The 63,461-nt window shown below is 30.5% G+C and overlaps 1 long non-coding RNA gene across 1 annotated transcript; it reads right to left on the bottom strand.

Annotated features, from left to right (window-relative positions):
- Nucleotides 1–46,698: 46,698 nt before the first annotated feature.
- LOC139495477 (uncharacterized) lies at nucleotides 46,699–50,019 on the bottom strand. The gene is made up of 4 exons (XR_011657355.1): nucleotides 49,393–50,019; nucleotides 48,576–48,766; nucleotides 48,014–48,107; nucleotides 46,699–46,756 (listed from the first exon to the last, which is right to left on the bottom strand). It is a non-coding gene; the product is annotated as an uncharacterized lncRNA (long non-coding RNA).
- Between the last annotated feature and the right edge of the window lie 13,442 nt (nucleotides 50,020–63,461).

The raw sequence follows: 63,461 nt of genomic DNA, 5'->3' as shown, positions 1-63,461 counted from the left end.
TGGTGATAGAATTATCATATGTCAGGGTCCTTTATCCCAAGACATTCCTCGCTCTATTACTATAGGCAAATACAGAGCCACAGTCATGTACCGTGATCAACCATCTACAAGCAGTCGTCAAAAAAAGTGCTCGAAATGTCTAGCTGATGGGCATAATTTTAGCAATTGTCCTAATGACTGGGTTTGCAAATCATGTGGTAAGGAAGGTCATAAACAAATTGACTGTGTAGAAAATGACCTCTCTGACAACACTCAACACCCTAATGAACAACAAAGCACAAATGAAAACACAAATGATGCTGAAGGCACCACTGAAGAAAATGATACAACACAGCAACCAAATCACACAGATGATCCATCTACAAATAGTGAACATGAATTAACGAGTGTACATGAAGAAGACATTGATATGTCCCAATTAGTAACATCTCTGGAGGCAGAACAACGAAAGAAAAAAAAGTCAAAGAAAGAGAGAAAAACAAAACAAACTCAAATCACCTCATTTGTATCGGAGCAACAGGAATCTGTATCAACTCCAGCAAAAAAAAAAACCAACAGAAACGTGGAGAGGTCTCCAGTTACCCCGACCCATGTTTTGCATGACAACGAAGGTGATACCACAGCTAAACGGTCAAAAACTTTGGCAACTTAATGACACCAACTGAAACCAAATGGCATTTATCAGTACTGTATATGTAGCAACAAACAGTTTACAGAACCTTTATATGAAAACAAATAAATGTAAAACTAGTTTAAAATTATACTGTAATGCATGTTTAGTGATATTTATTTTGTTTATAATCATGATGACATGTGTAACAAAACTCATTTACAGTAGAGTTGAATTTAGTATAGTTTCACAATTTATATCTTTGGTGAATTGCATATTTTATATAAATTTCGCACTTTTCTCATCACAGTTCCAATTAATCAAGATGTGCCTCAAAATTCTTCTCCTTATATCACAAAATGAACACACATATATTTTGTTAACTCTGTACACAAATTTGCAACAGACATACTTTTGCACACAAAAATTCATAAGTGAATTGACAACAGATGTTCCCATACAGATTCACACTTATAGCTCTGTGTATGCTGATACTTCATGTCTAGATTATGTGCAAAACTTTGAGTCCAAATTGGAAAACAGATATAATCCACTTCATAATGCAAACCATTACATATATCTCCTGGAAAAAAAAAATAAATCTTTTAGCACTCAATAGCTATAAAAAACAATTTAGCAAAATAAAAGCAAAGAAGAATGAGAATAACAAAACATTACGAATAAGACCTGACAAAAGAAACACTTATAGTACTGATAAAAAAAAATGTACATATTTACATAAAGAACTCATTATCTTTATCTACTGTAAACTATGTAAATACATCTTTTGTATAATATATTCATGTAAATGTTTTTATTTTTATATTTCTTTAAAGAATTATTGTAGTATTTATATTATTTTTGTATTGAGTAAAATTTATTTCTCAATTATTGTCTTCACAAACTGTGTGTGGCATATGTTTGTCATAGCTCAGTTTGTAAACAAAGTCACGTTGTTGACCCAAATAATGACCCGTAAGGCGAGGTCATCATGTGTAGAAACTGTATGTTTTGTCAATTTGAGAACAACATTGTGTAATTTTCTTTTACATAATACGGTAAAGATAAACATTAATGATACTGTGTATCTAATTATCGTGATTAAATTTTATCACTATTTAATATGTTTTTATGTAGGATCACTTCTTACAGTAAAACAATTTGCACTTTGTATAAAGTATAAAGAATTAAATGCTAAAAGTACAGCAAAATTGACGACAATTATTTACCTGTTGAATAAAGTAAATACTCGTGAACTGGTAACAGAAAGAATAAAATCGATAATTGATACTATAAATAGATGGGGGTTCCCCAATCATAAACTTACCTTTTACATTAACAATTATGGCTGATCAAACCCTTCACATCTGTACAGTTAATGCTAAGGGATTACAGCAAGCTGAAAAAAGAAAAAGACTAATTGAATGGACAAAACAACAAAAATGTGATATTCTCCTAATACAAGAAACACACTTTACTGACAACTTAGAAGAATCTTTAAAAAAAGAGTTTGAAGGTGAATTATTCTTCAGTAATGGTCAGAGCAATGCTAGAGGGGTATCTATATGGTTAAAAAGTAGGCTCAACTATAAATTTATTGACTTTTATAAAGATAAAGATGGAAGACTTCTTCTGGTAAATATAGAAATTGACGAAAGCATACTTACAATTGCAAACGTTTATGCACCAAATAATACTAAGCTAAGAAACACTTTTTTTAAAACGGTTAAAACTTTTATAGATAAATATAGTCTTGGACAACTAATAATCGGAGGAGACTTTAACGATATTTTATCTGAAAACGATACTAAAAATAAAAATAAAAGATTAAAATTTGATAAACCAGTCTGCGGACTTAAAACTTTAATTAAATCTTTGAAATTAACAGATATATGGCGTGAAAAAAACAGAGATAAAAGTCATTTTACATGGTGTAAAAGAAATAAAACTGAAGCCACTAGAATTGATTACTTCCTTGTTAGTACTGAAATTAAAAAAAATTGCTCCTCTTGTGATATTAGACCAATTGTTATTCAATACACTGACAATAATAGTGTATCTTTAAAAGTACATATATCAAGAAATAATAAAGGACGTGGATACTGGAAATTAAATAGTAGCGTTTTAAACGATGAAATCTACCTAAAAATAATATACAATCTAATTAACAACTATAAAATTAAAGCAAATGATTCAAAAAATCTAGATACTTTATGGGACACTTTTAAAATAGAGGTTCGAGATTGTACAATTCAATTCTGTAAATTAAAAGCCCTCAACAAAAAAGATTCAATCAATGTGTTAGAAAATCAACTTAGACAACTTAATAATGAAATTCATACAACTAACATCAGAGTTAATGATTATGAAACAAATACCTCCCTGATTGAAAAAATAGAGAAACTAGAACAAGAGTTAGGAAATCTTTATAATGAAAAAGTAAAAGGTAACCAAATAAGATCAAGGGTGAAATGGATTGAAGAAGGAGAAAAAAATACTTCCTACTTCTTAGGTCTTGAAAAAGCCAGGCAGTGCAAAAAAACCATCACTAGATTGTATGATGTAAACAATAATATAATTATTGATCAAGAAAAAATTCTTAACATTGAAGTTAACTATTATAAAACATTATACTCCTCAACTAAGCCTGATGTGGAAGATATTAAAAAGTACTTTAACAATATTAAAAAATGTCCAAAATTGAGTGATACTGAAAGTGATTTATGTGAAGGAAAAATAACAGTGCAGGAATGCACAGATGCAATATTCAAAATGAAACTAAATAAAGCCCCAGGTCTAGATGGACTTAATGTTGAATTTTACAGAAAATTCTGGGAAAAAATAAAAGATTTAATTGTATCAGTATTTAATTTTTGCTATAAAAAAGGAGAATTATCATCTTCACAGAAAATTGGAGCAATATCATTAATATACAAAAAAGAAGATCCACTTTCTTTAAATAATTATCGCCCAATAACTCTGTTAAATTATGATGTAAAATTGTTGGCTTATGCACTTGCTCAAAGATTAAAACAAGTATTACCAAAAATAATTCACACTGATCAAAAAGGTTATATAAAAAATAGATACATAGGCTTCAATATAAGGCAAATACAAGATATTATTGATTACTCAGAGAACTTTAAAGTAGATGGCGCTATACTTTTTGTTGATTTCTCTAAGGCATTTGACTCCCTCGAATGGAACTTTATGTCAGAAACTTTGGTAAAATTTGGCTTTAAAAGTAGTTTTATAAGATGGATTCAAACAATGTACACAGACATAAAAGGTTGTATACTCAACAATGGTTGGGTGTCCAGCAGTTTTAACATTTTTCGGGGAATTCGACAAGGATGTCCAATTTCTTCGTTAGCCTTCGTATTAGTGGTTGAAATTATGGCACTAAAACTAAGAGAAGATAATAATCTTAAAGATTTAGAGGGGAAACTAGATGGTACAAATTGCTCACTTAAAATATGTCAACTTGCAGATGATACAACACTATTTCTTAAATCACCAAAAGATGTTAGTTTAGCAATGAATATAATTGAAACTTTTGGAAGTTTATCAGGACTACAACTAAACAGAAATAAAACAGAGGGATTTTGGTTGGGAAAACTTAAACATAGCAGAGACAAATTTGAAAACATAAATTGGAAAACAGATAATATTAAAAGTCTTGGCTTTTATTTTGGTTATAACAATCAAGACTGTCAAAAACTAAACACTGATAAGCAGCTTAAAAAGTGTGAAAAAATAATATCAAACTGGATGAAAAGAAATTTAACATTAATAGGTAAAATAATAGTAGTAAAATCATTAATTCTACCAAATTTAACTTATATTGCATCAAATATGTACATACCAAAGGAAATAATACAAAAGTTTAAAACTCTAGTATATAATTTCATATGGAATGGGAAAAAAGATAAAGTTAAACGTGCAACTCTTTGTAAAAACTATCTAGAAGGTGGGTTAAAAATGATCGACATAGACCTATATCTCAAAGCTCTTCAATTGCGATGGATTTTAAAACTTAAACAAAATTCTGGTGATAATTGGACAATCATACCCCAAGCTTACATAAACAAATTTGGTAAAAACCTCTTGATATTTCAAATGAATATTAAAAATGTTAATATGTTAGACAAAAAAATATTTAAATCCCTTCCTGAGTTCTATCAGCAATTGATTAAAACTTGGATAAATGTTAAGGGAGGACAGACAAAGATCCCACAATCGTTTCTAGACATAAGAAAGCAGATTTTATGGGGCAATCATAACATACAAACAAAAGGAAAACACTTATTACTTACTAAATGGGATTGAACATAATATTCTGTATGTAAATGACATACTTGATGAAAGAGGTTGTATATCAGAAAATAAAATTTTATTTAAATTAAAAGATAAACGGGATTGGATTAGAGAATTATCATTATTAAAGAAAGCTATTCCAAAACATTGGCAGAATATTTTAAAACAAGAAAGCTCATTTAAAACAAAAGTAAATATAAAGAAAACAAAAAATCTGCAAATACTAATCAATCATAATATCCATCCAGAAATGAGTAATAAAGAAATATATTCAATACTAATTGCCCCCTATAAGCAAGAAAAACCTGTAGGTATTCTGAAGTGGGAAAGAATTCTTGAAGAAAATTTAAATATAAAATTTAAAAGCACTCTTAATTTTATATTCAATTACCTAGAAAACAACAAATTTAAGATGTTTAAATGGAAACTTCTAAACTTCATCCTTCCATGCAACGACTTATTAGTACAGTGGAAAGTACTAGAAAACAATTCTTGTAATTTTTGCAAAGAAATTGACAACTATAAACATTTTTTTATTACTTGCCCTTATAATAATACTTACTGGCAAGAAATATACAAGTTATTACTTTATCTTAAAATAGATAGACATATTTTAAGGCTAGAAAATTTAATAACTGGCTATAAAATAGCAGATGTAAAATATTTTGATATAAACACCCTGATAACAGTTATATTCTTCTCCATATATAAGGCACATTTTGTTTCAAACAAAAAAGAATCAAAGATAGAAATCTTTAAAATTTTCAAAAAAGAAATATATGACATTATAAGATTAAATTCGATAAGAAATATAGAAACCGGGAATACGTTATTAAAGACTTCAGCATACTGTAACCTGTAAGTAAAGGTATAGTTTGTTTTTAACAGATAAACAGATGCTAACTTCCCTTGGCCTTGTATAAATATTTCACCACGAGGTGCCAAGATAAATTGAATTTAAAATTATTTCATAAACTTACCTAGTTATGTTTTACTAACATAGTCAAGCAAGTAAGCTTAGACAAAGTAAATCCTTCAAAACAAAGAATATTAAAGTAACTCCAATACACAGGTAACCACCTGTGAGAAAGTAAACACATATAATAAACACAAAACGATACGGTGTAGATCCGTTCTTTTTCCTGATTTGTAAGCAGACTAAATCAATGTATATTGATGTTAATTTAATTTATGTATTATGTCTTATTGTATAATACTAACAATTATAAAATATTTTATTATATATTCTCCCTGGATGTATAATAACTGATATACAGGGATACTTAGCCTAATGCTGTAAGCTAGGTAAATTGTTAAACAGCATTTAGTGCAATAAAAATGATTTAATTGTTTCAAAAAAAAAAAAAAAAAAAATCTAAATACATGGTTAGATTCAGCATACATCAAAGAACCCCATGTATTTAATTTTTGTTGAAATTAAACAAAGTTTAATTTTGGACCCCGATTTTGGAATAACTTTGAAACTGGGTCTATAATTAAAAATCTAAATACATGTTTGAATTCAGCATATGAAAGAACCCCAAGGATTCAATTTTTGTTGATATCAAAAAGTTTAATTTTGGACCACGATAAGGACCAACTTGAAAACTGGCGCCATAAGCAAATATCTTAATACATGTTTAGATTAAGCATATCAAAGAATCCCAATGATACAATTTGTGTTGAAATCAAACAAAGTTTAATTTTAACCCCACTTGAAAACTGGACCCGTAATCAAAAATCTAAGTACATGTTTAGATTCAGCATATCAAAGAATCCCAAGAATTCAATTTTTCTTAAAATCAAAATAAGTTTAATTTTGGACCCGTATGACCTTGATGTAGACCAATTTGAAAACGGAACCAAAAATTAGGAATCTACATACACAGTTCGAATCGGCATATCAAAGAACTCCAAGTATTCAATTTTGAATAAAATCGAAGAAAGTTTAATTTTGGACCCCTTCGGCCCCTTATTCCTATACTGTTGGGACCAAAACTTCCCAAATCAATCCCAACCTTCCATTTGTGTTCATAAATCGTGATTAAACTTCATAGATTTCTATTAACTTCAACTAAAGATATAGTGCGAAAACCAATGCGTCTTCGTAAAAAAATGTTTGCAGCGTAAAAAGTAGAGGGCACACCAATGTCTTAAATGATGCCTATAGTGACTCCCAACAGGATTGATCAATTGTTGGTTACTTAACGTCTAGTGGCAAATATCTCATGCATGTTCAGGACGAGAACAAGTTAACAATTAAAATAGTCCTTAGGTGTTGTCGTCGAGACCATCCGGGGTGATTGTCGACGAAATGAAAATTGCAACTGGAAAATGATGATACATATACTGCCTTGCAACTGCTACTTATGGACCGCTAAACAGTTATTGTTGGGGTTCTTAACTTGCAACGAGCGTGGTAATCTCATTATACGAGACATCTAATTTAACACCCCATCTCGTACCGGACGTTGCTGCAAACTTGATACATATGTCATAGGGTGAAACTTGCACATTTATTTCTTATCTTAGACTGGTATTTAACAGCCAACATTAATTTACAAGCGTGTTAAGTATTAGTAGATTTATTGTTTCATGAACTTAAGCAGACTGTTTGATTGACCGTTAAATTTAATGATGCAACTGTGTTTTAACTGTAATCATTTCTAATTAAAAGCCGTGTCATTTAAATCAATATTCTGTCCTTATACTTGTGTGATCTATAGATGAATAACGATTTTAACGTGAGAAAGTTATGAAAGTAGTGAAGGACTCCACAAAACCAAACGTTAATGAATGTTGAGATTCGAGAGGATTGAAGATAGTAAATGATAGAGAATGCACGTGTCTTAATATTAACAATGTGATATATTGTAATGAAAGCGTATTTATGTGAACTTGTACATAATAAATATGTATACAAAAAAATAAGTGTTTAACGCCTGGGGTTCGTGTTGTTTATTCTTTAGTTTTCTATGTTGAGTCATGTGTACTATTGTTTTTCTGTTTGTCTTTTTCATTTAGGCCTTTTCACTATTTTTATCTGCGCGTCTGGCGTATAAAATTATAATCCTGGTACTTTTGATAACTATTAGCCATGGCGTTGTCAGTTTGTTTTAGATTATGAGTTTGACTGTCCCTTTGGTATCTTTCGTCCCTCTTTTAGAAGAGCTCCGTGACATTTACATCCCTAACAGGCAGACGGACGCCCCACTATGTCCAGCATTTTACTGTCGAGCTGAAGAAGACCTTATTTCTATTTCCAAGTCACCATTGACAGTACAAATACACCCATATTTGACAACATTGTAAAAGGCCCATTGATATCTGCTTTCATCTTGATGAACCAAATTTTCTAGCATCCTTCTCGAGCTTAGTTGCTATTTGGAAAACTCAATCAAAAAACAATACGATTCTTTGCAAGTTTCCTTATCCTCTTAACACCATGCATCGGAATTAACGTCCCCGTTCTGTCGTCGCTGCAAACTTGAAACATCACATACAGCCAAACCGACGTCCCACTTCGCCAATCATTGTACTGCCGGGTGTAAGACACGAGATGTGGAGAATACCAAGGGGAAAACCAAAGTTGTGGAAGCTTATTTCTAATATGTGATACCAAGGGGAAAACCCAAGTTGTAGAAGCTTATTTCTAATATGTATCAAATTATAAGAAAGGTACCTTTATAAATTTACTAGCCAAAGATAAACTTGTAAAATAAGAAGACCAACATGCACGCATTAAACTGGGGGAAATTATTGGATATTTCCAGGTATACAGAAATAGTAGGGAAAAATTAGGACTAGTATTAGTGCTAGTACTTTAAAAAAAAAAACCATGAATTTATCTTGGTGTCACATAAAATATTCATCTATTTTTTTTGTTTATCAGAAAATTCATTTGTAGATGGTACTGGATTAGGCACAGGATCACGTTTTAGACTCCCTTCTTTTCCTTTTTTAACCATAGCGTTACTCATGATACCAATGACAATGATGAGGACTACTGAAACAAGTGCTGAACCCAGATTTGTTGTACTACAGTGTCGGCTAATTATGAAAGCAAAGACTCTTTCTTGGTAAAAAATACATATAAATGCAATTTCCGACAACATTTTTATCCAAATGCCAAAAAACCAGGTTCAAACCACCATTTTTTCCCTTTTAAAAATGTCCTGTACCAAGTCAGGAAAATGGCAATTGTTATATTATCGTTCGTTTCTGTGTGTGTTACATTTTGACGTTGCGTCGTTTGTTTTCTCTTATTTTTTAGTGTAAATTCACATTGCGATAAGACCTGTCACGGTACTTGTCTATTCCAAATTCATGAATTGGTTTTGATGTTATATTTGTTAAATCTCGTGGGATTTTGTCTGATGCTTGGTCCGTTTCTGTGTGTGTTACATTTCAGTGTTGTGTCGTTGTTCTCAGATATTTATTGCGTTTCCCTCGGTTTTAGTTTGTTACCTCGATTTTGTTTTTTTGTCCATGGATTTACGAGTTTTGAACAGCGGTATACTACTGTTGCCTTTATTTATCTGCCACTCTTCATTGCACATTAGCCGATACCCCATTACCAGGTTATTAACCTTTAGGTCAGTGTACACTTTTATTTGGAGGGGGTCTAAATTAAGCATGGCTCCAATATCAAATGAACAAGAGATTCATTTGTGCCATATGAGTATCACCATTTGTTCTAACTGATTTCCCTGCAAAAAAAGTGAAATCACAATAATTCTGAACTTCGGTGAAAATTCGAAACCAGAGTCCCTTATCAAATGGCAAATTCAAAAGCTGAAACCCATCAAACGAACGGATAACAACTGGCAAATTCCTTTATTTGATACAGGCATTTTATGAAGGGGAAAATGTAGAGTAAACCTTGTTCTAAAGCCAAGGTTATTGAATGATCAAACTGCTGGATCTATATTTACGTTGACACCTTAACTAATCATTCCGTAATACACTATACTACAGTAGGGGTCATAATCATTAAACATTTTAAAGATATTTTAAGTAAGTCAGTAAGTAAGTATGTAAATTGTATTTAGAGTCGGCATATATATACATAATAACAGACAAAATATTAGCTAATATTACACTAACATTACATACATTTATCGATTATGATTTAAATTCATATTAAAATACTTTTTCAATCGGTAGTTAAAAATCCTAAATGCCATAGACAATTCCAAATAGTAACTAGTTGGTACCACGTGGACGTGGCAATTCCTAACATATTTGCGATACTTGTGTGGATATACCTGGATAGACAATTATATTTTGTACGTCACACAGGTAAAGTAAAATATTTGTCGTTTATGGTATGGAGAGGTGCAATTATACTGATTTTACGTATGAACAAAAAGGAATTATATAATTTAATCTGTAATGTCTCAATCGAACGATTATACAGGATATAACCAAAGGCATGGTCAAACACGTTACACCATTGAAGGTACAATCTTTAGGGTTCTTATAAAAAAAAACCGGACATGGCTGTATTTACATGTGAAAAATTACTTAGCTGTGAACTTGGAAAAGTTTTAATGCCTGGCATCCACTAGATATAATTAAAGTTAAATGCATTTTGTGTTTCAGAAAGATAAAATTTCTTTTGGACTTTGATGTGCATTTGTTTCTTCATGCAAAAGGTGTGAAAATTAACTAAGTTGTGGTACAACTATGAGATGCACCCTCAGGCTAACAACCGGTTTGTATTGTTTTGATTGTCCTTAATTGACATGGATCTTCACAACAATAGACGAGTTAAAGAGTTTATCTGAGTCAGCTGTGAGTGGACAGTATGAAAGTAATTCAGATGTTTGTTTATTTTTGAACCTTCTGAAGAAAAAATAAAATAAAATTGAAAATGGAAACGGGGAATGCGTCAAAGAGACAATAACCCGACCATAGAAAAAACAACAGCAGAAGGTCACCAACAGGTCTTCAATGTAGCGAGAAATTCCCGCACCCGGAGGCGTCCTTCAGCTGGCCCCTAAACAACTTTATACTAGTTCAGTGATAATGAACGCCATACTAATTTCCAAATTGTACACAAGAAACCAAAATTAAAATAATACAAGTGTAGCAGGAACAATTCTGCCTAAGATTCGGGGATGCAGACCACAGCTAATTCTAGTTTGTAAACTGATGTGTGCGGAAAACGACTGATGCCAAAAGTGATGCGCTATAATATATCTAAGTAAATGAAAACCAAAAACTGAAAACAATATATAATTTAATTAACAAAGTACAACTTTTGTTATGTAAAGCCAAAAGTGTAGAAATGGAGCATTCAATATGATTTCAAATTACCATAATAAGGAGGCATGTAGCAAATGCACTAACCTAATGGATACTTGGTTGGAAAGCCTGGCTTTCCTTGGTTGGACTGAATGTCAGTCCTCAGAGGATTCAAAATAAGAATCTAAAACTAGTTATATAAAATATATAAATTTCTCACAGAAGGTAACCAAAGAATTTGCAACGATGCCAATATTAAACTTTACAATATAAATAAATATCTTTAACCAATGAATTAAAATAGCAAAAGCTATGTAATTTAACAAATATATCCTTAATAAGCTTCATGTAAATTAATTAACAATGAAATACATCAAATATGAAATTTAGAGTTTTACCAAAGGGCAAAAGGAAGCTAAAAATAACTAATAACTCTGTCTGCTACATTCCTCCCCCCTAAGACAAACGAAAAATTTCATCAATAAAGTCTTCAAATTTAAAGTGTCTTTCATGAATATGCAACAATAAACACGCAAATATGCAAATGTCATACAAATAAATATCTGGCTGCAACAATCAACAGGCAAAATGGCATTCAATATGATTTCAAATTACCATAATAAGGAGGCATGTAGCAAATGCACTAACCTAATGGATACTTGATTGGAAAGCCTGGCTTTCCTTGGTTGGACTGAATGTTAGTCCTCAGAGGATTCAAAATAAGAATCTAAAACTAGTTATATAAAATATATAAATTTCTCACAGAAGGTAACCAAAGAATTTGCAACGATGCAAATTTTAAACTTTACAATATAAATAAATATCTTTAACCAATGAATTAAAATAGCAAAAGCTATGTAATTTAACAAATATATCCTTAATAAGCTAGCTTCATGTAAATTAATTAACAATGAAATACATCAAATATGAAATTTAGAGTTTTACCAAAGGGAGCTAAAAATAACTAATAACTCTGTCTGCTACATTCCTCCCCCTTAAGACAAACGAAAAATTTCATCAATAAAGACAAATTTAAAGTGTCTTTCATGAATATGCAACAATAAACACGCAAATATGCAAATGTCATACAAATAAATATCTGGCTGCAACAATCAACACGCAAAATGACTAACACAAAATTGTGTAACTGGCACTGGAAACTTGTAAACAGTAAACTTGTAAATCATTATATCAAACTTGTAAACGGTTAATTTGTAAATCGTAATATCAAAAAATCAAAATTTTATCAAAAGTACAGTTAAATGAATCCCCGGTCCTCTTCAACTTTCTTTTTAAGCAGTTTTCTTTCCTCTTGGGCCTTCCTTTTCTCCCTCTCATATATTGCTTTTCTTTCTAGTGCTGTTCCCTTACGATAGGGTAGTGTGCCGTAATCGCTCTTATATTTGTAATTCTTCACTTCAATATTTTCTATGTTGTTTTCATCCCTCTCTTTCCTATGGACAACGGACGCGTGCTGCATTGCCCTTTCTCTTTTTGCAAACCTCTGTGTACATGCTATGCATACATATACCATTATCTTTTTCACATGTATCTCACTCCAGTGTTGAATATATTTTGCGAAGGTAGTGATTTGGACATTACAATACGGTACGTTACATTCCCTCAGTCAACGGATCCCAAACAGGCCTTAATTTAGTATTTTCAAAATTCCTTATTTCCATTTCATTCTCCTCCAACCCCCAAGGGTGACTGGGGTATAGAAATATGGTCACTTGGTCTTCTCCCGACCGGCAGTAAAACGCTTGCCGAAGTGGGGCGTCCGTTTGGCTGTGCGGGATGTATCAAGTTCGCAGTCACGTCCGTCAGAAGGGGACGTAAAATCCGATGCCTCGTGTAAAGAGAGTGCCACGCTCTTTGCACGTTAAGAACCCTTGCAACAACTCTTTGAGGGGTCCGTAGGTGGCCTGTTGCAAGGCAAAATTTCTGTCCCTATCCAATATACCCTCATTTTCCAGTGGCAGTCCAAATTTCCCCGACCATCATCCTAGATGGCCTCTATTACAGCAACCTACCTATTGTATTTATTGTGAACTTGTTCTCGTCCTGAATATGCATGAAATATTTGCCACTGGACGTTAAGCAACCAACAATCAATCAATCAATCATTCGCCTCCATATCCATTACGAACTCGTCAGCAATTCTGCAAAACAAGTAAATATTAAAAAAAAAGAACGCTAAATTTAACACCTTCACCAACTCCAGGTGCAGTTCAAGTATTAGATTTTCAAAACATGCTAGTCATTGACAACAATCTAGACTTGATTCAAATGGAGCCAATCCGATTTTAGGTAAGATTTTTGCTCGATTTATAATAGTACAATATACATTAAGGTACAGAAGGACACTGAAGAAAAAAAAAATCTAGCCAATGAACTTTCTTAAATTTCCCATATATTGTTCATTGGGTGTACCTAACAAAATATCAAAATTTGAGAATAGGTTTCCAGGCTATTTTTTGAAATATTCTTTGAAAAAGTTACCTCCCTTTGCAGTCCTAAAAATGTCATTTTTTGGCCTGTTTAAGCTATAAAGGTACCTGCCAAAACAGGCATATATAATTTTTTTTTAACTTTTTCTCAGAACATTATGATAAATGAATATTTTGAAATATTTTAGACATAATTAAAAAAAAAAAATTTCAAAATGGCTACCCTTTTTTGCAATATTAAGGTAACATCGTTAACAATTATCCAAAAAAAATGTCAAATTTACTGTAGAATGATTTAAAAATTACCTATAAAGGTCAAATCTGAATGAATATCAAAAAGTCGAAAAATTTACTGAAAAAATGTTACTGAGATAATGGTGTAATCTTAAAATACATAGGTGGTTGTTTCAATTTTACTTCTTATACATTTGTCAATATATATTAGAAAATTATCTTGATCAAATGACCGATTTAAAGTAACATCGTATAAAATTATCAAAAAAATGTCAATTGAGAGTAAAATGTTGAAAAATTTATCATTAAAGGTAAAATCTGAATGAATATCAAAAAGTAGAAAAAACTACTGAAAAGTTAGAACTGAGAAAATAGTGTAATTTTTAAATAAAGCTGTTGTTGTTTCAATTTTACTTCTAATACATTTGTCAATATATATTAGAAAATTGTCTTCATCAAATGACCGATTTAAAGTAAAATCGTATACAATTATCCAAAAAAAGGTCAAATTAACAGTAAAATTTTGAAAAATTACCTATAAAGGTCAAATCTGAATGAATATCAAAAAATAGTAAAGTTAACTGAAAAAATAATACTGAGAAAATGGTGTAATTTTAGATAAAGCTGTGGTTGTTTCAATTTTACTTCTTATACATTTGTCAATACAATTTAGAAAAATATCTTGATCAAATGACAGATTTAAAGTAACCTCGTATACAATTCCAAAAAATACCTATAAAGGTCAAATCTGAATGAATATCAAAAAGTAGTAAAATTTACTAAAAAAATAATACTGAGAAAATGGTGTAATTTAAAATAAAGCTGTGGTTGTTTCAATTTTACTTCTTATACATTTGTCAATACAATTTAGAAAATTATCTTGATCAAATGACAGATTTAAAGTAACCTCGTATACAATTATCCAAAAAATGTCAAATTAACAGTGAAAAAATGTTGAAAAATTACCAATTAAGGTCAAATCTGAATGAATATCAAAAAGTGGAAAAAATTACTGAAAAAATAGTACTGAGAAAGTGGTGTAGTTTTTAAATAAAGCCGTGGTTGTTTCAATTTTACATCTAACACATTTGTCAATACATATAAGAAATCCATCTTGATCAAATGACTGATTTAAGGTAACATCGTTTACAATTATCCAAAAAAATGTCAAATTAATAGTGAAATGATGAAAATTACCAGTAAAGGTCAAATCTGAATGAATATCAAAAAGTAGAAAAATTTACTGAAAAAATGTTAGTGAGAAAATGGTGTAATTTTTAAATAAAGAGGTGGTTGCTTCAATTTTACTTCTAATACATTTATCAATACATATTAAAAAAATTGTCTTCAAATGTCCGATTTAAGGTAACATCGTATACAATTATCCGAAAAAATGTCAAATTTTCAGTAAAATATTGAAAAAATTATCATTTAAGGTCAAATCGGAATGAATATCTATAAAAAAGAAAAAAATTACTAAAAAAATGTTACTGAGAAAACTTTGCAATTTTTAAATAAACCTGTGGTTGTTTCAATTTAACTTCTAACACATTTGTCAATACATAGTAAAAAATTGTCTTCATCAAATGACCGATTTTAGGTAACATCGTATACAATTATCCGATAAAATGTCAAATTTTCAGTAGAATGTTTTAAAAATTACCAATAACGGTCAAATCTGAATGAATATCAAAAAGTAGTAAATTTACTGAAAAAAATAATACTGAGAAAATGGTGTAATTTTAAATAAAGCTGTAGTTGTTTCAATTTTACTTCTAATACATTTGTCAATAGATATTAGAAATTTAGCTTGATCAAATTACATATTTAAAGTAACATCGTATACAATTATCCAAAAAAATGTCAAATTAACAGTAAAATGTTGAAAATTTTTAAATAAAGGTTAAATTTAAATGAATATCAAAAAGTAGAAAAAATTACTGAAAAAATTTTTTTAAATAAAGTTGTGGTTGTTTCAATTTTACTTCTTATACATTTGTCAATATATATATGAACATTATCTTGATTAAATGACCAATTTAAAGTAACATCATATAAAATTATCAAAAAAATGTCAAATTGACAGTAAAATGTTGAATAATTTATCATTAAAGGTAAAATCTGAATGAATATCAAAAAGTAGAAAAAAACACTGAAAAGTTAGTACTGAGAAAATGATGTAATTTTTAAATGAAGCTGTTGTTGTTTCAATTTTACTTCTAATACATTTGTCAATACATATTAGAAAATTCTCTTGATCAAATGACCGATTTATAGTAACATCGTATACAATTATCCAAAAAAAGGTCAAATTAACAGTAAAATATTGAAAAATTACCAATTAAGGTCAAATCTGAATGAATATCAATACTGAGAAAATGGTGTAATTTTAAATAAAGATGTGGTTGTTTCAATTTTACTTCTAATACATTAGTCAATATATATTAGAAAATTATCTTGAGCAAATGACAGATTTAAAGTAACATCGTATACAATTATCAAAAAAAATGTCAAATTAACAGTAAAATGTTGAAAAATTTTAAATAAAGGTTAAATCTAAATGAATATCAAAAAGTAGAAAAAATTACTGAAAAAAAGTACTGTAAAAATGGTGTAATTTTTAAATAAAGTTGTGGTTGTTTCAATTTACCATCTTACATATTTGTCAATACATATAAGAAATCCATCTTGATCAAATGACTGATTTAAGGTAACATCGTTTACAATTATCCAAAAAAAGGTCAAATTAACAGTAAAATTTTGAAAAATTACCTATAAAGGTCAAATCTGAATGAATATCAAAAAGTAGAAAAATTTACTGAAAAAATAATACTGAGAAAATGGTGTAATCTTAAAATAAAGAGGTAGTTGCTTCAATTTTACTTCTTATACATTTGTCAATATATATTAGAAAATTGTCTTCATCAAATGACCGGTTTAAAGTAACATCGTATACAATTATCCAAAAAAAGGTCAAATTAGCAGTAAAATTTTGAAAAATTACCTATAAAGGTCAAATCTGAATGAATATCAAAAAGTAGAAAAATTTACTGAAAAAATAATACTGAGAAAATGGTGTAATCTTAAAATAAAGAGGTGGTTGCTTCAATTTTACTTCTAATACATTTGTCAATACATATAAAAAAAATTGTCCTCAACTTACTGATTTAAGGTCACATCGTATACTATTATCCCAAAAAATGTCAAATGTACAGTAAAATATTGAAAAAATTATCATCAAAGGTCAAATCGGAATGAATAACTATAAAAAAGAAAAAAATTACTAAAAAAATGTTACTGAGAAAACTTTGCAATTTTTAAATAAACCTGTGGTTGTTTCAATTTTACTTCTAATACATTTGTCAATACATAGTAAAAAATTGTCTTCATCAAATGACCGATTTTAGGTAACATCGTATACAATTATCCGAAAAAATTTACAGAAGAATGTTTTAAAAATAACCAATAACGGTCAAATCTGAACGAACACAAAAAGTAGTTAAATTTACTGAAAAAATAATACTGAGAAAATGGTGTAATTTTAAATAAAGCTGTGGTTGTTTCAATTTTACTTCTAATACATTTGTCAATATATATTAGAAAATTATCTTTATAAATGACAGATTTAAAGTAACATCGTATACAATTATCCAAAAAAATGTCAAATTAACAGTAAAATGTTGAAAAATTTTAAATAAAGGTCAAATCTAAATGAATGTCAAAAAGTAGAAAAATTTACTGAAAAAAAGTACTAGGAAAATGGTGTAATTTTAAATAAAGCTGTGGTTGTTTCAAAATTACTTCTAATACAATTGCCAATATATATTAGAAAATTATTTTGATCAAATGACAGATTTAAAGTAACATCGTTTACAATTATCCAAAAAAATGTCAAATTAAAAGTAAAATAATGTTGAAAAATTACCAATTAAGGTCAAATCTGAATGAATATCAATAAGTGGAAAAAATTACTGAAAAAATAGTACTGAGAAAATGGTGTAATTTTTAAATAAAGCCGTGGTTGTTTCAATTTTACATCTAACACATTTGTCAATACATATAAGAAATCCATCTTGATCAAATGACTGATTTAAGGTAACATCGTTTACAATTATCCAAAAAAATGTCAAATTAACAGTGAAATGTTGAAAATTACCAGTAAAGGTCAAATCTGAATGAATATCAAAAAGTAGAAAAATTTACTGAAAAAATGTTAGTGAGAAAATGGTGTAATTTTTAAATAAAGCTGTGGTTGTTTCAATTTTACTTCTAATACATTAGTCAATACATATTAGAAAATTATCTTAATCAAATGACAAATTTAAAGTAACATCGTATACAATTATCCAAAAAAATGTCAAATTAACAGTAAAATGTTGAAAATTTTTAAATAAAGGTCAAATCTAAATAAATATCAAAAAGTAGAAAAAATGACTGAAAAAAAGTACTGAGAAAATGGTGTAATTTTTAAATAAAGTTGTGGTTGTTTCAATTTAACATCTTACATATTTGTCAATACATATAAGACATCCATCTTGATCAAATGACTGATTTAAGGTAACATCGTTTACAATTATCAAAAAAAATGTCAACTTTACTGTAGAATGATTTAAAAATTACCTATAAAGGTCAAATCTGAATGAATATCAAAAAGTCGAAAAATTTACTGAAAAAATGTTACTGAGACAATGGTGTAATCTTAAAATAAAGAGGTGGTTGTTTCAATTTTACTTCTTATACATTTGTCAATATATATTAGAAAATTAGCTTGATCAAATGACCGATTTAAAGTAACATCGTATAAAATTGTCAAAAAAATGTCAAATTGACAGTAAAATGTTGAAAAATTTATTATTAAAGGTAACATCTGAATGAATATCAAAAAGTAGAAAAAATTACTGAAAAGTTAGAACTGAGAAAATGGTGTAATTTTCAAATAAAGCTGTGGTTGTTTCAATTTTACTTCTAATACATTTGTCAATATATATTAGGAAAATGTCTTGATCAAATGACCGATTTAAAGTCACATCGTGTACAATTATCCCAAATAATCTCAAATTTACAGTTAAATGTTGAAAAATGTTCTATAAAGGTCAAATCTGAATGAATATCAAAAAGTAGAAAAATTTACTGAAAAAATGTTACTGAGAAAATGGTGTAATCTTGAAATAAAGAGGTGGTTGTTTCAATTTTACTTCTTATATATTTGTCAATACATAGTAAAAAATTGTCTTCATCAAATGACCAACTTTAGGTAACATTGTATACAATTATCCAAAAAAATGTCAAATTAACAGTAAAATGTTGAAAAATTATCAATAAAGGTCAAATCTGAATGAATTTCAAAAAGTAGAAAAATTAACTGAAAAAATGTTATTTGGAAAATGGTGTAATTTTAAAATAAAGTGGTGGTTGCTTCAATTTTACTTCTAATACATTTGTCAATAGATATAAAAAAATTGTCTTCAAATGACTGATTAAAGGTAACATCGTGCACAATTATAGAAAAAAATGTTAAATATACAGTAAAATATTGAAACAATTATCATTAAAGGTCAAATCGGAATGAATATCTATAAAAAAAAAAAAAAATCTTAAAAAATGTTACTGAGAAAATTTTGCAATTTTTTAAATAAACCTGTGGTTGTTTCGATTTTACTTCTAATACATTTGTCAATGCATAGTAAAAAAATGTCTTCCTCAAATGACCGATTTTAGGTAACTTCGTATACAATCATCCAAAAAATGTCAAATTTACAGTAGAATGTTTTAAAAATTACCAATAACGGTCGAATTTGAATGAATATCAAAAGGTAGAAAAAATTAATTATTGAAAAAAAGTACCGAGAAAATGGTGTAATTATTAAATAAAGCTGTGGTTGTTTCAATTTTACTTCTAATACATTTGTCAATACATATTAGAAATTTGTTTGATCAAATGACCTATTTAAAGTAACATCGTATACAATTATCCAAAGAAAGGTCAATTTTACCGTAAAATGTTAAAAAATAACCAATTAAGGTCAAATCTGAATGAATATCCGAAAAGTAGTAAAATATACTGAAAAAATGTTACAGAGAAAACAGTGTAATTTTTAAATGAAAAGGTGGTTGTTTTAATTTTACTTCTAATACATTTGTCAATACATATAAAAAAAATCTTGTCTTTAAATTACCGATTTAAGGTAACAACGTATACAATTATCCCAAAAAATGTCAAATTCACAGTAAAATGTTGAAAAAATTATCATTAAAGGTCAAATCTGAATGAATATCAAAAAGTAGAAAAATTTACTGAAAAAATAGTACTGAAAAAATGGTGTAATTTTTAATAAAAGCTGTGGTTGTTTTAATTTTTCTTCTAATACATTTGACAATACATATTAGAAACTTGTTTGATCAAATGACCGATTTAAAGTAACAGCATATACAATTATCCAAAAAATGTCAATTTAACAGTAAAATGTTGAAAAATAACCAATTAAGGTCAAATCTGAATGAATATCCAAAAAGTAGTAAAATTTACTGAAAAAATGTTACAGAGAAAACAGTGTAATTTTTAAATAAAAAGGTGGTTGTTTTAATTTTACTTCTAATACATTTGTCTATACATATAAAAAAAACTTGTCTTTAAATTACCGATTTAAGGTAACAACGTATACAATTATCCCAAAAAATGTCAAATTCACAGTAAAATGTTGAAAAAATTATCATTAAAGGTCAAATCTGAATGAATATCAAAAAGTAGAAAAATTTACTGAAAAAATAGTACTGAGAAAATGGTTCAACTTTTAAATAAAGCTGTGGTTGTTTCAATTTTACTTCTAATACTTTTGTCAATACATATTAGAAATCCATCTTGATCAAATGACCGATTTAAGGTAACATCGTTTACAATTATCCAAAAAAATGTCAAATTAACAGTATAATGTTTAAAATTACCAGCAAAGGTCAAATCTGAATGGATATCAAAAAGTAGTAAATATTACTGAAAAAATAGTACTGAGAAAATGGTGTAATTTTTAGATAAAGCTGTGGTTATTTCAATTTTACTTCTTTTAAATTTGCCAATACATATTAGAAAATTGTCTTGATCAAATGACCGATTTATAGTAACACCTTATACAATTATCCAAAAAAATGTCAAATTAACAGTAAAATGTTGAAAATTACCAATTAAGGTCAAATCTGAATGAATATCCAAAAAGTAGTAAAATTTACTGAAAAAATGTTACAGGGAAAACAGTGTAATTTTTAAATAAAAAGGTGGTTGTTTTAATTTTACTTCTAATACATTTGTCAATACATATTAGAAACTTGTTTGATCAAAAGACCGATTTAAAGCAACAGCATATACAATTATCCAAAAAAATGTCAATTTTACAGTAAAATGTTGAAAAATAACCAATTAAGGTCAAATCTGAATGGATATCCAAAAAGTAGTAAAATTTACTGAAAAAATGTTACAGAGAAAACAGTGTAATTTTTAAATAAGAAGGTGGTTGTTTTAATTTTACTTCTAATACATTTGTCAATACATATTAGAAACTTGTTTGATCAAAAGACCGATTTAAAGTAACAGCATATACAATTATCCAAAAAAATGTCAATTTTACAGTAAAATGTTGAAAAATAACCAATTAAGGTCAAATCTGAATGAATATCCAAAACGTAGTAAAATTTAATTAAAAAATGTTACTAAGAAAACGTTGCAATTTTTAAATAAACCTGTGGTTGTTTCAATTTTATTTCTAAAATATTTGTCAATAGATATTAGAAAATTGTTTTGATAAAATGACCGATTTAAAGTAACACCGTATACAATTATCCAAAAAATGTCAAATTAACAGTAAAATGTTGAAAAATTACCAATAAAGGTCAAATCTGAATGAATGTCTAAAAAGTAGTAAAATTTACTAAAAAAATGTTACTGTGAAAACGTTGCAATTTTTAAATAAATCTGTGATTGTTTCAATTTTATTTCTAAAACATTGGTTAACAGATATTAGAAAATTGTTATGATCAAAAGAACGATTTAAAGTAACACCGTATACAATAATCCAAAAAATGTCAAATTAACAGTAAAATGTTGAAAAATTACCATTAAAGATCAAATTTGAATGAATATCAAAAAGTAGAAAAATTTACTGAAAAAATTATAGCGAGAAAATGGTGTCAAATTTTAAATAAAGCTGTGGTTGTTTCAATTTTACTTCTAATACATTTGTCAATAGATATTAGAAAATTGTCTTGATCAAATGACCGATTTAAAGTAACACCTAATACAATTATCCCAAAAAATGTCAAATTCACAGTAAAATGTTGAAAAAATTATCATTAAAGGTCAAATCTGAATGAATATCAAAAAGTAGAAAAATTTACTGAAAAAATAATACTGAGAAAAAGATGTTATTTTTAAATAAAGCTTTTGTTGTTTCAATTTTACTTCTAAAACATTTGTCAATAGATATTAGAAAATTGTCTTGATCACATGACCGATTTAAAGTAACACCGTATACAATTATCCCAAAAAATGTCAAATTCACAGTAAAATGTTGAAAAATTATCATTACATGTCAAATCTGAATAAATATCAAAAAGTAGAAAAAAAATACTGAAAAAATATTACTGAAAAAAATGGTGTAATTTTTAAATAAACCTGTGGTAGTTTCAACTTTACCTCTAATACATTTGTGAATAGATATTACAAAATTGTCTTGATCAAAAGACCGATTTAAAGTAACACCGTATACAATTATCCAAAAAATGTCAAATTAACAGTAAAATGTTGAAAAATTACCATTAAAGGTCAAATTTGAATAAATATCAAAAAGTAGAAAAAATTTACTGAAAAAATAATAGTGAGAAAATGGTGTAATTTTTAAATAAAGCTGTGGTTGTTTCAATTTTACTTCTAATACATTTGTCAATACAAATTACAAAATTATCGTGATCAAATGACCGATTTAAAGTAACAACGTATACAATTATCGAAAAAAATGTTGAAAAATTACTTATTAAGTTTAAATCTGAATGAATATCCAAAAAGTAGTAAAATTTACTAAAAAAATGTTATTGTGAAAACGTTGCAATTTTTAAATAAACCTGTGGTTGCAGGGTTTCCCCTGGGTCAATTATTTTTTTCGCCACCTCTTTCGTCAAAACAATATTTTTTTCGCCAGTTTATTATTTTTTTCGCCAACTAACACAAATATATTTCTCTTTTACAATTTTCCTTCTTTCCAGCCCCCCTAAATAAGAAGTGATTTTTACAACAAAACGAAGCATGTTATCACTTGGAATTTGTCCCTCGTGATAGGTGTAGTCAATACATTGAAGGGTAACTCTCATGCCAACCTTTTGAATAGATTTCTTCATAACGACAGTTTTCTTTTCTAGACCATTGTAAATAAGTAAAACTATATGATTGGATCACGTGTGTCACTGAAACGACTTTGAAGTACCCACTCTAATCAATGATATATATGAAAGTTAAATGATTAAGTTTTAAATCAGAGACCTTTCTTGCTTTTGAACATTTTTCGTCATAACAATAATTTTCTTTTCTATCATTAGAAGAAGAAGAGGAAGCGTACATTTTTGCTTTAAACACGGGCGTCATAAAGTGGTTAATAAATGCCTTTTGTGACATGTGACAGAAGCCAATTAACTATATAATTTTGTCATATCATACAATCAACACCTTTATTAATTAGTCCTTTGATGTTGATAGCAATGAATGCAATCAGCTGATTATTGATTTTCTGTAAAAATCTTCACAAGTTCAAGGTGAATTCCGAGTATTGTCTGATCGGTAAAGTCAGAGAAACCCGAAAAAAATAAAGCTTTGGTTGTTTCAATTTTTCTTTTAAAACATTTGTAAACAGATATTAAAAAATTGTCTTGATCAAATGACCGATTTAAAGTAACACCGTATACAATTATCCAAAAAAAGTCAAATAAACAGTAAAATATTGAAAATTACAAATAAAGGCCAAATCTGAATGAATATAAAAAATAAGAATAAAATACTGAAAAAATAGTACTGAGAAAATGGTGTAATTTTTAAATAAAGCTGTGGTTGTTTCAATTTTACTTCTAATACATTTGTCAATACATATTAAAACTTGTTTGATCAAATGACCGATTTAAAGTAGCATCGTATACAATTATCAAAAAAAAAAATGCCATTTTTACATCCAAATGTTGAAAAAATAACCATTTAAGGTCAAATCTGAATAAATATCCAAAAAGTAGAAAAAATTTACTAAAAATCTGTTATTGAGAAAACGTTGCAATTTTTAAATAAACCTGTGGTTGTTTCAATTTTATTTCTAAAACATTAGTGAACAGATATTAGAAACTAATCTTGATCAAATGACCGATTTAAAGTAACATCATATACAATTATCAAAAAAAATGTCAAATTAACAGTGAAATGTTAAAAAATTACCAAAAAAGGTCAAATTTGAATCAATATCAAAAAGTTAAAAAAAATACTGAAAAAATAGTACTGAGAAAATGATGTAATTTTTAAATAAAGGTTTGATTGTTTCAATTTTATTTCTAATACATTTGTCAATACATATTAGAAACTTGTCTTGATCAAATGACCGATTTAAAGTCAGATCGTTTACAATTATCCAAAAAATTGTCAATTTTACAGTCAAATGTTGAAAAATAACCATTTAAGGTCAAGTCTGAAAGAATAACCAAAAAGTAGTAAAATTTACTAAAAAAATGTTATTGAGAAAACGTTGCAATTTTTAAATAAACCTGTGGTTGTTTCCATTTTATTTTTAAAACATTAGTTAACAGATATTAGAAAATTGTCTTCATCAAATGACCGATTTAAAGTAACATCGTATACAATTATCCAAAAAAATGTCAAATTAACAGTGAAATGTTGAAAAATTACCATTAAAGGTCAAATCTGAATGAATATAAAAAAAATAGAAAAATTGCTGAAAAAATAGTACTGAGAAAATGGTGCAATTTTTAAATAAAGCTGTGGTTGTTTCAATTTCACTTCTTATATTTTTGTCAATACATATTGGAAAATTGTCTTGATCAAATGACCGATTTAAAGTCACATCGTATACAATTATCCAAAAAAATGTGAAATTTACAGTAACATGTTGCAAAATTTCAATAAAGGTCAAATCTGAATGAATATCAAAATTTACTGAAGAAATGTTACAGAGAAAATGGTGTAATTTTTAAATAAAAAGGTTGTTGTTTTAATTTTACTTCTAAAACATTTGTCAATACATATAAACAAAATTGGCTTTAATTGACCGATTTAAGGTAACACCGTATGAAATTATCCAAAAAAATGTCAAATTATCAGTAAAATGTTGAAAATTACCAATAAAGGTCAAATCTATATGAATATAAAAAGTGTAAAAAAATACTGAAAAAATAGTACCGAGAAAATGGTGTAATTTTTAAATAAAGCTGTGGTTGTTTCAATTTTACTTCTAATGCATTTGTCAATACATATTAGAAACTTGTTTGATCAAATGACCGATTTAAAGTAACATCGTATACAAGTATCCCACAAAATGTCAATTTTACAGTCAAAGGTTGAAAAATAACCATTTAAGGTCAAATCTGAATAAATATCCAAAAAGTAGTAAAATTTACTAAAAATATGTTTTGAGAAAACGTTGCAATTTTAAAATAAACCTGTGGTTGTTTCAATTTTATTTCTAAAACATTAGTAAACAGATATCAGCAAATTGTCTTGATCAAATGACCGATTTAAAGTAACATCGTATACAATTATCCAAAACAATGTCAAATCTACAGTAGCATGTCTTAAAAATTACCGTTAAAGGTAAAATCTGAATAAATATAAAAAAATAGAAAAAAAATACTGAAAAAATAGTACTGAGAAAATGGTGTAATTTTTAAATAAAGCTGTGGTTGTTTCAATTTTACTTCTTATATTTTTGTCAATGCATATTAGAAAATTGTCTTGATCAAATGACCGATTTAAAGTCAGATCGTTTACAATTATCCAAAAAATTGTCAATTTTACAGTCAAATGTTGAAAAATAACCATTTAAGGTCAAATCTGAAAGAATATCCAAAAAGAAGTAAAATTTACTAAAAAAATATTATTGAGAAAACGTTGCAATTTTTAAATAAACCTGTGGTTGTTTCCATTTTATTTTTAAAACATTAGTTAACAGATATTAGAAAATTGTCTTCATCAAATGACCGATTTAAAGTAACATCGTATACAATTATCCAAAAAAATGTCAAATTAACAGTGAAATGTTGAAAAATTACCATTAAAGGTCAAATCTGAATGAATATAAAAAAAATAGAAAAATTGCTGAAAAAATAGTACTGAGAAAATGGTGCAATTTTTAAATAAAGCTGTGGTTGTTTCAATTTCACTTCTTATATTTTTGTCAATACATATTGGAAAATTGTCTTGATCAAATGACCGATTTAAAGTCACATCGTATACAATTATCCAAAAAAATGTGAAATTTACAGTAACATGTTGCAAAATTTCAATAAAGGTCAAATCTGAATGAATATCAAAATTTACTGAAGAAATGTTACAGAGAAAATGGTGTAATTTTTAAATAAAAAGGTTGTTGTTTTAATTTTACTTCTAAAACATTTGTCAATACATATAAACAAAATTGGCTTTAATTGACCGATTTAAGGTAACACCGTATAAAATTATCCAAAAAAATGTCAAATTATCAGTAAAATGTTGAAAATTACCAATAAAGGTCAAATCTATATGAATATAAAAAGTATAAAAAAATACTGAAAAAATAGTACCGAGAAAATGGTGTAATTTTTAAATAAAGCTGTGGTTGTTTCAATTTTACTTCTAATGCATTTGTCAATACATATTAGAAACTTGTTTGATCAAAGGACCGATTTAAAGTAACATCGTATACAAGTATCCCACAAAATGTCAATTTTACAGTCAAAGGTTGAAAAATAACCATTTAAGGTCAAATCTGAATAAATATCCAAAAAGTAGTAAAATTTACTAAAAATATGTTTTGAGAAAACGTTGCAATTTTAAAATAAACCTGTGGTTGTTTCAATTTTATTTCTAAAACATTAGTAAACAGATATCAGCAAATTGTCTTGATCAAATGACCGATTTAAAGTAACATCGTATACAATTATCCAAAACAATGTCAAATCTACAGTAGCATGTCTTAAAAATAACCGTTAAAGGTAAAATCTGAATAAATAGAAAAAAATAGAAAAAAAATACTGAAAAAATAGTACTGAGAAAATGGTGTAATTTTTAAATAAAGCTGTGGTTGTTTCAATTTTACTTCTTATATTTTTGTCAATGCATATTAGAAAATTGTCTTGATCAAATGACCAATTTAAAGTAACATCGTATACAATTATCCAAAAAAATGTCAAATTTACAGTAAAATGTTCAAATTTTTTAAATAAAGGTCAAATCTGAATGAATATCAAAAAGTAGAAAAATTTACTGAAAAAACGTTTCAGATAAAATGGTGTAATTTAAAAAAAAAAACGTTGTTGTTTTAATTTTACTTCTAATACATTTGTCAATACATATAAAAAAAATTGTCTTTCAATGACCGATTAAAGGTTACATCGTATACCATTACCCCAAAAAATGTAAAATTTACAGTAAAATGTTGAAAAAATTATCATTACATGTCAAATCTGAATAAATATCAAAAAGTAGAAAAAAATACTGAAAAAATAGTACTGAAAAAATGGTGTAATTTTTAAAAAAAGCTGTGGTTGTTTCAATTTTATTTCTAAAACATTAGTTAACAGATATTAGAAAATTGTCTTGATCAAATGACCGATTTAAAGTAACATCGTATACAATTATCCAAAACAATGTCAAATCTACAGTAGCATGTCTTAAAAATTACCATTGAAGGTAAAATCTGAATAAATATAAAAAAATAGAAAAAAAATACTGAAAAAATAGTACTGAGAAAATGGTGTAATTTTTAAATAAAGCTGTGGTTGTTTCAATTTGACTTCTTATATTTAAGTCAATGCATATTAGAAAATTGTCTTGATCAAATGACCGATTTAAAGTAACATCGTATACAATTATCCAAAAAAATGTCAAATTTACAGTAAAATGTTGAAATTTTTTCAAGTAAGGTCAAATCTGAATGAATATCAAAAAGTAGAAAAATTTACTGAAAAAACGTTACAGATAAAATGGTGTAATTTTAAGAAAAAAAGGTTGTTTTAATTTTACTTCTAATACATTTGTCAATACATATAAAAAAAATTCTTTAAATGACCGATTAAAGGTTACATCGTATACAATTATCAAAAACAATGTCAAATTTACAGTACATTGTTGAAAAATTTATCATTACATGTCAAATCTGAATAAATATCAAAAAGTAGAAAAAAATACTGAAAAAATAGTACTGAAAAAATGGTGTAATTTTAAATAAACCTGTGGTTGTTTCAATTTTATTTCTAAAACATTAGTTAACAGATATAAGAAAATTGTCTTGATCAAGTGTCTACCTATACTACCAATAAGTACCAGCTTTGTTAACCATGAATTAAGTTTGATGTAAACAGTAGTAAATATATATTTGTTTCTTGTTATTTGCGCAGGATTTTTTGACAAATACATTTTGTTTAGACAAATGTAGACGAAACGCGCGTCCTGGTACCTTGGATAAGTATTTGCACCTGCAACATCAAGTAATTCCTTCCACAGCTTTTCAGATGGACATAAGACTCATCAGTGAGACTCATGTCAGAAGTTATAAAGTCAAGCAAGTACTTAGTTGAAGAGCATTGAGTATCCAAATGTCCAAAAAATTGTGCCAAATACGGCTAAGCTAATCTATGTACTGTCAAATCACCTCGTTTCCTCAAGACTATACTCATTGGGTCAGAGGAGAGCCGAACATTCAGTCCCTGAAGCTTTCTGCAAGGATCGGTGATCGAACTAGAAATATTTGTGTTAGTAGACCAATGAACTAACCACTACACCACGGCTCTCTTAGAAATCCTGGCCTTGTTGCAGATTTGGGTACTTTAAACCTAGGACACGCAAATGGTCAGTTTGATACATTTTAAGAGCCGCTAGTTGAGAACTATGACAAGGCCAGAGAAAAAGAACAAGCCTCAAATCTCCCAAAATGTTGAGGCCTTGGAATTGTTAGACATTAAATCATTGTATGATGGCAATGACTTGTCAAATAACAACATCAATTTTTACTGTGAATGTTATAGGACAATCTTATAAATTTATATATTATACTGTTAGTTCATATAATTGTGATTGATTGATGGTTGCTTAATGTCCAGTGGCAATTATTTCATGCATATTCAGGACGAGAACAAGTTCACAATAAATACAATAGGTACATGTAGGTTGTTGTATAGAGGCCACCTAGGATGATTGTCGGGGAAATTTGGACTGTCGTTAGAAAATGAGGGATTATTGGATAGGGACAGAAATTTCGCCTTGCAACAGTCCACCTACGGCTCCCTCAAAGAGTTGTCGCAAGGGTTCTTAACGTGCAAAGAGCGTGACACTCTCTTTACACGAGGCATCGGATTTTACTTCTTTCACTGCAATGATAAAGAATTAACTGTATACAAAATGTGTAGATTGAGGAGGCTCAAGGTTAAAAAAAATTCAGAATTTTTTTTTTATCTTTCATTACAAATTTTACTTTTTACCTTTAGAAGTTGTTAATTTATCGTATATTAAAAAAATATTCAAACAAATGAATTCGTGATGGCCCCAGATGACTTGAAAAACTGAAAAAAGTTCCAAATTATCTCCTTTAGGTGCAAAAATGAAATTTTCTGGCATTAAAATTCAAATATCTCTTACAACTCATCGGTCACCTATTATACTTATTATAATTTTCAAAGGAGCTGTACTGTAAAACAAAATCATTGTGAAATTTGAACGATTTCTGTAATAAAGTTCTTTTTTTATTTCATATACCTCTATTTCTCGTATTAGTTCAACAACAAAAAAGTTATCTCTGAAAAAATGTTCCTTTCGAAGGCAGATTTTGAGCGCATGGACTTTTTATATTATATATTATTAAAGAAAGTCCCTGTTGAGTGTAAATGAATGGTGATATAAACAAAAAATGTGCTATGATTCCACAAGAGACCAAAGTGCAGGGCTTACAAAATATATTTGAGCCAGCCGATCATTTTGTATGTGATCTCGATTTTGACAAAATGACACAGACATTAACAACTATAGGTCACGGCCTTCAACAATGAGCAAAGCCCATACCACATAGTAAGCTATAAAAGGCCCCGATAAGACAATGTAAAACAATTCAAATGAGAAAACTAACGACCTTATTTATAAACAAAAACGGACGAAAAACAAATATGTAACACATAAACAAACAACAACTTAATTACAGGCTGCTGATTTGTGACAGGCAAATACTTAAATAATGTGCGGGGTTAGACATGATAGCAGGATCCCAACACTCTCTTAATCTTCAACAGTGGTATATCTGTACAAAATCAGAACGAACTATAAAAATCAGTTGAAAAAGGCTCAACTCATCCTATGGACAAGTGGACGTGGCTGGGTAATTATACATCCCGACACAAAAAAAAATCTATAGTTTTGATACTATAATCAAGACGTTATACATTGTATGTATAGAAGATAAATGCTTACATATTTCTTGTAGCAATCACATGGGCAGTAGTACTATTGCATCCTGCTGGTGGTGGTGTATGTGTTATTTCTTGGCTAAATAAATCATTTTGTAAATTTTCTCCTTGGCTATTCTAAAACCTTTTTAAAATATATATATCTATATCTATCAAAAGCAAAACTTTACAATACATTCTTTATAATTGATATTTACAAAATATTACTTTTAATCAAGGATTTGTATAGTCTATACAAATCCTTGATTAAAAGTAATATTTTGTACTTAATTGATTAAAACAAGGATTTTTTGTACTAAACAATCATGAATATCTTATTCCCCCTCCCCCATTTCCTTAATTATAACTAAAAAAAAGTGGTTATTTTTGCTGAATAACAAACTGTAACAAATACAACTATGAAAGATAATTTGCTTAATTTTGAATTCCACAAAATTTCCATTTTATAAAAAGCTTATTCACAATCTTACCAGATAGTTTGACATGGTAGTTGTTTTGACAGAAATCTGACAGTACTGTATTCTTTTTGACAGTGTTGTCTGTATATGACGTCACGCGCTACAGTTAAATGTTTTAAAACACGCTCGAATAATGTTAAACATTCAAGCATCTAAATGACAGTGATTTCGTAAATGTCAACAATGTTCTCTCGCTACCGGACATCTAAGTTTACGCAAGAAGAAACCACCTACAAATGCGAAGATTGTACCTACGGAACAGACAAGAAATCAAACTTTGCTAGACATTTAACATCTGTTAGACATAGACATCTCGAAACAGATGCTGGCTTGTTTACAGCAGCCACACATCAGCCAGTTTTCCGAGTCCAGGTCCAGGATGACGAGATGACAGATCGACATGAACATGTCTAAGCAGACGAACTTGATGATGGTATGTACGAGGTTGATGAACCTACATTCCCTGGAGATATATATGAATCTGATATAGATGAGGAAGATTTCCGTGATGAGTTCCTCACAGCGACACACCATGCACGCGTAGACATGGTTTCCTTTTATGTCTAAACTGCAATTTTTGTTATGAATACTATAATAGCTCTAAAACCCATAGAGTGGTGAGTATTTATCCTTTTCTGCATTTTCCCAGCTCTCCACATACTTGATAAATACTGACAAATCTCAAAGGCTCTTAATTTGTATATATATTACAAGGGGGACCCTTGCTAAGAATGTAATATAAACTTAGCTAAAAAAAAACCCAAACACACGGATAATTAAAAAAAAAATACAATGTTATGCAAATACATGTAGTCAAAAGGCAATAAGTCTTCAGCTTTATATAAAAAAATGTATTAAGTCCATTACTATTAGTTGGAAGTTTTACCTAGACATTTGTTATTTTTTTTTTATCTTTTTAAACAGAAATTGTATATGTGTTAGACAAACCATAAGAATTTTAGACAAAATAAGTGCATTTACATCTCCACATATTATGATTAATGTAAATTGATAGATTTCTATTGTTGGGTGTCAGTTTATTTACACCAGAATTTTGTTTGTGCGAGAAGAATGTTAATGCGGATATTCATGTTCATGAAATGGATGCATCTGCTGTTGAATCCGATGTCAGTTAAGTAGGAGTAGGCAAAGGAAAAAAACTGCCTACTCATCAGACTATGTCGAGGATTAATGAGTTTGTTACAGATAATCATTATTTATGTATAATATTGTAATATAGTTTTTTGTCCACTAATGATCTAATCCCTGGATAAATTTATAAACAAGATACCCTAAGGAACAATCTATTAAAGTTTTAATGAATTTGGACCAGTAGTTTACAAAATTGGTACCGTTGATTTTATTACTACCACTGGGTCGATGCCTCTGCTGGTGGACTATTAGTCCCCGAGGGTATCACCATCCCAGTAGCCAGTACTTCGGTACTGGCATGAAAATACGGATTTTTGTGTTATTTAAATTTGCTGTTACAAAGTATTAGAAATTATTATAAATTAAGGGATGTATCTCCCTTATGCAAAGCTCTGATTCCTTTCACGAATTTGGCTAAATTTTGGACCTTTTGGATTATAGCTCTTCATCTTTTATATATGCTTTGGATTTCAAATATTTTGGCCACGAGCATCACTGAAGAGACAAGTATTGTCGAAATGCGCATCTGGTGCAACAAAATTGGTACCGTTGATTTTATTCAGATGAGAAAATCTTTGAAAAAGTTATGGCGACAATGGTGGATGCCAAGTGATGTCACCTGTGTATTTCAGGGAAGTGCGGTTGTTCAGCGAGTCCAAACAAGCATCTTAATTAGGTGTGCTTATGCTTATACAACTGAATATGAATTAACACTACTAATGGTTCACCTTGAACTGACCTCATCACAAACTAATGCATGTATACGATTAACTAAAGAAGACCATGAATAAGGCAGTGAAGCAAAACAATCTCCAAGGAAATGAGATATGTCAGTGATTATCCAACTGTATATCAAACATCCTTTGAAAAGTATCGCAATAACTTTATGGCACAAATGCATTGCATTATGAACATGGGATATATTTAAGTTCACTATGATGTTTCGAAGACCTCATGTTCCTGTATCTGTACTCAAGGTATGATATTCATTGGATACATTGTAGTATGAATGCTGAAATGATCAGTTATGGATTTTTTAAAGTTCATTAGTGTATGAACGGCAAGTAATAAGAACAAAGAATACAACGGTTGACCAAAAGGTATGACCCTGAGTCAATGATTAAAGTCTACAGATTGCTTAAAAGCAATTGTATCCCAAAAAACTTTGGTGTATTAGATTCCCCTGCATGCAGTTAATATAAATTTGTGCTCTTCATCTTCGTAAATGAGCTGGTCACAGTTTTATATTGAAGCATTTCTTGTTCGTTAAAAAGAGCAATATTTCGTATAAGATGAAGTAAAAAGTATGCCTTGTATGAATAAAGAATATTGGATTTGATTAGTTTTAGAAATTAACATGTTGTTTATTTCCCTTACACCAAATTCAACAGTGGATTTTTGGAAAAACAGTTTTTGATAATAAAAAACAAATAATTCAAAATAAAGTCCTTTGCTTGTTCAAGTGATCTTATGATCATGCACATCACAGGATACATCCATAAACATAAACAAATTGAAGAGACCAATCCACAAATTATGTTAACTAACGGATGATTGAAATTACATCCCTCTATTGAAACAATGAACTTCTGATTTGGCTTCAATAAACAATTTCTAAGACCAAAACAATGCAACAGTAGTATGCTGCTGGTCGAAATTCATCAATCGATTGAGCTAAAAAAACATCTGTGTTTCACACTGAAACGCCTCAAATATAAGAGAACTACGACACAACAGAACCACAACACTTAAATTTAACACATACAGAACAAGACATCAACTTTCTTGTTTTACCTGTACCTTGTCTCTTATTTAAAACATATAATGCACACGGTATGTGAAACTGTCTCATAATCTTGTCAGCCATAGTAAACAATGCGTCTGATGTTCATGTGGTAAGAAGCGCCGACTCAGAAAACACTAACACAGATTACCTAGATTAAGATGAACCTTCCTACAATTGTATGGATTGGGGAAAGAACCAGCCTTAGAAGGTTTTATTTTTTTTTTGCATAGACAGATTTGAGATTATATTTATTACAATCAAGAAAAGAATTCTTCCATAAACTTCAGGTTAAAAAAACACGATGGCGTTGGAATTTATATAGGACACCATCAGCAGTGCTAACATGCCTGTACCAAGTCAGGAATATGACGGTTCTTGTCCATTCGTTTTTAATGCGTTTTGTTATTTGTTTTTGCCATTTGATTATGGACTTTCCGAATTGATTTTGCTCTAAGTTCATTACTTTTGTGATTTTACTTTTGACTCGTTGGGCATAGAATGTTTTACGAACGCAAAATGATTAAAGAAACCCCGGCAGTAGTTAAAGCAATGAAAACACGAACTCCGAAATTAAAAGAGAATTTACACAGATGACCCTGATAGTGATTACTACATATTAAAAGTTATGGATTTTCCTCAAGTTCTTGGTGTCGACACAATAAATTCATGGGGCTCCATATTGCCTACTGAGACGAGTGTTATCAGTGGATTGCATTATAATAATAAAACATCATCACCCCTATCTTGTAAACTTGTATCGAAAAAGGGCAATTGTTCCAACAGAATCGATAGTTTATTTATGTTCCGAAATTGACGCATCTAGAAATAGTCATGGCTCTCAGTTTTGAGTGTATTTTTCTCAAAATTAGTATCGCAGCTAAAAATGTAAACAAAAAACACTACATCCACAGACCATGAAAGATTCAGAGATGTGACAAACGCTGAATTAGAATAATTAATAAAGGAACAAGAAAGCAAAAATACATCTCACCACCTTTCAATCATATTTGAAAACTAAACATAATGATACCAAAAAAAAATTGATGAAATCCCTCCGCATAAATTGGACCGCTTTTTATGTTATTTTTTTTTAATGAGTGCCACAAAAGAAAAACAGAAAGACAAACCAATAGCACAATGGAGTATGAACCAACATCGTTGAAATCTATTTAACAAAGTATCAGTCGGTATCTTAAAGACAGCAACTACCAATGCATAATCATTACGGATGATGAATTTAAAAAAAACACAATTTTTTAGTGCAAAATTAAAAAAAAAAAAAGTCTCTTCGATTTTGAAATAAACCAAATGCTGCTGACCCATTAATAGATGATGACGTAAATAAGTTCTTCTCTCAAAATGTAATAGGTGCAACAACTCCGCGCTCTCTAATGAATACAATATATATAAAGAACAACTACCACTTTGGTATACGGGGGGTAACAGAGCATCACAATTTATGTTGGAGGGGATATAACATTGATTGTGGACACACATATCTCCAGCAACAAATTAAAACAAGACAACTTTCCAATTTACGAAAAACCGGACCCAGTGCAACGGAGAATTAAAATGACAAGTCTTGATGTCCAGTATTTGCATTCAATCTTTTAAACAAAAAATATCAGAAACAATGAAAAAAGATGATTCCCAATTTTACAAACAATCAACAACATTGCAAGATAATAAGTATGGCTAAAAATTACTGAGGTATAAAGGTCAAAGGCTCGGTACAAAATACATTTCAAAAATAATAAAAAGTATGGCAACTGAAGCACTGCCTAATAACAACAAGAGGCTCACAGGTCAAATGTTTCTGATAATTAAGTAAATGGAAATAATATGTTGTTCAAAATTCAAAAAAATGTAAGTGTTAGCCAACAATTTTAATGCTTTACATTATTTTATAATCAAGCTCTTTTTATTCAACCTGTGATTATTTTGTAGATGTATTCTTTTTTACTATTTTCTAGATACACCAATTTAGTTTTGAATCCATATCAAATCATAAAAATGGGTTTAAAAAGTAAAATCACAAAAATACTGAACTCAGAGGAAAATCAATTTAGAAAGTCCATAATCACATGGCAAAATCAAAAAAACAAAACGCATCAAAAACGAATGGACAAGAACCGTCATATTCCTGACTTGGTAAAGGCATTTTCAAATGTAGAAAATGGTGGATTAAACCTGGTAAACCAACCTCCAAAGGACCCATGATTCCATAAAAAGGAATCCTCAATCATTGATTCAATTTACTTCCTAAAAATTCAACATTAAGATATCTTGTTACATTTCTTTAAATACCTGTAGTTAACCATTTGACATTAGTCCATGCTAATGCTCACTTTCTTATTTTTGAGAAGTAGATGCTTGTTGCATATTTTATTTGTTCAATTTTGAAAGATGACTTTTTGTGAAAGTCGCAGAGAAATAACAGCAATCAACAGGAACAAAAATACCTTAGTACATCCCTAAGGAAATAACGTTTTCTAAATAATATAATTAATTTTGAAACTAATATAATTTATCTAAAAAAAATCATCACTACTAACCAGATTTCACAGCTACAATTTCATCTTCAACTTTCCTATCAGTCTCAAAGGTCATTAGTGTGGCTTCCAGTAAATCTAAGTAAATTATAAATATAGGTATATTATTACTATAAATATCAACAGAACAATTTTAAATCTGCAAATTTGTGGTCTGTGTTTTAAAGACTATAAAAAAAGATGTGGAATTATTGCCAATGAGACAAATTACCACACGAGAAGTTTACCTCTAGATTATTTTTAGTGTTGTAATTAACTTTTCCAATGAAGTAACCAACATTTATGCTAGACATTTTCCCTTGAAGTAACCCTCATTTTCGACTGTTTGTACAAGGCAACTTTTACAAAAGAAATTATTTGCATTTTATGACAGAATGAAAAATCTGATTATACAAGGAAAATTCAGTTTTATACTAGTTTTACGAACCTAAAGGTATATCTGGTGGGCTGTCAGTGTCTTTATCATTTGGAGCTAATTCTGCAACATATTCGAAATAATGGCTTAACAGAAAAAGGATTTAAGTATAATATGATCTGTTAAGCAATAACAGAGTTAAATAATAAATTCTTATTTATACCTATCCAGAGGCTGATCCATATGGTGGTCCCCCGCTCCCTGGGTTTGCAAAAATGGTGCACCTTGACCGTTATGGAATAACCGTTTCACAAAGATATCGGACATGTTCCTTACGTCGTAACTACAATCCTTTTCCCTTTCATGAATTTGACTTACCGAATTAGACTATTTACCGGATTTGTAATCACATAAGCAACACGACGGGTGCCGCATGTGGAGCAGGATCTGCTTACCCTTCCGGAGCACCTGAGATCACCCCTAGTTTTTGGTGGGGTTCGTGTTGTTTATTCTTAGGTTTTCTATGTTGTGTCATGTGTACTATTGTTTTTCTGTTTGTATTTTTCATTTTTAGCCATGGCGTTGTCAGTTTGTTTTAGATTTACGAGTTTGACTGTCCCTTTGGTATCTTTTGTCCCTCTTTTGAACATTTTGTACATTCGTCGATCAAATCAATTTGTCTATCGTAGTCACCAGTCATAAAGTTGTCATTACTTACCTTAAGGCTGAATACATGTACCTTGACATGTATGTTTATACAATGAGTAATCAACAATCGCAAATTACTTGGTCGATTTCTTTGATGTTAAGGTGTAAAAATGAAGAGACAGTCCTCAATCTTAGATGATTTTAGCATGTAATTTATACTTTTTTCCGACGTAGTCCGTATAGTTTCGGTTTGTGCACTTTGAACTTAAGGACGCTTCACTATGGCAACAGACTACGCATGCTCGAAATTCCTTTCTGTGATTGGACAAAATGCCGTCATGGTGGGTGATTTGGTTGTGTTTGAAAAACCGTCTCGAAAATTATATCGTGATGGAAAGTGAAAAACTATAAATATTTGAACTACAAAAAAATTTCTCCAATACCTCTTTCCATCCATGACAGCTGTTTATTCGGGACAATTATATAATTATATATTTTTTAATGTAAACTTTGTTGTACGAACGTACATAACTTAGAACGCACCATCGCATGTGAGATTTCCGCGGGGTTTTGGTGAATCAATAGTTTCTAGCTTTATTAACCATGAATTAAGTTTAATGTAAACAGTAGTAAATGTTTATTTGTTTCTTTTTATTTGCCATTTTTTTTAAAAATAAAACTTTAAGTTGTCATCACAATATTCTTATATGTCATTGCCTCAATATAAACAGACTTAGTAAAGAATTTCTTGTAGTTACATTCAGATGGAGATTTTATTAAAAAGGTCCTGCATCATAAAATCATTGTGATTCTGAAGGTTATCGAAATGATAGTTTTAACCAGACTTAACTAATCGATCAGATCGGTAATCGAACACAAATCGATCATATTTGATCAGTAATCGATTGATGACTTGAAGTCATCGATCAAACTCTCTCTCGGGAGTTTGATCGATTAGTGATCGATCAGATTACTGATCGATTTAAGAACGATTACTGATGGATTAGTGATTGATTAATGACAGATTAGTGATTGTATTATTATTGAGAAACCATAGCTTTTCCAGAAATAAGTCACCCCCTTATGGAAGACATCAGTTGTGAAATAATAATTCCATGGAAATATTTTCACCATTGCCAATCTTTTGTGGAATTCCAGGATTTACTCAGTTATACATGTTTATACAATATGCAGTCGTACACAAATGTAACCTAGAGACGTATCTAAAAGCTTAGCCCTAACATATTACTGATTAAAAATTATATATGTGTAGGTTTACCCGTGTATATTAGTCCTAATAACTATGACGTCTTGAAAGGCTATTGGTTTTTTTTTACGGCTTTCATTGACGGAAGGAGTCCAAGCAAAATTCAAAATAGCCTCCCAAGATGTCTTAATTTTTTGGACTACTGTTTATATAATTATATATGACGTACAACATTATTTCCATGAAATTTGGATTGAAGATTGCATGGGATAATTGATTTGACCACACTATTGGAAACATTAACAAAAATCAAAAGATTCTGACAACTTATTAGTTTCAAACACTTGTGAAATAAACAGGCAAGTTGAAAACCTCACCTCCATCTAAATTTCAAGATTTTATCATGAAATATGTAATAGAGCTTGAAATAGTGACCATGGTGACCAGCTCATCCCTACCACTCAATTTATTCAACAACACTACCTGCTAAAGTTTACTCAGGAATGCAATAATAATTCCATAAAATTTCTAGACCTTGAAATCCTCAAAGACGAACACATGAAAATACTGGTGTTTAAGATATGAAATGCTATTTAAAAAATACAGAAAAATTCCAACATCGTCATAAAAACCCAAACCAACCCATTTGGAACTTTAAATCCTATATTAAAGGCAAAGGTATTCAATTACATAGAAACACAAACCAGAGAGAACACTCTTTATTGAAAGACTATTTTATTAACTGAAATTTGTAAAACAAGTTCCATCAAATTCCATGACAGAAAAGATAAAATTAAGAAAAAGGAAAAAGTTTAAAATAGATGTTATGTATCATTCATTACATATTATCATCCTCAAGCAGAAGAACTTCAAAACGTATTCAGGAAATAAAGGCATCTTATTAAAACAGATTATTCAATAGGTGCTACATTGTGTATCATATCCCATTAACCCATTAAAACCTATCTATAGGATTCAAAAGAAATAGAACATTGGTGAATTAATAAAATGACCAATAAAATAGTTTGTATGAAGGTCACAAGTCCTTCAAAATATTTCACTGTGCAGAACTAATTAATGACCATCATCATGTAAACCTCACATGTAAACTGATATTCTTATAAGACAAAATTCTACCAGGAAAGCATTTAACACTTAATTCAACATTAATTGAAATTTTGCAAAATTATGAAAAAATCAATAATTAAAACAGTATTAAAAAAAATGACAAACAGAAGGTGTGGTCTCTGCTGAAAGATTCCCTTTACTCAACACATATTTTCAGAAAAACTACACCGTATCAATGAAAGGCCAGAACAATGATTTGTAGTTGAACTATGCAACTACAAATCATAGATGGATATTCACCCTTATTTATTTGAAAACAAATATGTAACACATAAACAAACAACAATCACTGAATTACAGGCTCCTGACTTGTGATAGGCTAACTCGGCAGGCACATACTCAATTTCTAAAAAAAAACCATCTTTAATTTCTTATGTATATTCATTTTACTTATCTTTAGTAATGTATGCTTTCATGTGGAAATAAAACACTAACCACAAATACTCTACTATTGTCTTGTATTAAGACTATTTTATTTTTTTTGAAAAAAGGGGGGATCTTCTGTAAGTAAATTCAAAATTAAAAAGACAGTTTTCCACTGACTCCGATATCAATCTATTTATTTTTATCAGTATTTTGCAATTCGGAGTAGAGTCATAGTCCACAGCTGGTCATTTCTGGTTGGTCTTCTACAATATTGTGGTAATTCGACAATATCCTGCTGTCAAGACAAACAAGTGTGTTTGAATAAATGATGTATCAATTATCTGTTAAGTAGTAAATGTTCTGACTATTTAGGTGTGACCGAAAATATGGCATTATTTAATAATGTTATAGGACAAACCCTAAATTTCATCACTAAGTTAAGGATATATCAAATTGCACAATTTATTTGTGTTGATTAATCCTTATATATGAAAAAAAAAGACTTTAGGCCACACCAATTTGATTCCTTGTTCGACGGACCCGCCCGCACCTATTTTTTTCAAAACAGAATTTTTTAATTTTTTTTTTATTCCCGCTTCCCGCATCCGGAAATGTAATCATGTCTATTTCCCGCACCGTTTTTTTTTGTAAATATTATAAAAAGATATCAACATTGGTTTCTTTCCCCCTTACTTATATTCCCTATTAAAAAATGCTCGTTGTTAGAATAAAGTACAAAGAACACATGAAGGATTTGCCGTTAACTGCAATTATATTATGCTGGCAAAACAAAACTATCTATAGCCGCTGCATGTTTATGCACCTGTCCTGATTGATTCAGGAGCCTGTCGTTCAGCAGTTACCGTTTGTTGATGTTGTTCATTGGTATAATTTTTCCCGTTTGGATATATAAATTAGATCGTTGGTTTGCCTGTTCGAATTGTGTACGCTAATAATTTTGGGATCCTTTATAGCTTGCTGTTTGGTCTGTATCAAAGCCCTGTGTAAAAGGCCGTACTTTGACCTGTGTTTGTTATTGTCAGGTTGAGAACAACCCTCCCTCAGACAAGGGGTCATTTTACTGATGTAGAAAAGAAAATAGAAATACCAAGGATTTGTATAGTTCTTCTATACAAAACCTTTGAAAACTTAGAATTTTGTACTCAAAAAGAGGAGAGTTACATCATATTTTAAACTTTTTCTAAAAGAGGGATCCACTTATTTTGAATAATATTAAACTGTTAAAGTAAATGTGTTAATTTAACATGGTTAATTAGTCCAGGAATATTACAAAATTCTTGGACAAGCTTTGACCATTTAATTCTAGATAGATATATAGTTCTTTGAGAAAATATGAGCCCTTTTGTACAAACAAATATATTATAACTTATATTGATCCCTCATAAAACATGTAAAAGGGATATTTATAACATTAAGGGGTTGCCCCCAAACTGATTATGACTTGGATGGAGAATTGTCTCATTGTCAGTCACACATACATAGACCTGATTTAATTATTTCTTGGTGTATAGGGATAAGTTTTACTCAGTATTTTGAGTTCATTTCCAGTACTATACAGATACAGATAGGGAAAAAATACTTCAGAAATTAAAGAAATGTCAAAGTACAAGTTATAAATCAAGTTTAATTATTGTCAAAACCTACTATTTTATGTTTACAAAAAAAAATATAGTCGCTCGCCTTTACTTTTCAAGCTTCGCCTCAAAAATTTGCAAATTAAATATTTTTTTATTAAAATTTTCAAATCGCTCGCTCGCCCCAAATTTTTGAGTCCAAAAATCCGTAGAACAAGAAATTAAATTGGTGTGGCCTTAATATATATTAACTTGGTTAAAATTTTTATCTTCTTAATAACATCACAAGTGTCTGACGCTGATATCATATGTCAAAATTAATTTTAATGTGTTAACAAAGGTCATTACCTTAAAAGGCACCAAATATTCATCAAACTATGGAAGTATATATATACTACTCATAATATTCAAGTCAAATATTGTTGTTAAAATCCATTTTTTCACTCTTTCGGTCTTTTGTAAAATGTAGTTTGTGCTGTATTTAGACCCCTCTACAACCGAATTCGTTACATGCACACAAGTTAGGGTTTTTATATCAATAATTATGACATCTTGGAGGGCTATTTTAAATTTTGCTTTGACGCCTTCCGTCAATGAAAGGCGTGAAAGAAAAAAAAAATACAATAGCCTTTCAAGACGTCATATTAATTTTACTAATATACACGGGTAAACCTACAAAAATGTAGTTTTTAATGAGGAATATGCTAGGGCTAAGCTTTAAGATACTCTTCTCTAGGTTACAACTGCATATTGTATAAACATGTATAACTGAGTAAATCCTGGATTTTTTTGCATATTCAGACAGAAACATAAATTCAATACTAAAAAAATACTATTGGTTCTAACCTTTGCACTTAAATTTCATGACATATTGACAAAATCATAAAAAAAATCAGTATCTTCTTAGCAGTGAAATAATTTTAAATTCTAGAATTTCAGAAAATTTTGGCAATGGTGAAAATATTTCTATGGAACTTTTATTTCACAACTGATGTCTTTCATACAAGGTCTTACCGGTATTTCTGGAATAGCATTGTTTTCTCAATAATATCAAAATCACTAATCTGTCATTAATCAATCACTAATCCATCAGTAAACGTTCTTAAATCGATCAAACTCTCGAGAGAGTTTGATCGATTACTGATCAAATATGATCGATTAATGTTCGATTACCGATCTGATCGATTAGTTAAGTGTGGTTTAAAACATACACTCAAATTTAAATACGTCGGATATCTTTAAAAAAAATTAGTTCTTGTTTACATTACGTTTATCTAAAATTTTAAAGTTTGTATACTAACTTTTGTCGACCAATTATATTTTTTTACTGTGATGCCAAAATTCAAAAATAGATTTAAAGTGTTAAAGTCACACATTCTATATTGAATGAATACCCCCGTTCCATCATATGTTTGTCTAAAAGTTTCGTTCATTTCAATTTTTTAGTAACTTATACCCTCTTTCCTTCAGAAAATGCCACAAATCAGCCCCCTCTGAAGTACCAACGACTTGTAGTGGACTTAGCATTGATACGAATAAAAGTGATCAGATTAGAGAAACAACCCCGACTTACATATAAGTACAAACGAATTCAATACATGTTACACTAATTTCTTGTACAACACAACTCAATGCATACAGTAACAGACCTGCTGAACGTGCAACTTCCTTTCTCAATTTTAGTAGATCAGCCATTGTTAAATAAAGAAAGATATTGCCATTTGTGTTGTCTGTCCATTCAATACATGTTACACTCATTTCTTGTACAACACAACTCAATGCATACAGTAACAGACCTGCTGAACGTGCAACTTCCTTTCTCAATTTTAGTAGATCAGCCATTGTTAAATAAAGAAAGATATTGACCCTACAATTGGCATCTTGGTAGCAAGAATACCTATAGCAGATTACCTATACAAAGCCTTTATATGTCTTTTCAAATAACTTCTTCATCTATTGCCTGATGTTTTTATCTGTAGGAAGCTCCCTGTATTGCCGAGAAATGAGTCCTTGTGTGACAAGTGGCTTTTGACGACTTGAACACAGAAGCTATCTGCTGATTCAATCCACTTGTACTTGGCCTGTTGCCAATGATATTTCTTTGCTTGTCCTATATTATTACTAAATGTTATCACAGTAACATTAAAACAGTTGGCGATTATCATGACACAATTTTAAACTAGACATCGGGATTTTGTGTTTTTATGCCCGGGATTTCGGGATCAGGTCCCCTCCTAAACTCAGCGGTCTGTGAGCGAGTTTTTCAATTAAAATTATGTCCGAGGTCTCTGATGAGGAATTACTGTCTTCTCCAGGATTAGTTTCGTTGAAATATGTGTATATAGTGTAATTGAGTTGAAATTAATGATTTTTGTAACGATTACCAAATTTAGATGATTTAATTTTGGAACGGTGCACAGTTTGAAGGTAACTAATCAATTTCCTGTTGTCATTGCTTTCTTAAGTGACAAATTGCTGAACTGATATTAATGAGCACTGTTTGACATAGCTTTCTTGCTATCTTTATCCGCTAACAAATCTAAACATTCTTGTAATACTCGACCAAATCCTATATACACGCCAGACGCGCGTTTCGTCTACAAAAGACTCATCAGTGACGCTCGAATCCCAAAAAGTTTTAAAAAGCCAGATAAAGTACAAAATTGAAGAGCATTGAGATCCAAAATTCCTAAAAGTATTGCCAAATTCAGCTAAGGTAATCGATGCCTTAGGTATTCAGTGTACGAACATGATGTCTTTACTCTAGAATTTTGTTAGTGGCTTTGATTGTTTCTCCAACTGCAATTTTTTTGTATGTTGTATTGGAGATGTGAAGTTGATGTCAATCAAGTTTACTTGATTATCATTGTTGGTAGTATCCATACTGATATACTTATAATAAAGGTCATTCAATTCTTGCAGTTGAAATAAATAGCAAAACGACTTTCCATAAAACTAACTTCTTGAATTCTCATTATTTTCAAACATAGAGACGCCTAGGGTGCCTGGGGATGGTGTGCATATTTGTTGGCATTCATGAATAGTTCACCTCCATGAGAAATCTTAAGGAAGTGGACAGACGGTATGAATGGCAGAGAAGTAACGACACAGTATTAAATAAGCAATTTCCATTCCCCAATGTCTTTACTGTAGAAACCTCATGTAATGGAAGAGGGAGGTCAAATGGAATCAAGACATGTCAATAAATCTACTTCTAATCTCTTATACTGTTCAGATGAGAATGGTTGTGAAAATATTAACAACTTGAAAGATTGAAAAATGGCGTTTCCAGTCTTGTCCATGCATTAACGCATGAACTGTTCAAACACAGCTTTCCAAATGTTAATATGTTGTTACTGATGACAAAATGGAGGTCAAGTTCAGTAATGACGATTTTGACTTTTACCGATCATGAGTTATGGTTCTTGAAAAGATTGAAAAATGACGTTTACAGTCGTGTCCCTGCATTTACGCATGAACTGTTCATTCAAAGCTTTTCAAATTTTAATATGTTGTTACTGATGACAAAATGTTGGTCAAGTTCAATAATGGCGATTTCGATTTTTACCTTTGAGGAATGGTTCTTGAAAGATAGAAAAATGGTGTTTCCATTCATGTTGTTGCATTTACTCATGAACCATTCAACCTAAGCTTTTCAAATTTTAATATACTGATTACAAAATGGAGGTCAAATTTGATACTGACAATTTTCACTTTCACCGTTCATCAGTTATGGTTCTTGTGATATTGCCATGTTAATAAATCCGGTTTGCTGTCGTTGTGACAGCCTCTTGTATTATATAGAGTTAATAAAATTGGTTCGAGTACCAATGAGATAACTTTACATCAAAGTCACAGGTTTTAAAAGTTAAACAAGACAGTAACTTATCAACATTACTTGTAATATTATCATATAATTGCGAATGAGACATTTATGTGATACAGATGAATACTCGACATCCAGACAGTAAAAAATAACAACCACAGGTGTAGTATCATACTATAAATGCTAATGCGACCATATGGCTCTATCCAAGGTTAAACGTAATTATTTTTTATCAACTATAGGTTACTGTATAGATACTAGTAATCTATAATAACCGAGAGGTATCAAACAACTAGCGGACGATAATTGAAACAGTCTAGTCATGGAAAATTGGTGGCTGAATATTGTCTTAATTATTTCTGAATTATATCTGAATAATCGTCTGAATATGTCTGAATGTTGTATTTGTGTCTATTTCTGAATATTGACTGAATTTCGGACTATTCAGCCAGTATTCAGAAACTAAGAAATATTCAGAAAATTTATGGTTCAAATGATGCTGTATTTAAGAAATATTCAGCCATTTTTTAAGATATATTCAGCAATATTCAGAAATCTTCAGCCAATATTCTTCCAATCTTCAGCCATACTAAGAAATATTCAGAAATATTCATATATATTCATATATATTCAGAAATATTCAACCTTATTAAGAACTATTCAGACAAATTCATCCAATCTTCAGCCTTATTAAGACATATTCAGATATATATTAAGAAATATTCAGACATATTAAGAAATATTCAGATATATTAAGAAATATTCAACCATATTAAGAACTATTCAGACAAATTCATCCAATCTTCAGCCTTATTAAGACATATTCAGCCATATCAAAAACCATTCAGCAAAATTGCATCCTTGTTCAGTCAGTTTTTAGTACTACAACTTCCAAGAATAGTATTTCTGTGCAAATATTATTTACTTAATTACCTTATACTGACCAACCTTCCCTGTTTTCCACTTATAAGTTCCTTGTTTAATAAAAAAAATCACCTGTCTGTGTCTATTCAGTCTTTTGACTATACATGAAAGAAAAAGTGACACAATATTAAATATGAATTTAAAATTTATTAATTTAAGAAATTAGAACTTTGAGTTAGAACTTTCTTCACTTTCTGCTTTTTGACCATTTCTTTCTTGTCCCTGTCAAATAAAACAAAAGTGGTTATTTAGTTCTTTTTAATACATTTAGTTTTTACGTTCGAAAAGGGTTTATATAATTTCAACAAATATTAACATGCAACGTCTGCCCTAGCATACATGATTTCATACCATCAAACATTAATTGTTACACTGAGATTTGTGAGATTGTCCAATCAAGTTGAAGTTTCAAACAATGTTGCAATATTATAATTGGGTTTTTACTATTACATCTAAGAATTGAGCATCATTGATGAGTGTGTTGAGACATAATGCGGGTCTGTCATATGAAATTATAAGTCTTGTCTTTGATCAAATTAAGCCATGTTCAACTAATATTTCCTAGTCCTTTTATGTTGTTATGTAATACTGCTGATTAGGGTTATGATGAAGGTTGGCATGCCTTTAAAATGTTTAAATCCTGCTGCATATTTCATATGAAACTGATCCCCAAGGGTGACTGGGGAATAGAAATATGGTCACTTGGTCTTCTTCCGACCGGCAGTAAAACGCTTGCCGAAGTGGGGCGTCCGTTTGGCTGTGCGGGATGTATCAAGTTCGCAGTCACGTCCGGTCAGATTGGGGACGTTAAATCCGATGCCTCGTGTAAAGCGAATGCCACGCTCTTTGCACGTTAAGAACCCTTGCAACAACTCTTTGAGGGGTCCGTAGGTGGCCTGTTGCAAGGCAAAATTTCTGTCCCTATACCCTCATTTTCCAGTGGCAGTCCAAATTTCCCAGACCATCATCCTAGATGGCCTCTATTACAACAACCTACCTATTGTATTTATTGTGAACTTGTTCTCGTCCTGAATATGCATGAAATATTTGCCACTGGACGTTAAGCAACCAACAATCAATCATATGAAACTGTCCCAAGTCAGTAGCCTGTTGTTCAGTGATTGTTGGTGTGGTTTATACTGATACTTGTAATCGGGTTTTTCTTTCTTGTTTTGTATATAGATTAGTTCTTTGATCTATAGTATCTATACTACTAATGGAAGAGACTGATTTTATTGAGCTGAAACTCCTCTGAAACCATTCATGTCTGGAAATATTAATGTGACATGACATATAGATATAGGTTGTTGTACTTCCTAAATTTGTCTTTGAAACAATTCAGAGAAAATGCCAATTTTTGAGAAAATATCTAAATTCCAGACAGTTATCTATATGTAAGTTTAACAAGATCCTTACATGATGTAAATTATTGCATTTCATAAGAATATTTTACATATATATAAGCATAATGGTACATACCTATTAGCATATGCAACTGCATTATGTAATGCTTTTCTTATTTTGATGGTTTTCATTTCTGGAAGATTTTCCTTATTATACCTTGTGCTGCAAGCTGAAAAAAATGTATTGCTATAACAGATGTATTGATGTTTCATAAAATCCAAATTTAGATTCGAGATTAGGTTATCTCTCAGAAAGATTTGATCTCCCAATGAAATTCAATATTCGTGAAAGCATTTGCTTCATATGTCAAGTGACAGCAATTAATGGAAAGCAAAATAAATATAAACTTGTGAAAACACTTTTTGCGTAGATTTATAAAAAAAGAAGATGTGGTATGATTGCCAATGAGACAACTATCCAAAATGACACAAACAGCTATAGGTCACCGTAAGGCCTTCAACAATGAGCAAAGCCCATACGGCATAGTCACCTATAAAAGGCCCTGATAAGACAATGAATTTTAGCATAAATTGTTTCAGATTTGTGATTTCAAGTCAAAATTATTATCTTATGTAAATTTAGCATCAACAAAAGTATACAAGGACCCTAACCTAAGTTGCTCTAGTGGATAGCTTACCTATTATGGTACTAATAATGACAGCACCATTTCTAAGGTTACCAAGGGATTTTGCATCCCTCAGTTCCTCTTCAGTGTAGAAGGCCCTCAACAGCCGGGCTGCCAACTCTCCCCTGGAGCTAACAGCCCCAAATATAATTGCTTTTGTTTTAAGGTATAAAACAAAATGTTTTTGGGCATATTTCTATCATCTAAAACATAAAAAAAAATCTATTAATAAGTATTAATTAGTATATGAATGTAGAGTGATAAAACGTATTGCATGAAACTTAACATTATACATGTATGCATCATTTTACATCAGTATCTATCTATCAGTAACGTCAGGCATCTCAAAAGCTCCTTTACCAAATACTTTTTGATATGCCTACATGAGGTGCATACTTCAAGATCTGGTTGAAGTTTTGTTCAACGTAGTTTATGTGTAATTTGTACTCAATTATGGGTTTACCACAGTTATGGGGGTTGGAAGTCTTCCATACATTTTTTTCTGGAATAGCCCACAGTGCTGAGTTAATTTTTTTTATATACATATATATATTTACCAACCCTTCTCTGTACTAAACTGACACTGAGCTGGATTTTTAACATTATTTGACTATGATTCAACATGCAGTCTTTACTTGACAGCTAATTTACAAAATCCAATTTTGAAGTCTTAAAATTCATTATAACTATAGGGGTTTAGAACCATGACCTCCTGTCCGTAAGGAAAGCATGCTTACTTGTTACAACACTAAGGCAATGTTAATTTTTTAAATGTGTACAAATTATTCAACAGTATGTAGTTGCAATCAATTGAACAAATTTGGTATACCTTCAGATTTGCAGCTTGAGCCTCTGTGAATATACCAGCTTTCTGGCTATGTCCTTGATCTTAAAGAGAAACACAAACATTAGAACAGGCTAGAATGCATTTGATTGGTCGACAATGGTTCTGAAAATTGTTGTATGGTGACTAGGAAGAATAGTAAATACCTTACAGATTTTCTATCAACCTTATTTTCATTATTTATATATAGTTTATTCTGTTGAATTTCTAAAATACAGTTCTGTAAAACCATTATTAGCAGCATTTTCAATCTTTCTCTGCAGTCAATATATGAATTTATCATGTTTAGTAAATGTAGTAAATACAGTGGTTTTGCATATTTGATTTAAAAAATAGTCTGCTGTTTAATCCATATCGTGCAACTCTGACGATTTAAAAATAGTTTGCTGTTTAATCCATATCTTGCAACTCTGAAGCTCACCCTTTATCCCACTCCTATTTTTTTATACATAAAGTCAGCTTTTATATATGTAAGCTAAAACAAAATAAATCCTCAAAATAGGTCCAATAGAACGGTCAATCGGGCTTGACACAATTTATTCAAAGACATAATTGTTTGTTATGTGACGTCACGAACGTCAAGGTTTCATATTATTTGGTACACTTAATGCAACTATTAAATAAAAAAACACACAAAAAATACTTACAAAATATTTAACCTTAATATTATAAAGTTTTAAATGAGGTCACTTTAAAAAAAAAGTAACCAATATTTGCTAATTTTTGGACGAAGTTGAAGGCCAATAAATAGCCTTATATTCTTAGCATGAACAATGATACTTTTTAATTCCAAAAAAATGTAGAGCACTAAAACCAAATTTAATGATAGGAAACCACATAAAACAATAGAATTACAGTATATACATAGAGACAAACATATGTTTCTAAAATTTATAAATTTGAGATATTCTATATTTATAAATTTAATTTCAGTGGATTTATTTTTGTTTGTTTCCAGCTGTATTTTGATTAAAGTAGTCTTTCTTTTTTAAAATGTACTTAGATATTTAATTTCATAGATTAGATATCCTTAGAATAATAAAGAAAGAAAATTAAAGAAATAAAAATCTGAAAGATAATCCAACATCCTCTTGTTTTAACAGTACATTGATTAATCTTGTGATTTGATTAATTTTTAACATCCAACTAAAGAGCTTGCGAATTAAATGTATAAACTATCGGTTTTCTTTTTTGAAGGGAAATGGACATGGTATTAGTGCCTGTACAGAAACTTTGTTTGAGAAAAGTGATATTTATGGACACAGAAAACCTTCTTGTTGTTGGACAATTTCCAAATGACATAGAAAAAGATTTAAAAAAAAACAACATGTATATTTTAAAATCTTATTATGAAATAAGTTGTAGAAAAAAAAGTTGATTGATTGATTGATTGTTGGTTGCTTAACGTCCAGTGGCAAATATTTCATGCATATTCAGGACGAGAACAAGTTCACAATAAATACAATAGGTAGGTTGTTGTAATAGAGGCCATCTAGGATGATGGTTGGGGAAATTTGGACTGCCACTATCCACCATATTTCCAATAGTAAAATTTACCCTCCTTAACAATTTCAGTCATTTCTGGGGTCCAATCCCTTTTCCTCTTAAATTGCTTTTTCCTTTTTGGGCATAGACTTTCAGCAGTAGTCACAATAATGTCAGAAAATTTTGTTAAAATGTTCTCTATATTTTCAGCAGTTTCAACCACAGCCACATCACTAAATTCAGTTAATCTCTCTTGAAGTAAATTTTCATATTTTTGTTTATCAATTTTATCCCATTTTATACGTAAAGGTCTAGGATCGCTAGTGCTTATATCCATCCTTTCAATACAACAGTTAATTGAAATCATAATTGGATCATGAGTGGATAGATTTTGAAATTCACGATTAAATGACAAATATTTCTTGATCATTGCACTAGTTTCTACACATTCTACACAATAGTCAATTTGAGATTCATCTCTATTATTGAAGTGAAAAAACGTACTCTGCTTTTTGCAAGTGGAAGGTATTGACAGTCCATTAGATTTTAAGAATTCATCAAAGACAATGTCACGAGGTATTTTACGCTCATTTCTATGCAGTGAGGCATTCATGTCACCTCCTATAATTATATCAGAAGTAGGCAGATATTTTTCTATCATTTCACTTAGCTCATCTAGTACAGTTTTAAAATCTTCAATAGTGATATTTCCACCTCTAGTTGGCATATAGACACATATTAGCACAAGTGGCTGTTTTATGTTGAGACGGATAGCTATTACTCTATTACATCCATCCGGTAAAAGTTCAACAAGATTTTGTAATTTTTTGTTAACACAAATTGCAACCCCAGCATGCCCCCTCCTCCTTTCAGTTGGGTCATTTGTCTTATCATCATCAAAGCATTTTACAAGACATAAAAAGTCAGTTAAAAATTCCTCTAAAGCTTGTTTTTCCCTATTATGTAACCAATGTTCCTGTAACATAATTATATCAGCTCTTTTCTCTAGCATAGATAGATACATATTATTAGATAAAAAACCTTCAATGTTAAAAGATAAAATGTTCAGCACGCTATCTATACTTATTTCATTATCATGAGGCTCTTGTACATGTATATCCTTTCCTACATTTTTGTGGATTGACCCATTGTGGGCATCATTAAATTGTCTCTCTGTGTGCAACCCAACTTTTCCTGTTGAAGACGTTGGAACCTCGGCGTTACTTGTTTCATTTGCTTTCTTGGGGGTATATATATTTGCTCCGATTTCTCGTGAAATCTTTTCCTTGCTTGTGTTTGACATTTTGATTTCCCCCTGGAATGAATATTCCCTAAAAAATTATCACTATTGTTTGTTTGACCATTAACCACAGAATTGGTCTCATTTTCACTACCACTAGTATCAATGTGAAGACTATTGGGTTGGGATTCATCGTGCCGAAATGACATGCCCCCACTAAAATCTGCAAAATCATTCTGAAATTTACAGTGCTTGTTTTCACTATGTCTATCAAATTGAGACCTTTCGTTTCTACTGTACTTATTAGCATTATTTTGCCTCCCTCTATTTTGCCTTTGTCGAGACCGTGTTGATTGATTATTGTTGTCAAATCTCAAGTCCAACAGTTTATCACTTAGATTACTTATTTTATTATCTTGTTTACAAATTTCCAATTCCATTTGCCTCATCCTCTGTTCAAGAAACCAACTTTTTAAGTTTTCTGATTCGGATTTATTACTATTATCACTAAAAGGGCTTTGCCTGTTAAAGTCCGCATTCACGCTTGAACTTTGTTTTTGTTTTTGAATTAACAAAGAGTGTTCTAAATCCCTAATGTCATTTTCCAGTTTTATAGCATACGCTCTACTTGCTGCAAGCTCTTTTTTCTGAGTGGACACTTCTGTTTGTAACTTATAAATTTGACTGTCCTTTTGCTTGATTCCTTTATCTTTATGAGTAATTTCTAATTTTAGAGAGATTATTTCTTCTTTTAAAATGTTTGAACCCATTTGTACGGAACTATAGGAGCTATCACTTCTTGAATTGTCCTTATTTATATCCTCATCATTTGTGGAATTATTATTAGAAAACAGTCTATTGTCTTTATGTATTATAGTAACACCAGAAACAACCGACCCCCGAGCCATGGGGTTAATATCAGCACTTGAGAGGGACGATCTTGGCATTTCTTCCCCCTTACTTGAGTCATTACTATTATCAGAGATAGACCCTCCTGCTACACAATCAGCCTGCAAGGCTCTCAACTGTTTGCAGCTTATACAGATATACTCTGCTGTTAAGTCATTTTCAATTACATGAATGTCACTTAGACCAAGTTTTTCACAGCTATAATGGACCCATACATTACATATGTCGCACTCTACTGCCTTTGAGTCATTTCCACAGACCTTCTTACATGTTGGACATAAGATGTCACTTTGAATAGTTTTTGGCTTAATATTAGAACAGGTCCCCACTGTCTGTTGTTTAGAACTAACCATTGACTTCTTACTTAAAATTTGTACCCCTTGTTCATCTTTACTTGCTGTGTCCAGATTACTTTGTTACGTGTTATCTAAAAACATTTTACAATATTCTCTGATTTGATTGTTTATAAGACTAAATTTGGAGTTACGGTCAAGAATACACAATATGTCCCCGTGAGCAGTGGTTATAAATTCCTTTATATATGATTGGTTGCCATTCAGAAGGACTTTTGTTGTGGTATTAAAAAAGTCCAAAACAAATAATTTTGTGCTTCCATTATGGATCGCCAGTGATTCAGATACAATGGCACCTAATTTATCCTTAGTCTCAGTCTTATTTATCTGCAGACCAGTGTTGTTTACAACTGACTGTGTTATAACTTTGAATTCTTCATAAGCAGCAGCAGAGAAGATAAGGACCAGATTACCTGGACTTATTTCAGTTTTTACTGTATACAACCGTTCGGCAGCATCAAGCTTCTTGCTAACAGCCTTTCTTTTATTTAATTCATAATCAACAGTTTTTTCATTAATACTACTATTACTACTAGACTTCTTGTTTTTTGTTGCAGTATTAGATACAGTTTTACAGGGAGTAAACATTACTTTCTTTCCGTTAACTCGGTCACTTCTTCTTCTGGCAATTTCCATTTTACCCCAACAAGAATTTAATGAGTGTGGTAATAGATTTACACAAAAATATTTTGGGCAAAAATAACTTATCTGCTAACATGTGCTACATGAAGGACAGTTTAAAATTAAAAACTGATTATAAAACACTTTATTACCGTATCACCATGGTGATACGGTCTGATTAGTCAGAGGCTAAACGTCAGGTTCGGGTAAATCTGTTTACGGTATTTCTGTTATTTCATTGGTTATAAATACTATCTAATGGCTGCTTCGTGGCTGCTTCCGGAATGATTCTGGGGGAAATGAAGGTCATTTTAACGTCTGATTGGCTATTAATGAGTGGCATGCATTATAGGTTCCACGCGTCCGTAAGTGGGGTCGGATTGAAATCATGATATTAGGTTATAGGTACTTATTATGATAAAGTGTTCATTTGCTATAGTGATTAGTTATGATGATAACTCGCGACAAACTGTCAATTTGGTGTAGATTATATAATCATGTGACAATGTGATGATTTAATTGTGAAATAATGTTGCTATTTTGGTAAGAAACTGTACATTTATGTATTATTGCTATTCTCTAAAAATAGAACAGTCATGTGTATAATTTACACTTTACACTGCGTATTAAAACGGTTAAATGATTGGGATACTTTTGTGTTCGATTTCTTCGTATAAAGCTTATATTTTTAATAGTAAATACACAACACGTATGCTCTATGTATAAAACTAATTAATAACCATTTATTTTTCATTGCTTGGACATATTGATTAGAAAATATTATTATCACGGAATTTACCGAAGATGTAATTTCGTTTTCAGCACTTTCATCGCTTCATTGATTTCTGGTGTAAATAAACAAACCCGACGATATTGATTGAAAAAATTACAAGGTGAGCAATGTGTGCAAAGAAGCCTACACCAAGCATCAATCATCATGGTATTGTTATTGGCAAGGGTTTCAGTGCACTATAGGATACTATAGTGTCAGCTGTTGCAAATTATATAATTTAGCGTTTTACAATGCACAGCTTCATATTTGACAATGACCCCCAAGGCAATCATTTATACGATCCTTCGAACCCCAAAAATCTTGCAACACAGTGTACCCAAAAAGATGTTTGCATGTTTGATGATCTTTGATGTACTCGTACATGATGATTTATTCTTTGGAGTTGTCAGGAGGCAGATTTAGAAGGGGGCCAGGGGGCATGACATCCTTTTCTGGGAAATTTGGTGGGCCTGCATTATGAAAATTTCTGGATCTGCCACTGGTTATTGGACCATAATAGTCCCAGTAAGGACACAGTGGTGATCAGCAGTCATTATATAAAAAAAAGATGTGGTATGATTGACAATGAGACTATTTTTATTTTTATTTTTGTATTATTCACTGTAAAAAAAAATATATCCCACGCACGCGCGGCATAGTAAAATCAGTGCCCGGCACGTTATCATCAGTATGTTGATGGAGTGCTGAATTATAAAGAAGAAGAAGAAGGAGAGACAACTGTCTACAAGAGACCAAAATGACACAGACATTAACAACTATAGGTCACCGTACGGCCTTCAACAATCATCAAAGCCTATACAACATAGTCAGCTATAAAAGGCCCTGAAATGACATGTAAAACAATTCAAACCAGAAAACCAACTACCTGCTTCATATAAAAAAATTGAACGAAAAACAAATATGTAACACATTAACAAACGACAACCACTGAATTATAGGCTCCTGACTTTGGACAGACACATACATAAATAATGTGGCGGGGTAAAATATGTTAGCGGGATTCCGATCCTCCCCCTAATCTTGGACTGTGATACATGTATAACAGTACATCATAAGAACAAACTATAAAAATCAGTCAAAAAAGGCTTAACTCATCAGATGCCCATTGATATACATGTATTAAAAGCACTGAAAACTTCATTTGATATGTCTGATTTCAATTTATTCACATCATCAGATCTTACACTTAATATATTTTTTCATGATGAACATTTCTATTTGGTTGATGATGTAGGGAATCACTGAAGCATGACTGGAGAAGTCGCCCACCTCCCCCACCCCCACTTATTGTCCCAGCTGACCTCAGAATCAGTCCCTCTTTAACCATTAACGTCATACAACAATTACTTTTCCATTGTGGCATCATATATTTTGTATTTAAACATCAAATTTTTACATGGAATATTTGTGATGTTATCATGTACATGTGCAGTTTGAAAAGGCGGACATATACATATTTATATTGTAGCAATAAGGTGTATTCAAAGCAAAATAATTAATAATAAATCAACTCAATGGATAGAAGCATACTGGTAAGTCAGTGGTTTTTTTTTCACACAGCATCTGCATAGAGTGATGAGATGTAAATCAGGAGATCAATCATTGGTTTTAGAAGTCAAGAATTTTTATATTTTACTTATTTGGGTAGATACATGTACATGTAACACAACATTTATTTTGTCATAATACCTTTACGCTCAGTGTTCTTCATGAAAACTATCACACTGATTTTAAATCATTATAGGAAAGCACAGTGTATAAGCAAACATTTCAGAAGGCAAAGAGTCTTTTATAGGCTGACTGCAATAGTCTGTATATTATTTGAAAAAGCTTAGTTCTTGTCAACTTTCTTATTATTTCAAACATTTTAATAGATGTCTCCAAAATTTGGTGTATTTCTATTAGATCTTTTCAAAGTCATTTTCATTTATTTTTCAACCCGGCCCAGAAATATGTTTAATATAGAGAAAGGCCACCTGGGTCACCTCTAACAAAGGCTATATATATTTATTGTCAATGCAAACATTTTACCTGTTCAACACCAAATGCTGTCAAGCTTAGGGCCCCTGGCCATGGCTCTTTTTTCATATTTCATCTTACATGTACATCTCCTTTGAATTTGTTTGCTTATTTGTTCTTTGGTCTATCTATGCATATCTATCTATATACATGTACATGTACCACATTTTCATGGTCCCACAAAAAGGTTTAAAATGTATACATTTTACTTTTTTTTAGCTTCTCTCATGTGATAGCCGTACCTTTTTGCTCACTATTTATGTGTTGCGTTTAAATATGAATTGTAACACTTTACAGTGACTGAACAGGTAAAACAAATACTTCTCAAGAAACAGAAAAAAGAAGACAACTTGGAACAGCACCAGACTACATGTATGTATGAATAAAAACTCAGATCAGAATAGAATGAAGGATATTATATGTCTGTGAATAAGCAAGGAAAACTTTTAATTATAGTGCCTTAATTTACTAGATTTTTCATTCATTATCTGTGCAAATTTCAACATAATATGTCATAAATTAAATTGTTATCTAACTTTACTCAAACTTTCAGTGGTGGATCCAGAAAATTTCATAATCGGAGCCCACTGACTGTCTTAGAAGGGGCAAACTCTAGTCATACTTCAGTGATTCCTTATAAAAACAATAAAAATGTTCCTACAAAAGGGGTGGCCCAGGCCCCCCCTCCCCCCCGAAAAACCCTCTAACTCAACCTCTGACTTTAATTTAATATGAAAAATGTTTCATTCACCAAAATACTGGTGCGTTTCTGTGATAAATATCATGCACAATTTTATAAATGAAAGGTGAAAGAAGATCCACATGTGGTGTAACTGCACATAACAACTGCCCAATTTTTTTTTCATCTCAACCAATCAACTAATCATGCTGATACTGACATTACCAGAGAGTACACATCAAATGAAAAATCACAAGTAACTGATACATATTATCAGATATTACAGAGTTAAATATGTTTAAAATTTACTACAAAAAAATGTGTTCTCAATCTTGTAGATAGATATTACTGGATTTCATATACATGTAAGTTCTTAAAAGACAACTGTCTATCCAAGTCACCATCTATAAAAGTAAACTATTAAAGGTTGTAGTTTGGTCTTCAACGCAAAGCTTGGTTCACACCAAACAGCAATTGTATATAGTCCATATCAATCATGACAATGGCGTTTGGGGTTAAACATGTTTTCGTAGGTAAATAATATTGCCATGGAACTTTTTTTCATGAGAGTGTTATAGTCTATAGAGTATTACTTCCTGGTTGGTGGAATAGTGAAATAGTAGTCAATATGTTCTTGCTCAATCCTATGTCGCTTTGAAGGTGTCATGATTGTCATCCTCAGCTTAAGCAATGTGATACTGTAATTTGAATTTCAAAATGACTGAGCGACTGGCGAAAAATATCTTTTTAAGTAAAGAATTGTCGCATAAAATAAAATAATAGAGGACACAGGAAATGGCGAAGTTCACATAGTCTAGTATGGTTAATCATTAAAAAAAAAAACATGTAAAAAGGGGGGGGATGGGGCGTACGCCCTCTACGTCCCCCTCTTGATTCGCCACTGCCTTCTGTTGTTGTCCATTTTGTCAAGTAGTAATCCTCAAGAGTACGGTTACTTTATATGCTATTTTTATCAAGTTGATTATAGACACAGCATACATTTTATTATAATATCATTCCCCATTTCCATTCTCAATTTTATTAAGTCTCCTTCCATTATAACACGGGTCCACCAATAATACAACAAAAATGACTTATTAGTAGAAAAAAGCGCTATGTTTTCATATTGCTTGAAGTGCAATATTCCAATAAAAATAAACTACTCACAAACCACTGATCTCAATATAATCAGCTAAAATACGGCAAGCTTTTTAGAAAAGCTATTACTTGTAGTAACACAAACTTAAAAGTATTGGCTTAAAATTTAATTCAAGTGTTTTAAAAGGTAAAATGAAAAACCTTACTACATACAATAAAATCTAAAAAATTTATCAAGCGATAAAAGGTAAAATGAAGAATGAGAACGAGTACACAGACTGTGAAACTACACAAGAATACTGATCATTTTCAAACTACTCGATTTGGATAAAATAATGGACACTAAAAGTTAGTTAAAAGTTCATTAAAAATTCAGTAAACATCAGCAACACATTGTTCTTGTGTTTCCCGGGAAAGGAGAGACTAATTTCAGGTGAAGTATAGACTTAACACCTTTGCTTTGAAAGTTTTGAATTTTTTCAAGATGGCGCTGGGTGACGCTATGTTACCTGTCCTTCACTCGCAATGAATTTTCTGCTAAAACCACTATTAAATGACAATAAATTGTCAAATACTTGCACTAGTGTTTGAGTAATGACACAATCAACTAATAAGTGGGTGCGGGTAAGTGTAGGCGACAGAATAGGTCAGCTCAGAAAACACGTCCACCTTCCTCCACGTCCGGTGCTAACGTCATGTATGTGTGATACATAAAATGACAAAAATATTGGTGGAATTGTTACTGTACCAATAATGGCATAGACATTTAACCATGAAAAGTTCTTTGTTTGAAGCAGCAGTATCAACGGATCGCTGAACAGAGTATCTTTCGATGTATGTGTTCCTGGTATCATTTTCATAAATCACGAGCTATTTAAATTGGATGCAATAGTCAATTGTTATAATATTTCAAGAGAAGAATAAGTTGGAAACGACGTAAATATGAAATGAATCAGTGATGTAGTTATGTTCGTTATCAGATTGCCTTATATGGACGTATGCTTTGCTAATTGTGTATCAATTTGAGCCTTTCTTGAATTTCTTAATGTAGGATTAAGTTAGACTTTAAATCAAATTTACTTCAATTAACATTTTGTTAATATTTCGTAGTGTACGGGTAACCTTTTTACTTCGAATTTGGTCATTCCCGTAGAGGAAAGTATGTAATAAACAGTGAATGACATAAATATTAAAAACTGGTAAAATTATTACTGTACTAATTACGTCAAATATATTTTTCAATCATAAGAGTAGTAGGGACGGATCAGTTTTAGTCCCCCCCAAAAACGCAGGGCGCTAGGGCGCTGACGTCATATGGCCAAGCCCCGCCCCTTTATCGAAACGTAATAATAAATAAATAAATAAGCTTTATTTAGAGTCGGCATGGTATATAAAACATAGACAAACATAAGCTCTAATGAGCTTTTAACCGACATGTGCCCTCCGGTTGACCAAATATGGACAGCTGACTGGGACGACACAACATGACTCGTAAGTCCATCGTTCGTAATGACTCATATCCACAAATAAGGTAAGAACGTTACAATATGACTCGTCAGACGTGACTCATGTTGATCGGGGATGATTCAAAAACGGAAGGGTGATATCCATATACGGACATGTATCGAATCGACCAATGGCAAGGACGGAACGAAAGTATAAAACGACCCCCCCCCCCCCCCCTCATCCTAGGTTCATTCACAAGTCAGTCGAGATGGAGAGCGCACGTTGTAACTTATAGTTGGGCAATAATAGATTTGTCCAGGCCACCGAATGGAAAGGGGAAATAAGAATCGACGTGAGAGAATGGGAGATGAAAGACGGAAAGTTGAAACCCACGAAAAAAGGACTTAGCCTTCCCCTGTCCAGATGGAAGCTTCTCGTCGACAGTTTTGATATGGTGGACCAAGCTCTTGAAGAAAACAAAGGGTATTTGACACATCTCGGGAGAAATATGTACTGTAGCGTAAAAGCTTCCGGTGATTGTGACAGTGATGACATGCTTTTTTTTTCAAATTTAAATGCAAAGACAGAACTGGATATTTATGTTATATATATATTTATTGGTTTTATTAAATATGTTAACTTTTGATTTACCCTGTTTCTTTCACAAGTTCTCAAGAAGAATTTTTACTGTTTGCGCATTGAACAAGGAAAAATATGAATGGAAATTCAAGAAGTATTTCTTCTGATCTCATTCGGCTATAATATATTTTTAATTTAAAAAGTCAGAAAAAGTACTTTTCGTATTTTCAATCATGTGTTTCACCCAAGATGACCTGAAACACACGAAAAACTGTAACATTTTTCTCTCAGACCTATCAAACATATGCTCATCTGATTTTATCAATGAAGACTCGATGCACATGAGCTTAGATTTTCCAGAATTATATATTTCCCGTTTGAAAGAATGGAAATTCAAGAAGTATTTTTTCTGAGTGCTCAATTTTAACCATTATACGTGTATCTATATTTTAATTCAAAATAATCAGAAAAAGTTCTTCTCGAATTTTCAATCATGTCTGTTTGACCCTAGATGACTTGATACACACAATGAAAATCACAGCTATACCAAGATAATTAATTAAGAACAACAACTTTCCACACACTTATCAAAGAAATGCCAGACTGTGTTGATTTTAGATTCAGATAAACAGCTGATCAATTATCTATTTTGATTTTATGAATGGTGCTGGTTTTGTTTACTTTATAGACCCGTGGCTGACTCATTGATTTTACATGTTCATCGTGTGACTCCATCTCTCCTGATATGGTCAGATACCTTCCGTCGTACATATATAAGGCAACCCATCGACAACGACGAATTATACAATTTCGACCAATTTCAATGTGACATCGGGGGTATATATGAACAATACGTAAATATCAATTTCATTTTCACATTGGATTTGAAGTGCGATGTATGGTCCAAAACATTTTCAAGACCATCCGATCTTAAAAGGCACCAAAATTCTGTACATGGAACTCATTCATTTTCGTGTGACAAATGTGAGAAGAAGTTCACTAGAAAAGACAAATTTCTAGAACATAATAGAAAATGTACCATAATTTGTAAATATTGTGACAGTAATTTTGAACACCAACGAGATTTTAACGAACATGATCATTTACTCCATACGGACAAAAAATATATGTGCAACAATTGTGAGAAGAAATATTCGAATAAAAGAGAATTAAAGAATCACCGAGACAAATGTTTACAATCTGTAAGTATATCTTTCTTTTTCCGTGTCACAATACATATATCATGACAGATTCATACAAAAGTAATCTTTTCATTTGCGTAAACACTAATTAAAACTAACAAAAATTATAATAGATAATTATAAATGATATCAATTTCAAAGTAATGTTCTCAAATCAAAATCGAGCGAACAGAAAATACAGAAAACAGAATGTTATTGAACAATATGTGCAACGCAACTAATAAATTATCAGTTTTATTGAAATTAATCATTTTAGTCTCGATGTACTACACTTGTTTTCCCTGTTGTATCTCTAAATAATCGAATCAGTTAATTTATTTGTTGATATAAAGAGAAAATAATTGCTACATTTTTTTTTCAAGAATTGTGAATACGTTTCGAAATATTTTGAACATTGATTAATTTAATTTAAGAATAGTGGAGTATAAATCGAAATTTCAATACAAAAATAAAATCAGACGTGAATCATTATTATTCCAGATTAAAGATATCGGAAAATAATTTCGCTTTTCTCTTTTCTATTTAAAATGAACTGAGTGATTTACTTTTGTACGGATCTGTTATGAAATCGAACTAACCTTAACAGTTATATAATGTATATTCCATAGACAATAAATCCAGTGTAAAGAATTAAATCATCACATTTTCACAATATTAATTTATGTTTTTTGTCTCTAACCAAATACGTTTTTAGATATTAGTCATTGGTTGGAAAATATTGAGTTTCTTCTAAATCAATGACCAATGATTGTATACCTATTTTGTCAGTTTTGTTTGGACTTATTCTGCTCGATTATGGATTTGATTGGTGTTTGGTAATTTTGTTATTACCCTTATTTAACATGTAGAACAATAACTCTCTAGGTTGTTTTTTTTTCTGTTTTTTTTTTTTTTTTTTTTAATTAAAAAAAATGAAATAAAAAAAATAATAGCTACTCACTGCTTCATCATTTACACTCTCCCCTATGTACGATGGTGTTTCTCTCGTCCACAGCCTTCTCCTCAGATCAGTATTAGTCTGAAATAAATTAAATAATATTGAACGAAAAGTTATTGTGTAAATGAATATGAGATTATATCACATGATGTAAAATTGAAATAGAGAGTAACCGTAACCGTAGTATATTGCATACATTCATCATTCAGGTGTTAAGATAAAATTGAAACTCACCCATTCCTCATTCGGAGTACTTGATGTAGGCTGAAACGACATTTCTCTTCAATGGCTAGGATGCGAATGAAGAGGACAAAGGACCTTTCTTTCTATCGACTTTCAACTCTTGTTTATTCTCAAAGCTAATTTCTTTAATTGAGACAGTCATACCTTCATTTGATGTGCAGAACTGGTGTATTTGGTACAAACCTTTCCTTCGTTTATCGTTTATAGTTATCAAAGGTACCAGGATTATAATTTAGTACGCCAGACGCGCGTTTCGTCTACATAAGACTCATCAGTGACGCTCATATCAAAATATTTATAAAGCCAAACAAGTACAAAGTTGAAGAGCATTGAGAACCCAAAATTCCAAAAAGTTGTGCCAAATACGGCTAAGGTAATCTATGCCTGGGATAAGAAAATCCTTTAATAGTTTTTCGAAAAATTCAAACTTTTGTAAACGGTAAATTTATA

This window comes from Mytilus edulis, chromosome 11, assembly GCF_963676685.1.
Source record: "Mytilus edulis chromosome 11, xbMytEdul2.2, whole genome shotgun sequence".
Classification (NCBI taxonomy): Eukaryota; Metazoa; Mollusca; class Bivalvia; order Mytilida; family Mytilidae; genus Mytilus; species Mytilus edulis.
Note: the sequence above shows the minus strand (reverse complement) of the source record. Positions and strands in the feature narration are given on the sequence as shown.